The sequence below is a fragment of the Nothoprocta perdicaria genome, unplaced genomic scaffold (genome assembly GCF_003342845.1).
Source record: "Nothoprocta perdicaria isolate Ctin4 unplaced genomic scaffold, notPer1 scaffold_134, whole genome shotgun sequence".
NCBI classification, from domain to species: Eukaryota; Metazoa; Chordata; class Aves; order Tinamiformes; family Tinamidae; genus Nothoprocta; species Nothoprocta perdicaria.
Window position 1 is genome coordinate 1,830,166 of NW_020454472.1, and position 72,089 is coordinate 1,902,254.

The window sequence follows — 72,089 nt, forward strand, 5'->3', positions numbered from 1 at the left end:
TAGAGGAGGATTCTTTGCAAAGAGGTCAGGGTCAAGCCGCAGTTCTTCATGCAAAAGTTGAATGCTTCACTGTGCCACATGCTCTAGATGTCCCTGCTGGAGCAGAGGGTTGGACTAGATGATCTGTAAGAGGTCCCTCCCAACCTCAACCATTCTGTGATTCTGTGAAAGAAATCTCTATCTGCAGAATGAGCTATACAGTTCTTCAGTCTTTGCAGAAATGTGCTGCCTTTCGTTTCATGGATCAATCAAGCTTTGAAAATAAAAGTTTTTATTTTTCCTTGCCTTTTTTTTTTAAGGAATAACGTGTAGTCAAAAAGAGGACATATAGACTGGATAAGTGATTACATAGATGGAAAATTGTCTGGACTGTTGGGCTCAAGGAATGGTGATCAGTAAAATAAAGTCCAGTTGACATCCAGTTACTAGTGGCATCCCTTAGGGAATCAATAGTGGGACCAGTGCTCTTCAATGTCTTTAATAATGACCTGAAGGGCAGGGCAGAGAACACTCTCAGCAAGTTTGTGATCAGTACCAAATCCAGGGAAGTGGAGGAGGAAGGAGGGGAGGGTTTATTCACTGGAGGACAGAACTGCCTTTCCTCAAGGGACATAACAATGTTTCAGAAAAGAGCTGACAGGAGCTTCATGACATTCGACTAAGCTCCTCCATAGGAGGCAGAATAGCCCCCCGGCCCCCCACAGAGTCATTCAGGTTGTGCACTTGGGCAATAACTGGCAACGGAGAATCTTTGCAACAACAACAAAAAAAAGAAAGATATGGAAGATATGGTAGGGTGGGCTACTTACAGCACCAAGTCTATAGCGTTCCCCTGCAGTATATCAGGCTGCATTTAGAAGACTACAGCTGTAGGTAAAGGGGGCTGATTAGCCCCTTCTATTCTGCACTTGTAAGACCACATCTGGACAATAGTGCAAGAAAGACACTTGACATACTGGAGTGAGTGTAATGGAGGGTTGGAACATACAGTGTGCAGGGGATGACAGAGTTGGGCTTGTTGCATATCAAAAAGGAAATTCTAAGCAGAGCTTATGGATGTCTGTCCCCTTTTCATGAATGCAGTGAGTTTGTGAAAGGGTTTGCAAATATGAAAAAGAAAGATTATGAAAGTAACTCTGCAGAGAAGAACCAGGGGATCCTGGTATATGCCCAGTTCATAGAATCATAGAACTGTAGACTTGTTGAGGTTGGGAGGGACCTTTGGAGTTCATCTAGTCCAATCCCCTTGCACACGCAGGGTCACCTAGAACATGTGGTACAGGATTGCATGCAAGCAGGTTTTGAAGATCTCCAGAGAAGGAGACTCCACAACCTCTCTTGGCCACCTGTTCCAGGGTTCTGTCACTCTCACTGTCAAGAAGGTTTTCCTTAAGCTCCTGTGGAAGTTTTGATGCTTCAGTTTGTGACCGTTTCCTCTAGTTCTGTTGCTGGCCACCGCAGAAAAGAGGCCAGCCCCATCCTCCTCTCTCTCTCCCATAAGATATTTATAGACACTGATCAGGTCCCCTCTCTTCTTCAGGCTGAACTGGCCCAGCTCGCTCAGCTTTTCCTCACAGGTTACATGTTCCAGGCCCCTGATCATCCTCATAACCCTGCACTGGACTCTTTCCAGTATTCCAGTAGTTCCACATCCCTTTTGTACTGGGGAGCCCAGAACTGGACACAGTCCCCAGATGTGGCCTCACCAGGGCTGAGTAGAGGGGGACGATCACCTCTCTCAACCTGCTGGAGACGCTCTTCTTAATGCACCCCAGGATCCCATTGACCTTCTTGGCTATGAGGGCACCCTGCTGCCTCGTGGTCGTCCACCATGAGCCCAGGTCCCTCTCTACAGAGTTGCTCTCCAGAAGGTCAGTCCCCAGTCTTCACTGGTGTCCGGGGTTATTCCTCTCCAGGTGCACTTGCCTTTTTTGAACTTCATGAGGTTTCTCACTGCCCAGTTGTCCAGTTTGTCCAAGTCCCTCTGGATGGCAGTGCAGCCCTCTGGGGTATCAGCTGCTCCTCCCAGTTTGATATCATCAGCAAATTTGCTGAGGGGACACTCTGTCCCTTCATCCAGGTCATTGATGAATAAATTGAACAGGACTGGACCAAGGACTGACCCCGGGGAACACCATTAACTACAGGCCTCCAACTGGACGCTGCGCCACTGACTACCACTCTCTGAGCTCTGCCATGCAGACAGTTCTCAATCCACCTCACTGTCCACTCATCTAACACACACGATGCCATGAAGGTGCCTTTGGGGTAAAGCATATCAACAGTATCCTAAGTTGCATTAGGAAGAGTGTAGCCAGCAGGTAAAGAGAGATGATCCTTCTCACCTCAGGACTGGTGAGACAGCCCTGGAGTGCTGGATTATTGCTAGGATTCCCAGAACAAAAGAGACATGGAACATTGGAATGATCTCAACAAAGGGTCAAAAAGACAATTAAGGGAATAGAATATTTCTCATTAGAGGATAGAGCTGGGACTCTTCTAGCTGTGGAAGAGAAGCATCAAGTGTATCTTACGTATGTGTACAAATATTGTACAAAATTGTAGAGAGAGAAGAAGGTGCAAAGTCAGTTGCGTGAAGCTATTTAAAATTCAACTGCACATGGTCCTTTGCAACCTACTGCAGTTGACCCAGTTTGAACAGGAGGACCAGACTAGACAATTGCCAGAAATACGTTCCAATACCGACGTTCTGTTATTCTTTTATTTTATCTGACTCACAAAATGCTCTCTGCAAAATGCTTAAATGCCCAGGGGATCCAGTGCCTGGAATGTACTCAATGCCTCCTTTCAGTAAGCATCGCTGTGGTGCTGCATCAGTTCAACTGCAGCAACCCAACTATGCTACTCCTAAGCAAAACAGCCTTCTCTCTTATGCAAAATTGGATGCCAGAAAGTGATTTTATCTCTTGGATATGCTCCTTGTGAATAAATGCATGTTCCCTATGCCTTTGCCACACATTGTGAGCTAGACAGTTCTCTCTCTATGCCCCAATTTTGATTGTCCTGCACAGGAGCCAGCATCAGAAGAAAGACAGTACTGCTAAACTAGTTCATCCACGGGCAAAGCTATGAGAGTAAAACTGCTGCTGTTCCTCCTGAGGCTGTGCAATATTTAAACATTTCCATCCTGGGTGCATCTTGGGGATTTTTGTTCATTTATTGTTGACTCTTCTTTGAGGGGGAGCAAAGTGAAGAAAACACCTGATGTTTTATTGAGAGGTTGGGAAAAGCACAGGCAAAGCACTCTGTGAGGTTTCAACGGGAAAGGCAGTTTTAGAGTTTATTGGTCAAAGGAATAGAAGTTATGAATATAGTACAGCCCTTCACCATGGCAGGGAAAGGTTTCTCCTGCAGGTTTTTTTCTAGTCAGATTATAGCTTGGAGATTTGCCTGAGGGACATACTGCCCAAGTGCAAAGGCACACAGGCAGTCATCAAACTCCTCTCCTGACCTGGTTTGACAGGCACCTCCAAAGTCCAATCCCACTGAATGGTATTTATATAGCTGTTTCTAAAATAAAAATCTAAAAGAAAAGTTCTTCTGTTATGAAGGTTTTAATTCAAAGATAGCTCATAGGCAGGGCACCTGCAAATACTCCCTTCATCGGGAGTAACTAGGTGGTCATCACCTCTGTTTCTCCTGTCCCAGTTTTCTACTATCACACATACGCTTTGCAAACAGCAAAACACCTGCCAAGCTGAGCACTTGCATTTCCAGATGCCAGGTACCTGCTATTTTAGCAGATGTCATTCCTCAGACTTGGTTACCTGCATATTCAGCCTCCATTAGTGCATCTTCCCTGGCTTGGTCTGCCTGCAGCCCCACTTCATGTCTAGCCAAGGTCTGAGGGAGCTCTTCCAACCCCTTTACAACTTTTATCTCCAGAGAATAGCAGCTGCTAATCCTTTGTTACAACGTTTCTTCTTTTCAGAGTGCAGTAGTATGGACATTAAACACACACATCTACTAACATGGATTTTGTGCACCTGCATGTGCATGTGTCCGTATGTAAAGGCCTTCTCTTTTGATCACAGAGGCCTCTTGCATTAGCTCACATTAATTTTTAAAGCCACTGCATCCTGCAGCCTATGTCTGGACGGAAGAAGAAGCTGCCAGCAGACACCAACAGCTTATGTTGATGTGACCATCAGATTCCTGAAGTAATCCATTTGGGGAAGGCACATTTGCAAGGTTGTGAAAGCAAGAATGAGGTAATGCAGTAAAATATTAATGAACCCTTTCAGTTGACATCATTAAATGCACTGTAGAAGCTAAACTTTGGAGGTCAAGAAAGTATGTTAATTATACATTCCTCCATCAATAAAATTCACTTTCGCTTTTAAACAAACCTGGTGGCAGGAAGGGGAAGTAAAAGGACTAACTGTAAAACTCATTGCAATTCAGAAGAAAGCACTGGATGGTGCTTTCACAAAGAAAAAGGAATCTACTACTGTAAAGTGACTAAAAATATCATTGTGGTTGGCTCCCATCACTCTCAGGCTAAGTTCTATTTTGTGGATAGGGCTTGAAACAGATGGATTTGGAAGATGTATTGTTTGCACTTCTTTGTGCAATGTGCAGTGTGTCCTTTGAGATGTTTGGGCCCTGATGAGGATGCCAGCTCTAATATGCAAATTGCAACAAAAAAAGATAGAGGGAGGAGGAAGTCTGGGGCTTTTTCAAGTATAGACATTGATTCTGAAGGTCTTCTCCAAACAAGCTTCAAAAATAGAACCTCAGTGTTCTCCCCATCCCAAGTACATTCTAATCCATATCCTGCAATATCTGATTCCCTGGAATGATATATATTTGCTCTGTCTCCAAGAACTCAGGAAGTCTAGCATTACTATAGAGAAGAGAAAGAAGAGAAGAGAAGAGAAGAGAAGAGAAGAGAAGAGAAGAGAAGAGAAGAGAAGAGAAGAGAAGAGAAGAGAAGAGAAGAGAAGAGAAGAGAAGNAGAAGAGAAGAGAAGAGAAGAGAAGAGAAGAGAAGAGAAGAGAAGAGAAGAGAAGAGAAGAGAAGAGAAGAGAAGAGAAGAGAAGAGAAGAGAAGAGAGCCCCCCAAGAGCACCACTAATAAGGAAGTGCTTCAGATATCCCAAGCAGAGGTGTGCATCTGCCAGGGACGCTTTTCACATGCATTACCAGAGCTACATGAGTTAGACCACATGCCAGAGTTTATCCTGCATATGAGGAATAGCTAATCCCCACCCTAGTCATACTGGATCAGTCTTCAAGCTATCTACTGTCACATCACTTCCACCTCTTTACCATTTCTCAGCCCTCGTAGCTTTAGATATCTGCTGCATTTTTCCATGGTATTTTCATTGTCCAAGTTAAAGGCAAACACAAAACAACATGCAATTTCACTCATCTGAAATTGTGTTGGCATCATTACGTGGCTGCTATGACAAAGATAATATGGAAAAGTGATGCAAGAGTGCCTGAGAAGAGACATGAGGGATTGTTAAAGGAAAAATAATCAATAATTCTGTGAAAAAGTTAGATATAACTACTGTTGTTGACAGACATATGATTTGTTTGTTGTATGTGCCAACACTCACTGCCAAAAAACAGTTCCTTTTTCGTTATTACAAATTTCTCTGAAAGTTTCACAGATCAGAGAAGTTTGATAGCTCTCAACACAGCACCTTGTGGCTGACGATGAACTGAAGCTCCTTTTTTTAATCGTTTTTCACATACTATGCTTATGAAACCTATCAAGATAGATCAATGGGTTGCTGTACTTAATTGACTGTGTGATCTGTTGCATTTCACCAAGACTTAGATGCTGTGAGTCAGCATGAGCCAATCCTAAATTTTATGAATTTCAAAAACTAAACTATATTCAACTATACAGATGAAAAACACCTTATTTTTATATGTGTAAATCTGCCTTATATAATCTCCAGAATAAACAAGGCAGCAGTAAAGAGAAAATGAAGGGAGGGAAAATGTGCCATGACTCTCAGAGATGACAAAAAGACAGCTGCACGTGCTCCTAACACATAGAGATTCTGCTTCACACCCATTCTTTTTGAACTCTGTCAGTACTATACATGAAAACATGACATGAATTTTTGCTGCTGCATTTGGCCTTACTTTCTCAAGGGCACTGTGACAGCTCCTGCAGAGCTCCTTCCAGGTGCACCAAGGACATTCAACCAGCCAGGCATGACAGAGATCGGTTGCAGAGCAGGGACACAGGCCCCTTTCTCCTACCACCCATGGAGATACATTTTTATGACATTACCAGGACCTAAAGATGGAAAAATAAACCTTGACAATTCCCCATCCCTCCCCCCCTTTTTTTTTAATAAATATATATGCTACATTTAAGTAAGATTGGCACAAGTTTCTTGTATAGTTAGATTCCAAGGCATTTGGTGGAAGACTTGATCCTTCATGTGGCTTTGAAAGCCTTTCAGAGTATATGTTGTTGACATTACAATTAAGACATTTATTTGCAAGTGTTTATAGACTCATTCAGTTTGTATGTTTAATGTAACAGGCAGATTGAAAACTTAAACTCACAGAAGTCAAGAATTCTGAACTATGGAATCCCAAAACAACTGTAACTTATATCCCACTTCTACATAAAACCAGAAAAGATAAAACCAATAAAACATAAAACCAATTCAGATGTCAACAGCAGTACAATTCACAATTTCATTTTTTTAAAGTAGACTCTAGCAGCCAGTGGAATAGGAATTGATCTTCCAATCATCAGGCAAGCATCTTATTATTTCTGTTTCATTAACATACCACTAGACTCTCCTTGCCTCTCAAACATTGAGACAACCAGCTGAAATCTTGCTAAATCAAATCTTGATGAATTCCTAATATCTGCTGCACAAATTCATCTTTTCTTTCCACAGGGCTATTTTAGGCAATGATTGCAATAATGGAGAATTGGGTAAAAAATGTTCAAGTCCCTTTGGAGGCTTCGGAGGCAGGCAGTTTGACTGCTGAGCCAGTCAGCAGGCTGTTTCTGCTGATACACTCTCACAGCTGGCTCTCCATCAGGCCACACACATGTGAAAATTAGCCACACCAAGGAAAAACTACTCTCTAAGAAAACAGTGCCTACAAGGCATAAGTTTATTGCATTTATTAAGAACATTATTAAGAACATTGCTGACCTCTTCAGTGGTAAGCACTGACACAACTTTCCAGACTGGTTGCTAAATCTTTTAGCAAGATCCAGAGCCATCCAAATTCCCAGACACAGGAAAGGTTCAACACTTGCTAATGCAATGGTCTAAAATAGGCATCACCCCTCTTCCCATAACACCACCTCCTACACACTCTGCTTCCACTTCTGGCACTCCCCAAGCTGCTCATTGGGATCCAGCTTGTGGGATAAACCCATATTTTAATGTTGTTTCCTGATCCCAAGTCTAGGCTCAGGAATAAATGCTAAAACATTAAGCCATATCAGGAAGTAAGTACGAGGAGGCTGTGTGTCTCCATGTGGTTAAAAGCACATCTAACCATTGGCTTCAGCTACCTAACAGGAGAGAGACTATATTGATAGACATGGGCCAATAAAGCCAAAACCACAATGCAGGAAATTCCCATCAGATACGAGAATTTCTTTTTTTCTTTACCATGAAAAAGGCGAAACATTGCAGCAGGTTGCCCACAGTGGCTGTGAGATCTACCGCCTTTGAGGGAATTCTCCTTCAAGTCTTAGCTGGGAGGCCTTGAGCAATGGATGAGACTTTGAGCCTTTAAGCAAGGTGCTTTTAGCAAGGTGCTACCCCTGGTGTCCTCCAAAGGTCCCGTCCAGCCCAGAGTCTGGTCTGCAGTTCTCACTGTTGAGTCTCACTTTAGAGAGGTGAAGCAGACCCATCTCCATGACTGCTGTTGGATGCCCCAGCTCCTCCTACACTAAATAAACCTCTTTTTTTTCCTATAGCRKRAMWYWGCAYTTTTTTTTTTTTTTTTTTTTTTTYTTTCTGTCATCATGAACAATACRCATRTATCTGTATAAAAGGCACTGCTTAATTCAATCCCAAAGCTTGGACACTTTGCTCTACTTCTTTTTAACTTAGGTTAATACTTCTTCAGATTTCCAGGATTTTCTTTTTCAGTTTTCCTTAGTGTTTCCCTTTTAGTTTTTTTTCATTTTTAATTGCAGTTTCCTTCGTCCGTCGTCTGTTTGTTTCCAGAGCCAAGCTTCTTATTATGAAAATATTCTACTTAATTTCTCCTCTAAAAAGTGTCAACCTCTGGGCTAAAAGATGTGTTCAACACTCTATCTTCTTGCTCCATCTCCTGAGGAAGTTTTATTTCTTCAAAATTTATTCCTGTGGATAGTAAGGTTTGCATTTAGGATGAAACTATTACTTCTTAAATCTGCCTAGGTGCTGATTATAGCTGATAAATGGCTGAGAGTGGTTTTCAACAGGAGTTACAGTGCTGTCAAAAACAACATTATTGCAAAATTTTATTACTGATGAAATTCTTCAGAACTCAGCAACCTGTAGTTGCTGTAGTCCACCCCCTCTGCCAAAATTTTACAGCTCTTGCTGTTCTCTGACAATCTTAAAATGCCTCTCCCTTCCTTTCCATGCCCTGAGTGAATACTGGCTTGGAGGGTAGGAGGTGAAGAAAGGGAAGGAAAAAGTTATTTTTGGCCTTCAACTTTTTATGGCATTCCTGTCCCATTAAGTGCTTTGGAGCTGCTCATTTCACCCCAGGTCAGAACGAAACCAGTTTTGCCTCTCACAGCTTTCCTTGTGAGAGGCAACTTGTCCAGCTGCCAGCCAGTGGTGATAATGTCTCAAACCACTGGCCTGGTCAGCACCCTTATGGCACTAAAATGCAGGCACGTAGAGCTTGGGGATGCAGACAGGTTATAAGTCCACTGGATTCTGAAACTAATTTATTTCTCAAGCAAAATTCCCCAAATGGGATCTTTCCTTGACTTAAAAGCTCAGAGACTTCAAGATTTGCAGGGCAGCAGTCTAGACACGAAAGTGTGGGTGGGTGAGCAGGGTGGGGTGAGGAGACTGGCAGAAGAGGAATGGGCTTGCTCTTTCTTCCAGGAGATTCCCTCATTCTCGGATAATCCCTCAGAGACCGGTTAATGCTGCTAGGTGATGCAACAGCGCTGTGAAGCAATCAGCACATCTGGACCTAAGGACTTGGGATAATCCTTGCCCAAACATTTAGCCATCATATTAGATACCACAGTACTACATGAAAGACATGAGCTTCTTTGGAATGGACATTTAATTTTCTAGGGGCTGAATGAACTATAACTATCTCACCAGTATAATTTCATAGTTCCTAAGGAAACGCTTTCTTCCTCAGCAGTGACTGCTGAAAACATGACTGAGACTCAATAAATTCACTGGAGTGTTTAAAAGTATGAAGTCTGCTTACTCTGTATCTAACAGAGCACCAGAGATCACCAGAATGGGATCTGTTTTTAGGAAATAGGTCCATGACATAATCCTTCCATATTTTTTTTTAATTTATTTATTTTTATTTTTTAAATAGAGCCACTCAGTTTAACTGAATTATCATATAGGCTTCTCCAGACAACATTCAACACCTAATCAAGGCTAAGATTATAAATACCATGTGTCTCAACAGCATTTGACCCTGAGTCATGGAAGGTTAGATTATCTTTACAGCTTTGCACCAGAGGCATAAAGGAATTGCACCAGGAAAGCAGTGATTTCATTGCAAGAAGTAAACACTTTACAGAAAATAATTAAACAACAGAAAATGTAGGTTATGTGAGTCATGCAAAGCACGTGCTTTTGCTCTTGTTCTCCAGTAACATAAAGCAGAAGTCTGATCTCCGTACTGCTGAATTACAAGGAAAGCCATGACTGTAAGCAGACCTCTGCTCAGGTAAAGCTGTCTGGCTCTTGCTGAGAGACCGACACAGTCTCTCCATTCTCGCAGAGAACATTCTTTGTAATCAAATAAATAGGAAATCTATCAGAGGGAAAGTAGAGTGTGTGTGGATTTGACTTATGTCTGCTAAGTCTTCTGAAACACTCTTGAAAGGAGAATTAAGTTTAATTTTGAAAGGAAAACATATTATTTATGGATATATTTCCATAATGTGTGAAAAAATGGCAAAAAAAAAAAAATCCTTTAGCATCAGCAAGCTCTGATGGGCAGCTCTGCAAAGGAGGAATGGTCTAGGAAAAGGAGATACCGCTGGGCAAGTTCTTACAAACAAGCCTCTCTTTGCTCACCACTAGCAAATACTTAGCTGCCATGCTCAAAGCAAGTAAGATAAACCATACCAAGTGATGAATCTTATGTGAATGTGAAATATTAGAGATGATAGCTGCAGTCAAAGCCAACTTCGCAGATGACCCAGTGCCTTCATAAGGTGGTTGGCAGCAATTTGTAATGAAAACAGAAAGAAAGCCATTGAAGTATCAGCCATCTCTTTCTCTGAAGTCTGCAAATTAAATGGTAGCACTAGACTGATGCACACAGGTGAGGAAAAGCAAAGCATGAAGGCCTGACACCAACTAGGAATAAGATATATCAGAAGGCAACAGCACAAACTGTTACTGCAAGGGCAACAATTACAGGTAGATTTGACTGCTTGACTGCAAGTTAGAAAAGATTCTTAGCTTTTGGTATCCTACATACAAGTGCCTCTTAAGCAGACACAGCATACAGTCGTGCAATTAAGATAATTTCAGTGAGTCTCAGATCATGCACTTCTTTTTCTTGGATGTCTCTCTGCAGTCGTGTACTTCTTTGACCTCATACTTGCACACACCAGCAGCTGTTGTATTTTCCTTAGCATTCAGCTCTCTTCAGCTTTCATCACAATGATCTCTAATCTGTTTCAGAGTTGATCTGGCACAGAAATCTACATTGAAAAACTACATGCAACAGCTCCCTTAAGTCTGCAAGTCTTATAAGTTTGGAGAATTTCCAGTTGTTTCCAAAGGACTCCCCAGTCAACATTCAAAGAAGTTCAAAGATATATCAGGCAATTCAGCTGACATTAAATACAATTTAGCTCCCTGATTCCCCAGGGCCTGAAATGAAGTGAGAGAAATACATATAATTTTATGTATATGAACAATTATACAACATAGAGACAACAGCTTTGGGATATTAGTGCAATTTGTTCCTGTCACTGTGGGATGACTAATCACAGCTCAACAGTGCTCCCTAAGCAACTTGTTGGTCTCCACATGTCCACTCCATCCCTCATAAGGAGAAGCCTGTTAAACTCCTGATGAGAAATAAGAAAAAGTACTTAGGAGTAGAAGGGGGAGTTTTTAGCAGAGCAGACATCGCTTCGCATTCTCCCTCCCCTCAGCAGTAGTTCAACTTGACACCTCTTTTGCACTTGGAGACCCCACATGTCATGTACAGCAGGTTAATGGATTACAAACACCAAAAAATAAGTCACTGCATTATTGTAATCTTGGTTAAGAATAGAAGTAATAATATTGTAGCCTTCTGTACTGAAGGTCCCCACCATATAGTCTCTTTTGCAGTGATGTTCAAAATGACTCATCTCTTCTATTAGATGCTGCATATAGCCCTCAGGTAAAAACATAATGATTCACCGCCAAGTAGCATGACTTGGGAAAATGCAGTTATAATTTACTTAGACCCATGATATGGCACTCACCATATGTCTGAGCGGCACTGCATGACAAAATTGAAGTATCTGCTAATACCAGTGCATGTATGTTAGATTATATGTACTTGTATTTCATATTTACAGCTGTATATTCCTTATGCTGCAAGGTTTACAGTATGATTTTTCTCAAAGACAGAACTTTAAACCATTTGCTGTTTCCAAAAAGCAATCTCTGATGTTCTCTCAAGGGATATTGTTTAAAGAATGCTTAAGAGATTGGCTGAGTTCATATAGTAGCTTATAGTTCTCTAGTAGTATATAGGTCTCTAATGTTTGGGGAGTCGAGGATACAAATATTTTGGAGCAGTTCCTGCAGTTCGTGTCAGCAGTTCAAGGCAGTCACCAAGCAGTCAATTCTACCTGGAGCAGCAAAGTAATCCATGTAATGTGTTGAAACCAGCAGAGTCCCACATTTTCCAGCAGATACCATATGGACATGCAAATTGCTCATTCTTCATATGAGAAATTTATTCTCCAGAGTCAGCTCTCCAAGTCTACATAGAGCCACTTATGCATGGAACTCCCAGACCCAGGGAAGGGGAAGGAGTCTGCAGGACACACAGCAGTAGCAAGGGCTCTTCAGAGAGGCAATGTTAAAAAGTGTCCCCTTGTACAGGTGACAGACTTGCTGCCATTCCCTCCCAACCAGTGTATCAGAGCATCTGCAGAGCTGCCCTAGGCAACACTACTTGTCTTCTTGACAAGAGATTCCAGACGCACTGTGGTCCTGCTGGGGCCTGCGAAGGCTTCAGGCTTGGACCTGTGAAGGCTTCAGGCTTGGACCAAGTAAACATGATGGATAGCTTTTCAGCTGGCCTCTAGTTGAACAGGATGCACTGCAGCTGCAAAAATAAATAAATGAATAAAAAAGAATTGCTTGCTGAATAGAAGAAATTGCTACTTAGATTAAAAAAGTCAAATGGAGTAGGGTCATAGAGACAGCCTGTGCTGTCTCTGCTAGAACCTGGGGAACAGTTTAGAATTGAGGAACCATAAATCTATTTTCATGAGCCTTGTGCTCATGCACGAAATAGGATAAGAAATCAGTTGGTTTCAAAAACTGCTACAAATGGGGCTGCTTGTAAGAAAGCCTCATCAGAGACCAGGGCTGTGTTCCTGCTGAGGCTTCGTGACTAAGACTACTGTTAACACTTCTTCCCTCAGAGGTAAAAATCCAGTGGTATTACTTTAAACGAAAGCAGAGCTACAAACCACATCTGGACAACAGCAACATACAAATCAAAACAGTACGGAAATGCGGGAATTGGTCACCCAGCATCAATTTGTGCAGGAACCTTAATATTTAATTTTTACAGTAAAAGACATTAATGAGTAACAACATCTAGTTTAAAAGTCTCAATCAAGTAATAAAAACATAGTTTCAGGTAACATAAGTCAGCTACTCTAAAGGATAAAAAATAATTGGTTTCCTGCATAAAATTAATATCTATGTGCACAGTTGCTCTCTAATAGAAATGACTGCACAATTCTGATAAAGACGCCACAACAATGAATGGAAAGGGTTTCTTCACATGTGTGCTAACATAACACATGTTAGCATATTCTGATACCATTGAGTGGCTGAGTGCAAAGATCGTGTGGTAAAAAGTTGTCAGTGACAATATAAATTTTCAGTACATGTAAACGTAATTTCTATCTTCAACATAAACTTGTATACTCCAAAGTTTCATTTTAAGCTTCATAAGGACTCCATTAGCTTGGGAATTAGAGCTCTAGCCTTTCAAAATAATAATAAAAGAGTCATCTCTGCACACACAAAAGATGCTGAACATACTGGACAAGAAATACATAGATGAAAGAGTGTCTGCCTGATGACTGCAGTCCACACAGAGGCACATTCCTCATGTAGTCCCGAAAACTTCACTAATGATGTAAGGCTAAATGTGGACACCCAAAGGAATGCTTTACTGCACACTGCACTACGAGTCACGTTGAATAAACTCTTTCATGGAGCTAAATTTTCAAACTGTTTGACAGAATTCCCTTCCATCTTGAACTAATTTTCCAGATATTTTTAAGATACAGAATAAATCTAGGACAAAATCTAGTTGGGTTTTGCTAAAAGCCAAGGTATCACAGGGCTTTCTTGGGATTTCTCTTTATGGTGAGATTTACCTAGATATTTTTCTATTACTGATGGATACACAATGGCGAACATTGAAGTCTGGATCTGCAGTGCAGTGCTGAAGGCAATTCCCAGGCATCCCCTCTTCTCAAACTTTGATTTGTACTGTGAAGTGGTTTTCTAGGACATAAAATGAATTCCTTCTATATGAAGCTAATTTAGAAGGAGTGCTCTAGGTGCTTAATGTGCTGCAACCATTTATATGCATTTAGTCTATGAGATCAGACTACCTTTTTCTCTTGGGGAGGAGGTTGATTAAAGCCAGGTATAGAGAAGTACAAAAACTCCTTGGGACCAGATTAGAGCTAGCCCACTGAAAAATACCCAAACTACACATTTTGTTGATGTTAGGTTCCCAGTACTGACTGTTTCACCCCTCTGATCCATCCTGACTCCTCTGTATGACTTACAAGTATAGACAGTTACAATAGCAGTCCTAGGTGGTTATTTGAAAACATCACTCTCCACCAAACAACAGATTAAAACTATGCCCCAGCTCCAGCCTTTCACCTTGTCATGCTTACAGTTTTCTGGTTCTCCTTCCTTTCATCCCATAGCCCTTATTTTCCCTCCTGAGTTCCGTCATGGGGTGTTTTGTGCTCACCAAAGTGCATTTGTTGTCACGCAAGGATGTGGAGATCCTCTGTGGAGATCCCCTGCCTCTTCCTGAGGTCCAGTGTTCCCTTCATGCTGCTGCAATGCGCTACAAGGAATGTCACAATCTGACTTCTACTAAGTCAGTGGACATAAGGGCTGACTGACTTTATGTCAGTGTTCAAGCTCAGGACCTAAATGCTTCATGCTGGCATGGTAAGCTTTGGAGAGCAATGATATGCAAACATTAGAAGATGTGTGCTCACCAGGGATCAAGAGAGAGCATAAAATGCTTTGCTAACACCACAGCCCACGAAGTTGTTGACCTGGGAACTCAATCCATTTACTCTCCTATCAACCATCAAAACTACCTTCCAAGTAAATAATAAATCATATTCAGAGTTCTTACACCAAGCTAGATTCCATGGGAAACATCTTCTAAAAAGGAAGAATATTTTCAAGCTTTCATGGCTAAAATACTTAATGGCAACATTATGGCTACAACAAATTCCTCTCTCAGAGGAAAGACTTCAGGCAAAAATTAGAGAAGGGATTTGATTTATAACGGAAAGTAAGTTATAACTAACGGGCCAAGTCTTGCTTACACTGAATAGTACTTAGCACCTACATAGGAAAATTCCCACTGACTGCAGTAAGAGTAGATCTGAGGCTTTAAACATGCAGACTCCGCTTCAGCTCCAGAATAAAAGTGCTAAAAATTAGGTGTCAGATTGGGACATGCCCTTCCAATGAGAAAGGGGAAGAAACAGTGCATGGAACCCTTGTTTCCTCTCATGGGATAAATGGACACTGACTTCAGCCATACAAGGCAAAACTGAACTTTGCATGTTCATTAAATGTCTATGGGAAAAGGGCAAAGTAGTGTTAGACCAAAGCTCTGTCTCAGAGGTTGCAGGTAGGAGAACCAGTGTAGGAGGGAGAACTAGCACCTAACCTAGCTGTTAAGGACTGGTTAAACCAAAGTGCTTTAAGCAGTCAGGCTTAAGCCACACCTGTTTTCAGTTGGGATATAGGCAAAACTTGCAATTTGCTGCAAGCACAGACAGCACCTGACAGCCTTCTGCAAATGGCAAAGTTACCTGGGGTGACTTGTATCCTCCTTCCTCCCAGGCAAGAGGAATGTGAGGGTGTCATGCTGCAGGAGCAGCCGGCCCCACCAGGCACCCCTCGCTGATCGGAGATCACAATCCAGCTCTAGGTGAACAAGGCGTAAAGGGAGCAAAGCCGTTTGAACAGCATCCAGCCCAGCTTTATTGCTTGTTGCCATATCTGTTCTCCAGTCCACAAAGCAATGTCAATGTAACGTGTGCTCTGAGAGCAAAGCTGCCATTTATGGACGTGGCTGCCAAAAAAGCAGACAAACCTGAGCATCTGTATTTGCAATCTCCACTGCACCATAAAAGACAAGGTCAGACAGAAAACATGTGTTTCATATTTGCAAATCTGGATGATTTATATTAGGGGAGCATGGCTGGAGTTCGTGCAGCCTCTAGGTTGTTAAAATTTAATTTACTAATCAATTACTATCAGATGCTAGACTTCTCCTGCTGCCCCATGTGAGGAGCACAGTTTCTCACAATACCCTGTCTTGATCTGCAGGGGCTGAAGAGAGGTGAAGTGGGTGAGCAAAGCCAGTGCCATGAAATCATATTTTAAAGTAAGAGAAGACACCAGAGCATTTTCTCCCCAGGCCCCAGGTCCACTTGGCTCTTTAGTTCCTTTGGACAAGGGTATCCCCTCTACCTGTTGCTTGCACAAGGCATTTCTACTATAGGAAGCAGGTGCATTAAAATGAATTGGAACTCTCAGGTCTCAAGGGAGCAAGTCTAAGGAGACTCAGTGTCCCTAACCACACTGTCCTCATTTTGTTCACATCGTTTCTGAACCGTCATCTTGTCTCAATACATATTTTCACAGATGTACCTGTTTCACAGCTTACAATTTTTAATGAATTACGAGGACACACCTGAGTATCTGAAACTAAATGAAAAAGGCAGGAAAAGTAAAGATGGAGATGCAAGAAAGTTTCTTCTTGATAAATACTCTTCCTACTACGTGGATTACAAGCTCTAGGTTGGGTCTTCTAAACTGCACAACTTTGGGATGAAGGTCTATAGATAATTTTGATTTTTGGGCAGGAGAGTGTATATACGTGCAAATAGTTCTAACACTGTTACTAACTGTAAAATGGACATGTTTAAAAAAAAAAAGGAGGGGAATTTCAAGTTCCTGCCTTTCCTGATTCCCTATGGCTTCATGACAGGATAGTTCATATATCTTTGAGGAATACATCCAGTTGAACTGTCAAAATTCATAGTTCTCTTACTGAAAGTTTCAAAATAACTTGTAAATTCAGACAACTTATATCAGCCGGAGACTCTCAAACACAAACTCAAAGCAGCTGCAGGACTTTTCATGCTTTCACACTTTTCATAGCTTACATCCTGATATAACGACAGCTCCCACACTATCCTAAGAGAGCCTGAGCACCTCTTCAAACCTCAGGAATGCAGGGCATGATCCTCATTCTTTCTTTACGCTAGGCTGAAGAAATCCTGAAATCCTGACACACGCAGATGACAGCTGAACTGCCCTCTCCCTTCTCCTCTCATGTCCTATCAAAAGGATGGACAATTTCAATTGCAATTGCAGTGCTGTGGAGATTTCCTACCTTAAAATTACAAGAGTACAGACCTTATGTTATGCTTCCATCCTCTGGTCCCCAAGCATCATCTTTCTTATGTAGACCTGGGTTTCTCAAAGGCACAAGACAGTGTCGAACATTTTTTTGTGAGCTTTTGTCTGTGCAACTTGGTACTGATGAATATCAAAAGTACTGTTTGAATATCAAAACGCACCATAAAGGATTAAAGAAAAAAAAACTCTTCTCAACACACCTTTTCACAGCATGTTATCTATTGCAAAATGGAGGAATGAGACAGTCTTCAGAGTCTCAACTCCAGTTCATTGAAACACTACAGTTACATCCAGTTCAAGATATAAACATCACTCTAGTATTGGTTGAACAATTTTTTAAGTGTCTTCTGTTAAATTTAGCTTCTTTCTTGGGTAGTAAGTCACGCATGAAATGATCCTGGCTTCCCTCTAACATGGTAATCAGAGACCAATAGCATTTTGAAATTATGGGCAAATTGCCAGCTCTTCTGTCCAACTCTTTGCTATCTGCATTTTGGGTGACAGGTTCCCTAAGAATAGGTTAATGTTACTACTCTTGGAATGGAAGAGGGAAATATTTTAAACTGGGGAATAATCAATCCAGTCCAAACTTTCAGATGGAGAATCATTCACATTAAGATTCATGAAACGCTTAGAATTCATTATTTTTTTCCAACCAATATCCAGCAGGTCACAAGCAGTTGGACAACTAACCTCACCATGGTCTCATAAATTACAGGACTACAGCTTTTGCAGGGGGAGGGAAGAGGAGGAGGGATTGCAGGGGAGTGGAGAGGAGGAGGAGAGACCGAAAATGTGAGTGAAGGTCTTCAAGAGTATTTTAATGCAGTTATCTAAGGACTGATTGCAATAGAAAGTATATCAGATTATGCTAAGGCTTCCAACACAGAACATCCAGGGGTTTTTGTTTGTTTATTTGGTTGGTTGGTTGTTTTTTCCTTTGCATTTCTGGATACTAATAGTTGAGATTTGCTTATACCTTTCCAGGACACTTCATTCAGCCACAGTTTTAAGGAGGATAGGAGATAAATGATGTAAACCTGATGTTACCTGCTCACCGTAACTAGAGAACTCCAAGAACACTACTGTCTAATAGATTTATTTCTACCTGGCACTATTACTTAGAAACCTCCTAATAAGCAATCTCTAAACCAACAAAGTAAAACACAACAATTTGCATTTAAAAAGCACAAGGTGTGCAAGCCAGCTGAAGATCATTGGATGTAGCAGGGCCATCCCTGCAATATGCAGATATGAATGCTCATAATCAAAGACAATAAGTGATAGAAAACTTTTGAATCCAGGCAAAGAACAAAACCAGAAGTGATGGTTGCAGGTTGACCATTCTAGCAATTATTCTAAATATCAAAATCATACTTCAAATCCCACCTGTAGTATCACTAGGAGAACACTATTTTTTACATTCTTGCTCTGCAGGGTTTCTATATACTATGATGGTTGAGGCCCTCGGTTCTGGAAATGGATGAAGTAATAATTCAACCAGACCCAAACAGAGTTCAAGAAGCTGAAAGAGAATTTGCTCACAGTGAAATGGCCTTGACAAAGATTAGGTGTTGTTTTGACTTCTAACTAACCATTTGTCTCTTTTCCATAACTTTCAATGCCTCAGGAAACAGGACACAATGTTTAGGTACTCTGACAAAATAGAAAAGTGTGCATCTGCAAAAGGAGAGTCTTTTACTGGTGAAGACTTACAGGTGTCTTAATCAAGCTCTTGCCTGTCTGGGAGAAAGGGGTCAAGGCCAGATGCTTGCAATCCTTCACTGCTGGAATTTTGGCTGGTGGGTACTCTTGGCTGCCTCAGTGCAGTGCACCTTGCACACAGCTGAGAATCTGCTGCATTATGTCTGTAGGCAAGTACGTTTAGAGGAAAGAGAGTTTATTGCTTCAACATGATGCATACTTGGAGAATGCTGGATTCCAACTTATCTCCCACATTGAACTCCAGGGACATTCGATCCCTGGCCAGTTGCTGGAACTAGATTTCAGTATTTGCTCCCAGCTCTGTGAATATGGGTTTTTGGCTACAAACACCTTCAAAATTACAAAAGAGAACTATATATATGTATACACACATATCTTTGAAGAAACATAAAACTGCATTTTTTCTTTCTGCAAATATTTTAGGTCCTTTCTTCACAGCATTTTTTTTTGAAATATGAACATTCGTGGGTGTGAACAGATCTGAGTGTAAAACATAGCATTGCTTCATCTACCTTACAGAGATTTCAGCCTTTGATTCTCCAACCTCAGTGCAGTTGGGATGCACAGCTTCCCGACTCCTCAGCCAACCTCTCTTGCCTACCACCAAACCTTTATTTTAAAAATTCTCAATCATCAGAAGCAAGACGAAAATCAAGAATAGACCAAGATCTCTGCTCTGAACAATCAGAATGCAGCCTGGTTATAAAAGGTGGCAAAAAGCCCACCAGCTGCTGATCACTCATCCAAGCAAGTCTGGAACATTTTGAGAGTCATAAAGTGAGTATCACCTTATGGCTCAAACAGCTGATCCGTAACGTGGCATCACTTGAAGAAAACGAATAGGGACAAACGTAATTCAGAGATTGATGGTCTCAATAAAAATACACTACAGTTCAGTCTTTGTCTGAAGAACAAATCCCTGTCAGAGACTTTGCACAATTTATTTGGACATCAAGGAGAACATCATCATCTTTAAATACTACTTAGAAATGGTGTTTAGAAAAATCGAGAAGAGAACCAAAGGCACAAATAATTGTACTGAAATAACTTAGAAGACTTACAAGAAACATAGTATTCATATTTGAAGTGGTTAACTTATATTTTACCTAACCATCTCAAAAGGCTATATTTAAATATCATATGTCACATACTATACTAGTGAACCACATAAGAGTTAAATCAAAGGCACATGAATTCCTCACTCAAAGAAAAGAGTTCAGTGATATATGATGGCCCTTAAAACTTTACTTCAGAGTGGAAAGTTATTGCAGAGTTTGTGTAATTTAAATTGAAGCTCTCATTTATTCTACCACATCTCCCAGTGTGGACATGATCTAAATCAAATGATTATATATGACATTCACCAATTATTTGCATTTGGTCAAGGACAAAAAAAAACCAAAAAACAATAACAACAAAACTCTTGCCTTTTTGTCACCAGAATACACCACAAGCTGGAATTCAGACAGAGATCAGTAGCTTTCTGACAGCTCTAGTCATGTGGCTTATTAATATTATTACCCATTTCTCTCCAACGAATACAAACTAAGTTTGGAAGTGTGTTACTTAGAAAGCAAGGATTTTAACGGGATGCCAAGAATCAAGCAAAAAAAAAGTCAAAAAAGTGAAGACTTACTGGAATATCCCACTAGAGCAAAGGCTTGGTTTTAGCTCGGGGTAAATAGCAAAAATGGATCCCACTATATGGCAAAGTTTGCAGGAAGCATTCTTACTGACACAAAAGAAAAAAAAAAAAAGAGAGAGAAAATGCAAACATCAGTGAGAAAGTGTGATGGACAACAGAAGAGATTCCTTTTATTTTGCTCTGCATGTATTTGCTGTGCATCACCAAAAACATCTGTATTTGCTGTGCATCACCAAAAACAACTGTTTTGATTAAAGCAGTATAAATTTGGTATTAATCTGGCTGGAACCCTCCTTGGATTCTAATTTCTAAGTTCACTGCTCTGCTCTGCTCCTTCTCAGATCACAGACTGTCTTCTTGTATCTCTTTCAGTGTTCCAGCCATATTGAATCTATCAATTAAAATCTTCTATTTTCTAGGCCAGGAAGACTAGAGCCCTAGTAACCTGTGCTTAAAGGTGGCCAGCAATTTTTGTTACAGCATTGTAAGACTACATATCCACAGTTAAGAGTACAAGCAGCAGTCAGGAGAATTACTCATGATGGAAACTTTGCTACAAGGAAAACTCAATAGGCAGAGCTTTCTTCTCCCTTTGACTGATGTACTACCTTAGAGATTATATTCTGCATTACTGAATATCTGAAAATTACTACAGAGAGCTATTTGCAAATTAGCCTAATCAAGCAAGTGAATTAATGATGTAAAATCAAGGAAATAACCTTCATTCTTCACATTTATGGGTTGTATTTTTTAAGCTAGTACTGAAATGTCCTGGAAAATAAAGTGCATTTCTGGATTCCCACCACCACCACACACACAAGTATATTTTTAACATCAAAACTGTTTTAAGGTCTTGTGGGGTGCTCATCATAGAGGTAGAGAACTTCTCCATGTCTCTATGCAAAAGCAGTAGGTAGAGATCAACTCTTGCAGCAGAAATATCTCCTTTCAATGGTGTTGAAGCAATTAACACATACTCCAAATTAGGAAAACTCAGGTTACACTGTTTTATACCATATACACAACTATTGCACTTTAGTCTTGTGAGCAACTACTAATTTTGAGGTATCAGAGTTTCCTCTTTTAGACATCCATGATTTTCCAACAGAAAAATTATAAAAATAATAAATGCCAGTGGAGAGATATATAGCATGGGTGTACACTCAGGCTGGTATTTGCATTTACTATGTTGGCCACATCACATTAATACTAGATTTTGTTTGGCCTCACTAAACTAACCATGAGGCATTCACACCTGTTCCAACATCATCCCAGTATCTCCAGACAAAAATTTTTAGCAAAATTGTATACATATGCAATCATTTGACAGACTATCCATCAAGAGATCACAAATAGTTTAGTGCTAACATATCCAAAGGTGAACAACTGACTCGCATGTGCTGGCTGTGTGCTCGCTCTTTTTCTATTCCCTTCTTTCTTTCCATTCCAACCACAGGGAAAATCTCATTCCCTAATGGCTACAGAACAACAAATACAGAAAAAACAGCTATCTGGGTTCTGAACTGCATGCTAACATGCATGATAAATGAAGGGGAAAGAAGAACACTAATAGCTATATGTTGAAGAACATTTGTATCTAAGTGAAAGAAACCTAAGTTTTCTACATCTGTCTTTTTCTCTCAAATCAGTAAGAGAATTCCCCATCCTTGTCAGTTTTCTTTAACAGTAGAACTTGCCACCAGACTCATGTCTTCCATGAGGATCAGCTGAAGTATTTCAAAGCAGGGAGAGGGAGAGAATTCTCAACTGGTGTTTCCCAGAAAAACAGTTCTCAGGAATTCCCACTAGATGCAGCATTATCTGGTGTGTTTGGATGGAAAAACATTAAATTATTGAAGCACCAGAAGAGTATCCCACTAAAGCTGAAGTATAGCAGTACTTCTATATGTCTTATCAGAGCTTTAAAATGCCTGGCACAGGCTCAGCATTACCATACAGATGCTTTACTCTCTCAGTCCACACAGGTTTAACTGGCCACTCCTTACACACCAGCTTGTGCTCGGGGCTCCAGAGTAGCTGAGAGTATCTTCATTCTTTCTCCAGCTATTCAGCTTGGAAACTAATACATTTACACAAGACTGGTGCCAGAAAATTACTGGATGGTGGTCAGTTAAATAAAGCATTTGGCACAGTGAGACACATGGGGTACCATAGGTCTTTACACTTCATGATTTCTCTGCTATATTATTACTAACACAATTACTCTGGGACAGTTGTTGAGAAGTGCAGCAGAGAAAGTGCTGGCTAGAAAGCTGTCAGCTGCACATACGAAGAAAAGGTCCCCGTCTGCCGCAAGAAGGTTTTCATGTTAATTCCTGAATTGCACTCGGTTAGTGACAGGCAAGGGACAGAGATCCCAGGTGGTGTTTTCATACAGCCTCACACTGCACATGACAGCAGAAGCTTTCACCGCTGTGAGCAGAGCAATCACCTCAATCCTCTTCACTCGCTCCCCTCTTCCCCAGATGAATCAGGAAGTGAGTAACTATGTTTGTTTTTGTTTTTAAATTTAGTGTTTTGGGGCAATTCCAGCAGGAGCCCTCTCTTCCATCACTAAACATACCATTGCATTATAACTGCACTTCCTCACTCTTTCCATTTTTAGTTAACTTTATTTTCTCCCAAATTGTTGCGTTTCTTCCAGTCTTTGTGTTTTCCCCACAAGGCTCTTCATCTCCTTTCAGAAGCTACAGACTATGGATACTCTGAGCTCCACGTCAGCTGCAGCCATTCTGCGTGGACAAGAGTCCCCTGCACGCTCTCTGCAGACTGTCAAGGAACGAGTGGTGGCAGGGGTGAGTGACAAATGCACTTCACTCGTATGAAAGAAATAATAACAGGATTTATTAATATGGACAATGATTTCACGAGATTCTATGGCAAGGTCACTTATTATTCACTACATGGAGGCACAAGATAATACACGATTATCTTGGGATACCCTCCTGTTGGGTCATGAGGTTCAGATTGGACCCCCTTGCTTTCCAGGCTCCTTCTGAGAGGAGTCTGGGTGCGGCTGGATCCAATCCTAGTCCCAGACCTGGTCAACGGTTTATGACTGAGGGTGCTTATGTTACAAAGTWAAGTTAAAGAAAGAGAGAGAGAGAGAGAAAGCAAGGAAGAAAGAAAGAAAGAAAGCGCGCTATATTCACTTACCACAAATCTGCTGTGGAAAGGAAGATCTCTCGAGGAACCTCGAGGAGTAACCTTGAGAGGCGTCCCTGCCCAAGGGGAGATCCTGGTGTGCAGGCTGCAGCCGTGTCAGGAGAGCTCAAAGGGGCTCTCAGGCTGTCCGAGTATTTATGGAATAAGATGATTGGCTTGTAGTCATATTTTTAACTTTAAAGACTTAGGTTAGTGTGTCGGCCTTATCTCCCTGTTTACGATGCAGCCTTGAGGACTGTTTTTGTTAAGTCTCAGTGAGAACAGAAATCAGGATGATGGCGCCTGCCAGAATTAGATCGGTCGCTGGTGGTCAGCAACAAAACAGGGCTGCATGTAAGGTACAGGCCAGGATGAGCTGGGAAAGGAACATATCCGTCACACAGACTCTCTGAGGCCTCCTCACCCAGGGTCCTGGCAGGTCTGAATTCTTCTGACAGTTCCTGCCTCTCCTACCAAGGGAATTTCAAAACCAAAGTCAAGGAGCACTATGTTACCGGTAACCCCACCTTGTCTTCTAGAAACTTTCATCTCTACTCAGGCAAGTAGTCAAAATGCTCCCATCTGCCTCCATGCAATGACCCTAATCACATCAGAGAAGTCATACAATCTTCTGCAGGATCTAAGCTAAATGCAGGAGAATACAAAAGGTAACAAGTGATGACTCTCCTCCATCAAAGAAAAACACCTGGGCTGGCATTTACTAGGCCAAGGTCAGGGGATCTGGGTTTGTGTTGGGTTCACATTGCTAAGTTAGGGTTATGATTTGTTTAGGCTATCAGCAGGCAGAGGCTGTCAACTGTCTGTGGTCATACTTTCCTAAAATGTTTGTGGCTGCAGGTAAAGCTGCACTTGTAGCAAAATCAGCCCTAGGGTATCCTATCTGTATTGAGAAGTTATAATGCGCACTGGCTATGGCTCCTCTTCATTCTCCTTCCCTCTTTAACCCAGCTTCTAACCACCTGATTTCCCATACTCTTGCCCAGAGTAGAGGAGCTAATCGGTCCGATCCATAAATGGTGGGATGTGGGGCTGATAATGGGCAGGTTATCATGTGAAAAAACACACTGATGAACCAAATGCATTTGCCAAATCCCAAATTAGCAGGGAGGAAGGAAGGCTGGAGACGCAGTGGAACAGGCTGCCCAGGGAGGTTGTGGAGTCTCCTTCCCTGGAGATCTTCAAAACCCGCCTGGATGCCACCCTGTGCCCCGTGCTCTGGGTGTCCCTGCTTGAGCAGGACGGCTGGACTAGATGATCTCTAGAGGTCCCTTCCAACCTTAAATATTCTGTCATTCTGTGATTCTGTGAAGGAGAAGGAGAGACATACCAGCATGGTGGGAGGGAAAAGATCATGACTGGTATTCATTCCAGACTGGTTGTCTTCCTCCTCCTGCCCAAAGCCCCGTGATTACAGAGAACTCCCATTGCTTCCTGCTCTTTCTGCCCACAGTGTAATGGACTTGGGAGTCTGTTAGAGGCACAGGCAAAGCAAGAGCCTGCAGCAGCCAAGACAGCCCCCTCTCCACCAGCTTGCAGGCCGGGAGCGCATGGGAGCGGGAGCGCTACCTGGCAGCAAGCTCTGCCAGGCCGCTGGCACCAGCCCCGCTCCAGGAAATACTCCAGGGCTCGTGAGTCAGAGCGGCCTCCAGGCCGGGAAACGTTTCAGGCCCTGCTGAGCTCGGGGATGAGGCCAACAGCAGCAGGTAACGCTGCAGCAGGACTGTGTTTAGTACCTGCTCCTTGTACCGCTGCCCTTGATAGGGCTGCCTCGTGTTGAAGGGCTTTGCCCCTGCTCAGACGAGGCCCAGCAGGAGGGAAGTGTGTGAGGGAAAGGCCATGGGCAGCCCCTACAAGTCTGCTTGCTTTCCTCCCTACGCATACGACTAACGCTTGCAACTAGTAGAGGAAAACTCGTTGCTTGCTCTGCGGCACCATCTAGTGCTAACAAAGTAATAACGCTTTTAGGAGAACAAAAACGAAAATTGGGGCATTCCTGGTTTAGAATTAAAGGAAACTGAACACAACCTTATAAATACATATCCAAAGCATGTGAGGACGTTGGTAGCAGCACACTTTCCATTTCAACATGCTAAGACTCCTTATACCTTTCCAAAATCAAAATGTTTCTGCTAAGTTATCTAATCAGATTTTCTTGGGTGGAGAGAAAATATCCAAAGTGACTTTTCCACCATGCTCTGACACAGTAAGCACCACAGCAGCATGCACTTCAATTACCACTATTTCTAGAAGTATAGACTGCTTCTTGAGATTTCATCAGTAGTCATTTTTATTTAAATATATGTGCAATTTAAAACTGCCTCTTACGCATATTCCAGGATACCATACTACTACACGTATACGCTGGGATGCAAAGTGGAAGAGTAACAAAAATGAATCTTCCAACAGCTCTGAAACTAAGACAAGAGAGCTTTTTAGAAGATCACCAAGAAGATCTCCAGAGATCTTAGAAGATCTCCAAGAGGTGCTAAGCATCAAAACCAGGAAAAAAAAATGAGCCTATTTTATAGGATTATTGGTCCCTTCAGATCTTTACTTTAGAGCTTGATGTTTCTGCTCAAGCTCCTATAAAGCTCAGATAATCACAGGTCATAAGCAGTTCCCTCCTGCTCTGGGAATTGGCATCTGCTTGCTCCAATCTACTTGCCATTAATTATTTGGAGAGAAAGAGGGTTGCACTTTTTTTTTTTTTTTTTTTTTTTTTTTTTTTTTTTTTCCATTTCCTATTTCCAAAGGAGTTCTAGACTCATGATCAATCTAGATGATCAGATTTTTTTTTAATTTCAAGCTTACTTCCTATTGTCACAGCATCCAAGGGATAAGAACCATAGCCTAGTGCTAAAGATTTTTCATCTTTCAGACATTCCAGTAAGTCTAACTCCTTAATACATCAGAAAAGATGATTTTCCTTTAGACTTTTTCACACCTCAGAAAGTTGATTTTCCTTTAGTGAAGAAATCTTCTAACAGTTGTGTAGTTCACATCCTTAAACTGTCTAAACATATGTGTGCTATGATCTTTGTTCTCATTTGATGTTAAAGAGGGCTTAGGAAGACCTGCCATAAATTTCCAGTCCCTCCATTCTAGTGTGTCACTTCTCATAGCAACATGTCAGTCACTTCATGATTTGTACGGAAAAGTTATTTCTACATTATCAAAGGAGGTAGCTGTAGTGCTATCCCTAATTCATAAGAACAAATAGATTTGTGGAAAGCTACATGCTGTATACGGTAACTGTAGTCCTAATAGCTAGCTACATTTCCAGCTATCCTGGACCTTTGCTCAGTTTGCAAGAACTGCTACTGTAAAGGAATCCAGTAAAGAAGCATTTCCAATTACCAACGATGGAAAAAGTTTATCTATAAAGAACATTTTTGTTTTTTCACACAGATACTCAAGCATCCAGTTTATATGGATTATTTATGAGCATTCTGATGTAGACAGCATAGCTAGCACAATATTGATTTTTGAAATACTGAAATATGCTTTCCCTCCACTTATTTCCAGTATTAGAAGAATTCATAGCTTAAACACTAATGCAGACTAGAATGTGCTGACAGTGATATAAATACATTGCTACTACAGCAAAAAGAACTGTATTCCCCAAATGAAGTGGTCTAATGGAGCCATTAACCTCTAATTGCTCAGTCTCTTGACCAAACTTGAAACCACCCAAGACGCTCAAGCTCAATTTTCTTCCTGAGGACCCCAGCACTGGGCACAGCAGTCCAGGTATGTCTCACCAGTGCTGAACAGAGAGGATCATCTCCCTCAGTTTGCCAGCTACACTCTTCCTAATGCAACTCAGGATGCTGATGGCCATCCTTGTCCCAAAGGCAAATTGTGGGCTCATGTTCAGCTTGGAATCCACCAGGACACCAAGGTCCTCTCTGTAAAGCTGCTCTTCAGCTAGCGAGCCCCCAGCCTCTGCAAATGTAAGGTATTGCTCCTCAGGAGTAGAGTACAAAATGTTAAACAGTATTGGCTAAATGTTAAACAGTAATGACTCCCAGGGATACTACTGATAACCAGCTGCCAGCAGGAGTTTGTGCCGCTGATCACAACCCTCTGAGCCCAAGTTTTCAATCCACCTCACTGGCCATTTAATCTAGTCCGCGCTCCATTGGCTTATCTATGAGGATGCTATAGGAGATGGTGTCAGAAATTTTACAGGAGTAGAGGTAAAATAAGATACGCTGCTCGCCCCTCACACACAAAGCCAGTCATCTCATCACAGAAGTCAACAAGTTAGGTATTCTTTCAAATACCAAGGAAATTTTAATTTTATGAAAGACAGTAATGGTGGTACAGGATTTCCCTTAATTCAAATATGAAAATACTTGATGCAGGAACCTTTTCTTTATGTTTGCCAACAACTATAAGGGGTGCAGTGTATTTGAAGTGACTCATTCAAAACTAAAAGGATTTAAAAAGTCACAGAAGAGAAATCAAATGGGACAGATCCAATAGGTATTCATTCCAGTTTCTCTAGTGTAGAAGGAAACAGTCCAAGCTCCTTATGTATTCAAACAGACACATAAACACACATACATAAACAAAAGGGAAAAAAAAAATCACTGAAAAGTTTAGTTCTTATGAATTTAATTTGAAGTGAGGCTCCAAATTGTGCCTGTGTGTGTGTGTTTTAATCTCTGTCAGATCTAAGTGAAGAATTACTAACTTGCAGTCTTATGGACCAGTATTGCTTTGAAAACAAACCAAGTGATAAGGGTAAGTAAATCTAATGAACATGGTAATTCTAAAATTCACAATTACAGAACCTCAAATATCCCCATCCTTTATTGTTCACGAATTCAGCACAAAGAAATCAGTCTTTAAAAAGTCCTATTTTATGTAATTTTAGCTGAATTTGTTTCCAAATAAAACACTCTAATCTTTTAAAAAAAATCTAGAAAACTGCAGCAACAGAACTACAAATTAATTCTTGAGAGAAAATCAGGTTATTCTGCAGGGCTGCTTAAATGCACATCAGCAACACTAGTGTGTAAGCAAATAATGACATATAGGTATGTCATTATAGACATATTGATAAGGAATGTATCATTCCAGAAACAAGGTAGTCTTCTCCACCCAAGTATTAAAAAAAAAAAAAAAAAAAATTAAGACAGGGATTAAGACATTTTCTACTTGTGCTTTTCCCCCAGTCAGCAACATTTCAAAATACTTATTTACCTATACTAGAAATTCTATCTATCTATATAGATATGATTCTAATTTAGGTACTTATACTAGAAGTTTAAGTTCTAAGAAGTAGGAGATCCTCTACACTAAATTGATCCTAATTTTATTTTGTTGGGGGAAGTCCTTTTATCCTTTGGCAGAGATCATTACATACCTGCTAAGATAAGTATTGAAGTCCAGGGACTCCCTGTGGGACTAGGACGTTTTTTGAGGTGTTTATATCTCTCCCAACATTGCCAGTCCTTCCTAGATTTCAAGCACATTCACTTAAACTTTGTAGCGCACTGAGACACTCTTAGAGAAGACTTTGAGAGTCTGCTATACATCTGATCAGCCCAACTACAGAAACAAGCCTCTACACCCAAGAATACATAAATCCTTATTTATCACCAGAAACGTAGTTGTTTCTCAAACATTTTCTTTGCATGTGACTGATTAGGCAAGTTAAGTTAGAACTGATATTCCAATCCTTACTCCTTCTTTAAGAGGTGGTTGTAGAGGACAAATTTAGATCTGACAGTCATCTCATATACAAATTTATTTTCCCACTAAAAGCCTTCAGGAAGCAAAGAGTGTAACATCACTAAGATGTTACAGATGATGGCGGTGAAATATATATGTATTTTCCTAACCTCAGTAGACAGAATTGCCTAAGGTAATTGTGTTACACTATCTTCAAAATGAAAGCCATTAGAAAAGTACAAAATGGGGAAAAAAACCCACAGAACCAATGTGACAGATTATAGCAAGTGTCCAACAAATGTACAGCCAGCACTAAAATGCAACATCCCAAATGAAATGAATAGACTCCCAAGATGTAGGCTCCCAAGATGTATTAATTGCATAATACACTTGCAGTATTTGGCAGAAACAATCTTAATCACTACAAAATTGGCTCAAGATTATGGAACAGCCCTCATCCTTGAGCTGAAGAGGGCAGAGCTGAAGAGGAGTTGGTCAAAAGCAGGGAGGAACAAGCACAACCATGAGTTTCAAGTTTTATTTTGGATAGCGGTAGAACACAGAACCTCTTCACATACAGGAAGCATCTGTAGAGCTGTTACAAAAACATTTCATATTCTAACACACCACAGATTTGGAAAGGGAACAAAAAGCACAGGTTTCATACTGCTTGTACACTTCACACTGTGTTTGGGCTTACAGAGTCTTAAATTAGAGATAATTTAGAAATGATCTGATTTTACATATACATTACATTGATATCTCAGTTTTCATGCACAAATTCACTTTATTTTTCTAAGTCACCAAACTTTAGGAAACTTTTTCCTGCTCTAAATAGTATATTTCCACTTTAAATCACTTTATTATTTACAAAAGTGTGCAAATTGGTTTGAAAGATAGAAATAACAATAACACATAATATACAGACAGCTTTGTTTATAGTTTAACATTTACTAAAAGGCAGTTAATGTTTCTATTACATTTTCATTACCTAAAATAAATTATATAAAATAGACCATCTGATTTTCAGCCACTTCCATTTCTGCAGTTTTGGTCTTTGAAACAACACTGCAATCAAATATTAAGATTCTTAAGATTGAGACAAGGTCCTTTCAGTAAAATGGTAGCTTAATATGTTTAGTACAAATTATTTCTGTCCCAGAATTTCTATGCTTGGCATGGGGATACTCAAGAGGCAGGAAAAAAAAGAAAAAAGCTGGAGGAGTGAAGATGACAACCTTGCTGATAGAAATTCTTTGTTGGCAACATGATAAGTCTTTGCTTAAAAGCTGAATGCGTTCACTTGAATTTTTCTTTTAAGAGCTTGTTAGTGTTGAGTGCAATTTGGATCAAATCTCTAAGTCCTTTCACAGATGGACACAAGATTACCAAGTTTTATTCCCTTATGCATGTAATCTTCTCAGATATATGCAACCGTTTCTACACAAAAAGAAGCAAACTCTTTTGGACTATTGAAAAAATTAAATTCAGAATTTGAAATGCTTAGTGGTACAAATGATGCCATCTGCAACAGGACAAGCTTAGTGTTCCCAGTGCTTCTAAGTGTGCAATTTTTTAAAAACAATTATTTTTAGTTCCCCATAAGTGCATTGTGATCTACATGAACAAATCCAGAAGGCAGGAGTAAACTGGAGTGAGCTGCTGCAGTGGTGAGAAATGATACAGGCAGGTCTCCAAAGTCATCTTTCGTGTAAATTCCTAATCCATCTGACAAAGAAGCAACTCACTCCCTACATTTCAATTTGGCTATTTTGTGAAAGTACAACTTCCTTAATAACAAACAGAGACTATCTGGCAGACAAAAAAAAAAAAAAAAAAAAGGTGCAATTTCAAATAGCTTTCAAATCCAAGCCTATAAGTCAAAGTACAGAAAGAGAAAAAAAATTTCCAAACATCCATGCAAATGGGTAACGTAACTTCTAAGGAGCTGTCAGTGTTATTGGTGTAGCTTGCACAGCCATCACAATGCTGCAAAGAAGAGTATTGCCCACTGCAAGGAAAGTTAATATTATCCTTCCAAAAATTTATCTTCTTCAGAATTATGTCATACATTCTTATGTTTCTGAAGACATTTAATTCGTAAACACAGCAAAAAAATTTTAGACACTTTTTTTGACAAAAAAACGTTTTGACACTTACACTTTTATTGAAATCTGGGCATCACACACCACCCATACATATATCCCAGCTGGATAAAAAGTGATGTCACTGTAGTGCAGCTCTTGGTTACATTCTCCTGAAAAGCAGACTCCAGGTACATCAATTTTTAGAAAGCACAAAATTGTCAAACTGAGACACAATGGTAGTTTACATGAGAACTTGAAATCAAATTAAAATGCCGAAGATACTTCAAAAATATGGTTACTCAGGAAGACTACAAAGTAGATGCTTCACATAACTTTGTTATTGTTTATAAACTCTGAGCAACTTCAAAAAAATACCATTTCTAAAAGATTGTTGTCTTATGCCTTGAAAATATAAGAGAAATAAATGTCTTTGTAGCCTACAGTATTAATTAGAAATGAACAGCTGAAGCACTCAAAGCTTGAACACTTTCATAAACATTTCACCTAGGTTTTTGCTAAGCTTTGTCTGCAGAGCATTATTTTCAATGTATGTTACTGCTGCCCTCACTTTCCCTTTTGTTTATGGCATGCTCTTCGTGGGAAAGACAACACACAAAAGGCTGTCCCCAACAGTTTCATCCTAAGATGCACATTACAAACACTGTGCAAACAGGTATTTCCAGACTTCAGGTCATTAATGTTCTTTGGATAACAGACAAGCATGTGTGTACTTTTAAGCCTGTTAAACAGCTTCAAACTAGTTAACCTAGTATTTTCCAGACTCTGTGGATAGCTCTTGCAAAAAATATGATGTTCAAATAATATTCCTTAATGAGGTAAAATCATGTTGAAAATAAACAGAATGCCCCCACTGGAGATTTTGTCACTGGTATAAGCACTCTGTGGTACAGTCAATCTTCCTTCAGTAATGTTAGACAGGAGCTAAGTGTCAAGATGAATGACCATAAGTTTAACTCGCAGGAAATAATCACAGACAAGTTCTACAGACTAAAAAGTGCCAGCTGTCAAAACCTAGCCGTTTAAATTTTGTTCCCCTCTCCCTATCCCAGTGTTTCTGTCCAAGATTTTGGTTTCTTTCTAACTATGTTTTTAATAACAAGTTCTCTTTATTTTTTCCCCGTCAGTTGAAGGAAGGGCTCTGAGGAAACTCCAACCAGGTAAGAAATGGAATCCAAAAGCGCTTCAAGACGATAGGTACAATCATGCTTTTTCTTTTTTTCCTATTTTGTACCCAAAAGCTGCCAAGTTAATATTAGCATTCCCATATCATGATTGCAATGAAGTACTGATAAATTTAGTACCTTTGGATAAGCTCAACATCACAAACAAGTCAGGTATTTCAAAGAACGTATGCCTGCATCTAGCAGAGTCCACCAGAATATTCATCCTCCTCCTCCTCAGCATGAGAGCCCACTGTGGCTGGTCCTCTTGCCTTGTCTTGTGTAGCATTCGGTGACTTCTTCTTGATTCCACCTCCTGGCACCACCAAGGTAAGACCTAGCTTGGCATACTGATAATAACAAGACAAGCTTAATTTCTATACTCTTAAAATACTGAAATGTACTTGAATTACCCTATACAGGATTCACTGGAGTTAACAAAACACCCATGAAGCAAGTGAATCACATTCAGTACAAAAAAAAAGATTGAGGATGCTCTCAGAGTATTCTCAGATTTAGAATAAGCATAACATAGATTCCCTTTTCAAACTTGAATGCTTTGATAAGAGGGAAATAACATCTCTCTACTATGAAATATGAGACTGCTTATTATCAAGTAACTTGGCCACATCACAGTTTCAGTTTTTCAAGTTCTGCATAAAAAGAATAATTAGCACATAGCTTGGATCTCTCTAGTAACAGTTCATATGAAGAGTCTTACAGATTTTTTTTTACAGTAAAATTAATACCTTTACAGTAATGTTAAATTGTAAAGATTGGGTGAACCTAGACAATGCAAAATTAGTAGATGCCTGTATGTTTCCTTTACTTCATGGCTATCACTTTCTTCAAAGGGAAAAAAAAAATACTAATTAGCTTGTAGAACTTGTTAGGAAATAAGTGCTGAAGGGGGAAAAAAAAAAAACCCCACACCCAGCAACACTATACTGTAGATACCAAATCCAACTGTAAAATGATTATGCAAGTATATTTCTGAGCTAAAGCATTTGCAGTAGGGTGTTCCATTCTCAAAAGTAACAAGGCAGAAATAGAACTGAGAAAGAATGAATCCATTCTTTAAACAGATTCAGTAGATCTGCTGCAACCTGTTTTTTCATCCAAGCCTTCCAATGCAACAACGCAAGACTTCACAGTGGCAGACAGCAAAGTAAAAAATGGAAAAAAGTTCACAGGCACAGAGTAGCATGAAAGAGTAAGCTGCAGATCTCTCTACTTCCCTCTTTAACATAAAAAAAAATCTCTGAAATTAAGCAGGACAATAATGAAAAAAATACAACAACTGCCCACTTACATCATTGTCCATGTACTTGAAGAGTGGTAAATTGCAGACTTCAGAAACTTGATCCTGATCTTGCTGATCATATCCTTCTAAAAGTTGCTCTAGTGCAGCACAGTCTTCACTTCCATTAAATCCTGGTATACTTGAGAAAATTCAGAGTTTCTTTAAGATATTCAAGCCACCTAATCAACACTCTGCTACCCACCTTTAAATGTTGCTATTCAATGATAACAGAAAAGTAGACAGCTTATAAGAATCTCATGACCTGCTTATTCCATGAAACTGTGCAACCACTTTGATTTCCCCAGGTATATGGAAACTTTTACTTTCCTCAATATTAATTTGTAAGTTGAAAATCAGACTATAATCACATTCCTGAAAGAAAAGAGAATGTCAGCATTTTCAATTTTTGCTGACTAATCAATAAACTTTTCTTCCAATACACATACAGAAAGTTCCTGTAATGAATTTCTATATGAAATAAAAATGGAGTACTTGGAAAATATGACCAAGCTGTTTAAAGATGGATTTTAAAACCTCGTTACTAAAAATAAAGTATCAGTTTAACCTACACATATGTTGAAGTCATTTACCTAAAAATGTAGTTTAAGTAAAAATATGTAGTCTCAGTATTTTGTCACTGAAGTTCTAATGAAAGTTGAAACGAACATAGTTGCTGGAAAAGCATCTGGAGTCAGGGTTTAAACACTAATCCAGATACTTTTTTTTTTTTTTTTTTTTTTTTTTAAGCAGAGGGAGGGGAACATTCTGCTATCAGTATCTTCTTCATTTAAATGTATTCAACTGCACTAGTTCTTGCTTTCTTACTCATCTTTCAGTTCAATCAAGTGTTTAAGGAACATCAGTACAAGGAATATTTGCTCTTCTTCTTCCAATATACAACTTAAATCTAAGGACAGGAAGGGAAAGATCTCCTTCAAGCCAGCTGCAGCAATTCACAAGCAAAGAAATTTTCTTTAAGAAAAATATTTAGAAAAATTTTTCCTCAAACTAAGCATCACACTAAATAGTTTAACAGATTAGCAGAGATACTGCTAGTGATGTATTCTGAGACTGCAGTACGCATTTCTATCCTCAAATCATAATAAAACATAGTTAGGACAAACTAGAACTTCAATTTTCAAAATGTTTCAGTACACTAGACAACAAAAAAAAAAATCTGAATAGGAAACTTAGCAACTTCCAGATAAATCCCCCTTTTATTTCTGAATGTTTGTTTATGAGCATTAACACATCTCTGTTGAGTCTGAAAAAGAAACAACCTGAAAACAGACAATACTGTAGGACAAGGGTAAGGCAACAATTCAGCTACTCAGCTTTTATTGGAGAAAGCATTCAAAGAACTTGTAATTTATGTTGGATTTTACTTTTCATGGGTAAGTACTTGTTTATAATTAACCTTTTCTTTTATGTTCATGGCAATTAAAAACCTGCCAACAGTGAAACAGTAAAAAAACATCTCCACCCACTAGTGAATACTACAGGCTTAAGATTTTTTGAAAACACTTCCAGACTTCTTTAATAAGACTAGATCTACATGAATATTCAGCTTAAAATTAGAAAAAGTAAAGCAGACTTACCTATAGCTTTCCCTCACACATCGTTCTGCAGCAACATAATCATTTCGGTGAAGATGAACCAAGACTTGAGCAATAGTTTTCTAGGGGAGGAAAAAATATACATATTTACTGGAACAAACAGCAATTTATAAGCAAGATGCTGGACTGTCAATATTGAACATCAAAAGATCGTTCAAGTCTGCGATGATCATAAGTTACTGGAACAAGTGGGTCAGAACAATGCAGGAAAGAAGTTGTAAACCAAATCCCCAACTGGTATCAAACAGATCATCTCCCGTAACATTGTAGTCAGCTGTTGCACTAAGTAACACCCATTTTACTTTAGGCCTTTCTACCTTTGTGGTTTGTAATGGTAAAACCTCAAAATTGACCAAAATTCTTATTCAGAATTCAAAAGCAAGCAATTCTAGTAAGCATGCTGGAAGAAACAACTTAATGCAAACCAGACAATACTATTAAAATACAATAGAAAATGCCTATGCCTTCTCTTTTTTCTCTTCCTTCCAGTTTAATGGCAAATTAGTTTGCCTTCCAAAACCATTATGTTCAAATTAATGTGAAAATTCATCCAGAAACCATTATAGTCCAGAAACCATAGGAGCATATTATTCTTAAAGAGCACAGTTTTTACCTTATAGCATGTTGGATAATTTTCAATTTCCTTATAAATACTTTTTTCCTTTTGCAAAGACAATGCAGCCTCGTCTAGCCTAAAAAAACAAAACAGTTATGATAATCAATACCAGAAAATGAGAATAAAGATCCAAACACTATTAATATTACGTCTTCAAAGGTGACAAAAAACCAAGTGGTATTTAACTAATTCACCTGCAAGTTTACCTCAATAAAAATAAAGAAATAAAGAATAACCAACAATTCCTTTTGTATACATGTAGGCCAAAAACATACCGTATTTATTCATAAATGTTTCATAACAATTCACAACAGGAATCCAGTGTAAGCTATCAGTAACATCTGATACTAGTGAACTACTAAGATAGCCATAGAAACTAGTTTCTAATTTTAACACTGCATTTAATCGCAATGTTTCAAACTGTTAGAAAATATATAGCGCATGAACTATATAGCAGCAGAGCAACTGTCTGTAACTCTGATGAAGTTAGGCCGACTTGCTCTTTTACTAAAAGACTTTCAAGTTTCTTGTAAGTTGTTTATAAGTTTTCTTTTTCAACGGCAACTATAGCTCAAAATACAGATCAAAAACATTTAGAAATACAAAGAGGGACAATTTATTACAATATTCCATGCAATTCAGTTAAAATGATGGTCAAGTTTGTGACAGCAACCAAAAAGAAATTATTATCGAGACTAAGTAATATCCTAAGGAGTCTCCATAATCAAGGCGTTAAAAACCACAATTCTTTCCTCAGTTTAATCCCTTAATTCCCATTTTTTTCATTCTGCAGCTGTAAAAGATTTGCAAAAACTTACTACAAAGCAAGGTTGAATTAAAAAAAAAAAGAGAAAAAATAAGAAAAAAAAAAGAACTTTATGAAGTCATTTAAGGATTAGTTAATATCAGGATGGGGTAATGTCCTTTCTAACTATTCTTCAATAAACAAAATAAGTTTTCACAGTCTGCACATTCTGGCATCCCGAGAGGCAATTCATGGATGAACATGGTAGTCCAGTATATGCTCTCACAGAAACCAAAATTTAATCTTACGTGCTTCTCAGAAATCTCCAAGTAACAGTATACAAACGCAACGACAATCAGTGAAATTCATTAGCAAACTGCATTCCAAAAAAATAGGTATAAAGCTATACCTGCGTCCTCTGACTAGAAGTCTTGACGCCTTCCCTAGCATTTCTAAAGCTTGCCGTAAACGTTCTTCATTCTAGAGAAGAACAAAAAGAATTTCATAAATATTTCATTTATATAGGATTAAAACCACTAGATCTTAACCTAACTATATTTCCTATCACTTGAACGACTTTTCTATTATACTTCACAAACTGAAGGGAAACACAAACAACTTGGGGGTACCCAAGTCCCACAGCCAACTCCCCCTCATATAGATCTAGAGAGTAAAGCAAAAAAAAAAAAAAAGGGGCATTTTTTTTTTTAATGTTGAGAGATTTGTAAAATCTGCCTGTAAGACATGTTGAGGTCCCAGACTGACAGTAGGTAGGAGAAAGTTTCTGCTTATATTTCCTCTGGATAGAGCAGATCTGCTGCAAAACTCCTTTCCTCTCCATACCAAACAATAAGAGGGAAGGAAGTTGACATCTGAATTTCAGATTCTACCAAGTGCAAAACTGAGAAAAATTCAGACAAAGAAAATAGACTCCTTGCTTTCATAACTTCCCTCTCTACAGCACAAGATGTCTTCAGCTCCATTACCTGCCCATGGACGCGAAAGGAACACAAAATAATTATGAACCTGAGCTTACTTTACAGCTGATCGTAAACACCTTTAAGTCCTTTAAGTCAGTCTACTTTCTGGCATTGTAAATTTCTTTGCTTGTGAAGGAAAAAGAAAAATAAAACTTACTTCGAACACTGATGCTGCCTGTTGATAGAGCTGTACAGCCTTCTCTGGGCTCACATTTTCTATTAACCTGTAATAAATACAAATATCAACATAAATATTTGTCCTTAGATCAACTGAGAATACCTTCTACATAAAAGCAACAAAAAGACTTGGAGAAAGACAGCGATAGCAATGCCAGGCAAGCATTCTAGCCACCAGCACCACACACTTACTTTCCAGCCCGCTCCAGTGCAATTGCTGCTGTGTCTGGTGTTCCATTCTCCAGGTACATCATGCTGGCTTTCTCAATCAGCTGAACTGCCTCGGGAAGTCTCTGCATCTCCTGCAAATACAGAGATGGAGAGATGACACCATCAGGAACTGTACTTACGTGTAACAAACGAAATGAATGCAAGCTTTAATACTGTATCTGTTTAGAGTTGTGGACTGGTAAAGAAACAAGTAACAGAACGTATATGGAAAAAACCATGCTTTCTGCATTGCCATTCATTTGTAAAGGAACAAGTCAGGTATTCAGTCAAAGCCAAAAGACTTCTACTACTTGAACATTCATTTACATATATTTTGAAACAGTCCAGTGCACCATATTCTTCAGTGTAAAAGAGCTATTTGATTAAAAAAAAAAAGTCAGCAAAAATACCTTTAACATCATTCCAGCTTGTTCATAGGCTCTGCAGAGAGAAATTTGAGATTCAGTTAGATATGGTGTATTTTAGCAACCTGTAGCATGTGTCTTGTCATCCAGCAACATGCATCAGTTATTACTTCCCTGTCAATATTTGAAACTTGCACATCTTCAAAGCAGTAACATTTCATTTAATGAGACAATACACAGGTAACACTATCTTCTGTCGATGAAGTCTCATCTTCAACTGCACTTTCCTCTTTCTCCCATGAAAATCTATTCTCATGATCTGATCCACCAGCAATATTAGAAAATTCTAAATGTACAAACAGCTTACTTAAGAAAAACATAACTGAGATTAGAAGGTGCTGGAAGATGTCCAAATTATTGCCTTCTTCAGTTAGCTACTTCAGTTTTCCAGACTTTCCGAGCCTATGCTTTGATGAAACTGATTTTGAAATAGTGAAACAACCCAAATCACACCACCTGTTATGGTGGGGACCAAACTGTATTTCCTATTTTGTAAAACTTGTTTCAGATCACACAGTGCATCCATACTTACTTGGCAGCATGGAAGAGACTGGAGGTAAGAGAATCAAAGTCAAGGAAAAAAAAACAAAAAAAAATAAATGCAGGTAAATGGGGGAACAAAAAACTTGAACAAGTACTAGGTTCAAAGAGCAGAATCCCCAAAAGCCCAATCTAAGTATGTAAACAAGGTTTCAGAAACAAACAGATCTACGGATGAAATACACACAAGTACCAAAGCGTAACTGTGTGCAGAGTCATAAAATGTCCATTTAAAAGCAGTTCCTTGGGTCTAATTTGGAACTACAAACACCACAATAATGCCAGAAGGGCATTTATTTTATAATATGTACAATATATATTCGTAAGCATTTTGGAAAAACACATTAATTCCTGCAGCAGCATCTCAACATCTCAGGAACTGGAACTTTATCACTCCAGGTATTAGTCAGAGCAATGCAAGTTTTCTATGAAAAACTTCTTTTTTTTTTTTTCTTTTTTTTTTTTTTTTTTCTCACTCACTGCACACAGGAAGAGTTCTTGAAGGAAAAGATTCGTTAGGTTGATGAAATCTGAAAACTTATTAAATATATCTTCTACCAACTCCCATTACCCAGTTATCAGTGAAAAGATACGCCTTATTGTTCTCATGGGCCTCAGCTTCCCGCAAGCAGGCTTCCCTTGCCTGGTCAAACTGCTTGGCATTTTTAAAAGCAACAGCTGCAAGAAAGCAAAAAAAAAAAAAAAAAAAAGTTCTTATTTAGAGCGTTTAATTTTCCTTCTCTTAGCACTTCTGCTCAAGTATTTAGCCACTAAGAGAAACAGACTCTTCAGATGAGCAGTTACAGGTTTAACAAGGTCTTCCAAAAAATCCCATGACAGTCTCCCTTAATTCACTTAGCTACCCTGAAAAACATTTATTGCTGCACTTTGACACCATACACCACACACATTGCATTTAGCTTCATTTTGGAGTATTATTTATTCTACATTTTAGCTGTAGAACTGCAGAAACTTGTATGTATACATGTTTAATGATTAAAGATTATAAAAATCCAATAAAGCATTTTAGTTTCAAAAACAAGAAAGAATGATTTATTCTGATAAAAACAGCTGGTCTTCCCAAATTTTAATTCAAGCTTAAATGCACTTGTAGGAATGCCTACTGTGTTAAAAATGTATTCACTGGCCCCAGAGATAAATTAGTAAGATCAAAAAGAAGGAAACAGTTTAAAATGGTGAAAAAAAAAAACAACAGGGAAGAATTTTATTTTTGTCATGACACTTACACAGGTAAAAATGGAGAATAGTTTTACTATGCATAAAAACCTTGGCAACATCTCTCTATCTTACTGAGTCTCAGCTGGAAATATTTCAAAAAGATGATGAGAAAAGAAAGTTATAAAAACAGCTAGAATATTCGTTGATGGATAAGATCATTTGAGGATGCAGAATTGAAAAAAAAAGGAAAGCTTTAGTATTACAATATGCAGAGCAGAGATAATTTTTTTTCAAACTTATACAACTTAAAATTTTCTCTAAGTACGATATAAAGTTTTACAGTGCTGCTTATATTTGATTTCCCTTTTTTAACTTCAGTCTTCGCAACTGCTTTACTTACATAATAACATATTGAAAATGCATAAAATATTATTTGCAATTAAGCTAATAGTGTACTGTGAGAATTTAAAGCATGCTCCACATTCACAACCATCCATACCTGCCTTCCCGTATTCAGTAGCTGCACTGTCATAATCCGGTTTCCACTTTAAGAATCCAGTTTTCAGACTAAAATGCAAGAAAAAGGGCCATTAAAAACTAGTAATATTTTAATGTTTTACTTTCATAGAACTTATGTTTATTGAAAACTTTAAGTAATCTCTGAAAAAGAGTGACTAGTCATATGCCAGTGTGCATCACAACTGTAAGAATACGTCCAACTCCAAACAATGCCAGCAATGAGCACTGCAGCCATCTCCAATAGTCACTACATGTTCTGTCTCAACACACTCCTACATCTACTCCGAGTAAGTGGTCGCAAGTCCAGCCATCCAACAGCAGATGGTCAACAAAAGAGTATTTCCACTTCTATCAACTGGCATCTCAAGATTTCCAGTACCACAATACCTGGCAATACTTTTTCGTTAAATGGCATGAATTTTCTGGTGTTCCTCTTCAGTCACTCTTTGCTTATGAAAATTATCAGTTTCCATTCCATACAGACACAAATGAAAGAATTTACCTGCCCAAGTCTTATATCTTCCTCATGGATACATATACAATAGATCATGACACTAATTGATGCCACACACACAGAAGGGCAAAAATAGCTGTATGAAAATAAGGTAACTCATCAAGTGAGAATGACTTCAATATTATTTCCTCATTGAAAAAATCCCCACAATTTAAATAAGAGTTTATATTGACATTTGTTCTAGTCAAACACTTCAGACGCAAAACATATTTTTAGAAACAGTTATATATAGTCTATATTAGCTTTACCATCTTCATTGGTCAAAAGGCACAGTAGACAGTAAGCATTTACTGTGATATTTTTAACATAGGCAGGCGTACAAATGCACTGAACTGAAATACACTCATCTTTAATCTGCATCCAAGTGTGAGCTGAGATCATTTTATTTTAAGCGTGTTTCAGGATGAGCTCACAGTGAATGCCACTAAATGACACTTTTGGTCAGGTAGTTTGAAGATGATGCTCTTGATTTGTCAGATTGCAGGTTCTCCTCTCCAACACACTTTGTACTTTTGTCTCTTGTATTTTTAGATTGCCTATCAGTATTATTATTAAACTATAGCACCTTTGGAAATGAAAACTCCATTTCTATCATACTATAGTCAGTGAAATTGATGCTTATAAGCAAAATGGCTGTACTCTATATCAAAATACACATTAAAAGGTTAGTACACACAGCCAATCAAGTTTCTAAGCTAAATGTCACCACTGGCCATTTAGGACCATCTAAAAAGAGCCAGATGTTTCTCAATCCGTTTTATTCGGCTTCCCACCAGACTCGGTAAGGTTACTCTCCTCCATTCCCACCCCCCAAAAACTCCCTTCGCCCATTTGTCGTTTTCCCTCCTCATTTTACCAAGCGTGGAACAGGGACCCGCCTCGGCTCCCAGTCGCGGCCAGGACAAGGGCCCCCGCGGCCTCTAAGGGAGGCTCGGGCGCCCGCTGCCCCCGGGGCCGCTTGGCTCCCTGCACCGCTCCCCGGGGCACCCCATGACGCCGCCATCTCCCGGCCGCCCGCGCCCGGCATTGTGGGAGTCGTAGTTCCCCAGGGGCCCCGCCGCTAGGGAAGGTGCCGAGGGGAACTACAGCTCCCAGGATACCCCCTCCCCCCCTTCCCGCAGCGGGCCGGGGCGCCGAGGGCCACGAGCTGCGGCCCCGGGGCTACGCGGTGGCGAGCGAGACAGGGCCAGCGCCGCCCTCCGCGGGGCCCGACTCGGGACGGAGGCCATGGGAGCCTCGGCAGGGCAGGCGAGCCGGACGGACCCGACCGCCAAGCCGGCAACCGGCTGCCGCACTCACTACTTCTCCGCCTTGGCGATGTGCTCCAGCGCCTCGTTGATCTTCTGCGCCGCCATCGCGCAGACCTGCGCGCTCCGGGAAACGGCCGCTCCGGCTACGGAACCCCGCACGGCCCACGTCGCGTCGAGGGGACGGGACGCAGCGGCCGCGTCCCAACCGCGCGTGCGCGGGGCGGCGCGACGTGGCGTTGGCGCGCCCGTTACGGCCGTTGGGCGGCGCTGCGCGACACAGCGCGTGCTGGAACGGCACGCTGCTGAATGGCCACGTCCCTGCGCCTGGCAGCTGTTCTGTCCGGCTTTCCGCAATGGTCTTGTCGGTGGTGTCGCTCGTTGGTGCCTGTGCAGGTGGCTGGCTGACCATTTTGGGGGCTGAGGCCGTGTGGTGCTGCAGCCCTGTCTCATCAGCTGAGAGGTGAAAGAATCACAGAATCATTATGGTTGGAAAAGGCCTTCAGGATCATTGAGTCTAACCAAAGGTGCCTTTGAATCCGGTGTCCCAAGCCAGGTCATCCCAAAGGCCAACAGAAGCTTTTTAGAAAAGGTAAGGGAACACAGGCACCTAGAGTTTTCAAATAGATTGACCTTTCTTATCAAACTAAAGCAGGGCTCATCATGGAAAGAGTGGATAATTAATGGACTGAAAAAGCAACCTTCCTCTCTAGCTAATATAGGCCCTGTGGGAGAAGAGAAAGAAAAAAGAAAAAAAAACCCACCAAACTGCCTCCAGTTAAGGTGACTGCACAGAAATAAGTTGAAAGCAAGAGTGATGGTTGGGTTGCCTGAGTAGCTAGCACAGGCTACTGAGTCACACACTTCACCTCAGTTATACACTCAGTAGCTGAACTGAAATGCTAAAAACCCTGTTACTACCCCTTTACTATTTTCAGTACTCCCTGGAGTAAGCTAGTTTACACACACCTGTAGTCACACCTCACTGCAAAAGCACTTAAACACAGAAATGCATGGGCATAAAGTCAAATAAACACTTTTTTTTTTTTTAACATAGCATTCTTTATGCATTTTGACAATATATTTGCAATGGAAACAGCAAATCTTGGCAACAAGAGTTTGTCAGTTAGGAACCATGTGTCTCTCATGTACATGACTAAAACAAAGCGATTGTATTGGAATTGTCTCAGCCATTTGTGTGTTCGCACAGAATTTGTTCTGCAGATTAACATGAGATTGATAAAACCAGTTCTTTAAGCTATCTCCTGCACTTCTCATCCTACTTTAGGAAAAAATCTTATCTTACCCTTAGCTCATATATATTGAGTTTACTTCTTATTTTCCCTAATGCAAACTGTCTTTCAATAACAGAAGATAGGCAAATCAATCTAGAAAGGTGTTTATTCTCCAAACTTGTGCATGATTACTATCTCTTAGTAATCTAAGTATGAAAAATATATCTCAACAGAGAGCAGAAAATACAAGGAGAAGTTGATTAAACTGAAAAAAAAAATCTTAACAGACCATAGGAATCATTCAAAGTCCGTATTATTTATAGGAATCAGAGCTTTCTGACTGTTACTACCTTAGCTGGAAAAAAAAGTAAAAGGAAAGGAAAGGGAAAGGATTTATATGCTTGATTTCATGCTCCATGGACATCAAACTGAGGTCTCTGGATTGTCCTCGCCTCTCTTTGGCTTCTCACACATTCCCTTGATGATGTTGGACCATATTATTCTGACTTTGGTCCCTGAGTAGCACTTGAGAGGCCATCTCTAGCAGACTGTAGAAAAATCCCCACTAAGCATTATGTACTATCATTCTGCATCCTAGAACAACATAGAAAAATTGTGTAAAGTGGTTTTCTTCTTTCAAAAGAAGAACAGAGAGATCAAGGAACCAGTGGAAAAATAGCAGAGTGATCAAGGGACCAGTCAGCTAACAAGACGTCTTGCAAAATACATATTCAGGAAAGCTCCTTGCAAATGCTCACTGGTAGCAGCTAAAAATTATAGGTAGCTATGACTGGTGAGATTGCTTTGTGACTATACCTGTCTTTTCCCTTGCTGTGGCTGCCAGGATAGACAGGATGGAGATGGCCATGTAACTGTGACCTTGCAAAAAACTTGTGTTAATTGCCAAAATGAAATCATATAACTGTTGCATTAAAGGGAGAGAATAATATGAGAGAGTACTTTGGAGGGACCCGGTTAATGATTTGTTTGTGTTAGTGTTCTTTGACTGCTGTGTGCTCTAGGTTATAAATAGCTGTTCAGTTTCTGGTGAAACTACACATGTGCAGTGTCTGGTTGCACTTTATACTGGAATAACCAGATGAAAGATCCCAAGACTACTTTTTAATGAAATAGGATATTCCTGGGTAGCTTTTCTTTTGTAGGCATGAAAACTCTGGAGATTAACATCTGGGAAGGATCATATCACAACATCTGGTGCTGAGCTGTGAATTATAATTTGGTTGTTTAAAAAATGTCTGGGTACAATGTGAAAAAAAAAGGGGTAGCATTGAAAACAACAACCTTTCAGTATGCCTTTAACATTTGTTTACTAGGTAGGTAACAACTCTCCAAGAGGTCACTCCCCTTTAGCCGGTCTTCAGGTGGTCATCACTAGTCCCTGCGGAGTTTCTGTGTCCAATCTAAGATAAGAGATTCCTGATAGGAGCCGTTTTAACTAGGCGGTAGGCACTAGGCTAACAAAAATGAAAGATGTAAGCTTAACAGCTCATTTTGTCTGAAATGAGTTAAAGTCACCGATGTGACATTTCATAGGGCTCATTCTCTATCAAGAGGCTGGAGGCCAGCAGCTCGTGGACATCTTCCAGTATTATGGCTGGGTCCATCCAGTCAGCCTGGACTTCTCCCACAATCCTGTTAGCTGTAAGAGATTGACTTAAATGCATGTCAAGGCCTCTCAGTATCCACAGGCTTTTCTTCTCAGACCAGTTTTGCTATCCAGAGGCACTGACAAATATCAACATTGACTGCTGTCCATACCAAAAAGACTCAATGAGTATTGATTCTCAGATATATTGCTAGGGCACAACATCTGTAGATATGAGTCCTTATCGACAGGCGTTGATACCTCTCAGTCTCAAGAAACATGGATTCCTATCCGTTTCCATACCTATCAATAGATATTGATATAAATGAGAATTGCTATTTAGGGTTAGGCTTAGGTTTAGGATTTTATGGTTAGGCTTAATGTTAGGATTTAGAATTTAGTGTTAGGATTGGCCAAGGTGTAGGGTTAGCATTAGGGTTAGATTTAGAATTATAATTAGTTTCAGGGTTATGGCTATTCTTAGGGTTTGGGTTAGGGTTTTAGTGTTAGTGTAAGGGTTAAGGTTCAGGGTTATTATTACTTTGAAGGTTAGGGCTAGGTTTAAGTTTAGGATTAGGATTTTAGGTTTAGGATTAGATCATATTTGTTCAAGAGGTCTGGACTGATCCCAGGGGCATGCATTTGAATTCAGCTGCTGCTTTTTATTTTGTACTCCACTGGATCTGGAAGGTGAATTTCATTTTCCTTTCTCTGGATTTTCTAGCACTGACTTATACCCTCTTTCCACAACAGTGTATGGAAAGTTCTTATACCATAATTTGATGCAAGCTACCATGATGAGCAAAGTGCTTGTGAGGAGAGGGACCTGCTTATTCCTCCTCCTAATCAGTCTGCTACTAATACCAATGAGCAATGGTCTCAGAAACTTTGGGGTTTGTTATATATGCAAAAATTATTCTGCGGTCATTCCAGGTGAATCCCAGTGTAAGCACCTCAATGGTGTGGTTCTTTTCTGTCCCTTCCCTTAGTGTTACTTCCATAGAATTTGCCTGGCTGTGAAACATATCTTTATGGATAACATGGCAGAAAGCAAACAAATAACTCTGTGGGCAGCAAAATTAACAAAGAGCATTTTTCTATAGATTTGTGTCTTCCTGCTGTCTAATTAAATAACATAAGACTACATTGTGAGTTTATTTTTTATTAGATGTCAGAGAGCTAACGAAGGAGAGAGACGTTGCAGATAGCTCAGGGAAAGAGGGAATGTCTAATCGGCATTCCTAATTTAGTCACTAGAGAAGAGGAGGATGCTTTAGTATCTAGTAAGGTGTGAGCTACAGTGTAAGTTTTTTCCAATGTGGGGACTTTCATAATCATTTCTCCCTACCTAACACGGGTAAATATTACAGGCTTTTATCTCAATGGGAATGTAACCAAGTTATTTCCTCCTGCATGCATCTTTATGTTCCAGGAACTCTATAAATAAATTTTATTTTCGAGCCACTTTCATTTCTAACACTGTCAAATTCGGTTGCATTTCACTAATGGCTTCAAATGTTAAAGGAGGATATCAGCTGGCACACAGAATATGATTGTATTCATTTGTTTCCTTAGGAAGCAAGGTTTTTGCTTCCCATATACATGAGTGCAAATATTTATGGAAAGCATGTTATTCGCTTTATCTCCTGTGTTCTTCCCAGCCCATGATTCCCAGGATTAAATCATTAGTGATACACTTTCATTTTTATTTCCTACTGTCTTTCCTCATGTGCTGATGTTTACTGATATAGCCATATTATGTTGTGAATTGGAGAACTGATCTGTCCTTCAAACAAAGCAAAACCAAACAAACAAGACAGGATAAAGAAACCTGCTGCAAAACAATATATTTCTAGGGAAGACCTTGTCTCACAAAGCCTCAGCCTCCTTAGCATCTCTGGCTTCCTCAGTCTGGTCAACATCCTTAAGGGATGCAGAGTCCCTTTTCTTACCTTCCTTGGTGATACAGCGTGGTGTGTATCTCTTTTAAAGTTGGTGCCAGCTTCATTATCTCCTAGTTCTCATTATTCCAGAGTCTTCACTCCCATGTCTGCTACCTTGCCTCTTTCAGCACAAATATTTATGTGCTTCTGCAGTGAACATATTCTTTTTTCTTTCGTGGAGAAAGAGAGAGAGGTTCTTAACTGGCTCTTTTCCCTCATGCAGTTTGCTAAGTAGTCACACTTATGTAAAGAGGAGACCAGGAATATGTGCTCAGAGGCAGGAACTGGTGAAGGCACTGAAGTACCACAGGCTAAATGTGTAATTACAGCTTTACTGCTTTACTACTTTCTTTACTGGTGATGAAGGTGCTTCTTTGAGCCATTGCACGTTCATCGTTTAAAGAAGAATTGACACCTTTTGTGCTCCTGCTTTCCATCTCCACAGTCTCTGGGAAGCTCTTCCCTGTCTTCCTTCACTCTGAAGCATTCTGCACCGAAGGCTCTTACACCAGACTCTCCCAGTAGAAAGCTGGCTATTCCTCTCATTGTACCCAGCCTATTGTAATGAGGTCTTTATGGCTCTTTCCCTGCTTTGCAAGCAGTTTCTCCACTATATGCAGAGTCCCTGTTTAGGGCCTCATTAAAATAAAATGGAAAATGAAGTTTGAATCGTGGTATTGTTCCCCAGTCAAATGGCATTCATAACATGACAAAAGTATGTATCCTTCAATCTGTCACCAACAACAGCTTTTGAAATAGATCTCACACAGATCACAGAACACAGGCAGGAAAATGCAACAGTTTTCACAAAGTTTTGAAAGCTTGATTAGCTGTTTCCACTTTTCTGCAGCATTCCCAAACTACTCAGTGAATGATTCTTCCAGATGCCAGATTTCATGGACTCTGCAACCATGAATAGGGAACTGAGGAAACAGAAATCAGAGGTTTCCTCTCCAGTCCGATCACTGAAGTCCAATGAAATCAGCAAGTCTGTCTAAGCATCTGATTAGATCTATTGGCTGCATGGTTCTGCGCTCCTGAAGCCAGATTTGTAAAGGAGTGACAGCACATTCCTTATGTGGAGCTTTACCTGGACAGCAGCTGCTGTACAACTTTTTCCTGTTTTGAGCTAAGAATGAAACCTGTCAGTGTTTTGATGCTGACAGAGACACTATTAATAAAACTTCAGTTAAGGCCATTTTCACAGTATGCATAGTTGCTTTAAAAAAAAGAAAAAAGAAAGAAGAAGAAATAGAGATAAGAGAGTGATTTTTAGTTCCTTAACTAAATCACTTTGATCTTTTATCTGACCCTTCTACATCATGATTCCATTCATTATGTAATTACATCAGAGGCTGTTTGCTCTGTAAAATAGCCAGTTCTGCCATTCTGGGTTACTTACATACAGTTATTACACTGCTTCAGTCTATGTCTGTAACAGCCTCAGTTGTGAACTTTTTATGACCAGGTTAGCCAATCTTTGGGCCATCCACAGATAGATAATAAAGCTTTTCCTCATATGTGAATAACTGTTAGAGTGAGCATAGGAATGACTTGTCATCCCTTTAATGTCATCTTCTCTGAAAGCACTAATGGAAAAATCTTTAGTTAGTAGAATTAAAGCTATCTCGTTAAAGTTATATTCTTGACATGTACAGGTGATGTTAAAAAGGAATTTAGGAAGGAGATGGGGATAGCTCTCAATGTTTTCTTAGGAATTGTAGAAATGAGTCAGCTACCAATTCTTTCTTTTAAGCTGCAGTATTTTCTTGCCTCTGTGTCTGCTCGACAAAAAACAATCACTGCAGTTACAGATCTGCTTAACCCCTGCATGCATTATTAATAAGGATTACAGATGCATTTTCAGAGGAGAAAAGGTAACTCAGGATGATGTTTCCCTGCAGTTCTGTGTGCTAGATCCTCCCTATGAGGGATATGCCTAACAGGTACCTTTAGTTCTGAAAGTTTTGCACTGTACTACCTACCACTTTTGTGCCTTTCTTTCCACCTCCTACCTTTTTTACATGGCTCCTTTCTGCTTTTTTGCCCCTTTGTTCATTTTGTTTCTGGTTTTGTTTTTGCTCTTTCACATGGTTGCTGCTTTCTCCAAATTTCCTTTTTCTTCCAAGCTCTGCTTAGAGGAAAGCTGTTGATTTTTGAATGTCTCGATATAAGCAGCAAGCATGCAGGGATGAATCATGAATCATGTATATCTTAATCTGTGATTACTGATAGCAGTAAAAAAAAAAAGCTAGTGGTGAATTCCTTCTCACTGTCAACTTCAGATCAAAACCCAGTCTCTTTTACATTGAGTAATGTAAAAAGCTCTTTTACATTGAGCTTGATATGGTATTCATGAAGTAGAATTCAACAGCTCATATTATATAAAGGTCAAAAAAGTGGGGTTTGACTGTCCCTCTGGAGTTAAATCTTATGAATGTGGGATCCATAAAACAGCTTATTGATTTAATTAGAGACGTAATGTAATCTAGTGTACACAAGAGGGCTCCATTTGAACGTGTATTGCAAAGCACTTCGGGCGGTGCCAGCAATGCTCTAATGTTATACAACCTTCAAAGCTAAATTGCAGTCTAATTTAGAGAAGCAGAACAGTCTTAATTATTTACTTGCTATAAAATTTCCATCTTAGTTTGGTCATATGTTGGTCTCTATCAGTCTAAAAAATAGCAAGAAAGCTCCATGCTAAAATAAATATGATAATAAATGAAAAAATCAGAATAAGTCACAAGGGGACAGTTCAACTCACCTATTACAAAAACATACAAAATAAAATTCCTGATTCTATCATTCACACCAAATGTATCCATTCTTCATGAAATGGGTTTATCACAAATATATTACACTGTGATGCAAGTTGGTTTCTGGCAGTGAAAATGTCCTCTTTCCTTGATTTTAGGTTATAAATCCAGATTTTTCCATATTGCTACCATGGAAACCAATGAAGAATACTGGCAGAATGGACCAAAATGGGACTATTGCATAATAAGATTTCAGTCATTTCTTCACAGACATAAGCAGACTTTTGCAAAGAGACTTTACAGCACCATGGCCATACCCTTGCAAGTCCCTCAGGGCAGGGACCATACTTGCCTATGCTTGATGCTGCTGTATCTAGCATATACCTGCTGCAGGAACACACATGCCTCACACCCTGAGGAAAGAGAGGATATATCCTCCTTAGGTAGCTTTTCTTGCCCTTCACTGTATTAGTTGCTCTACTGGGAAATTAATGTCTGTGAAAACAAGTGAAAGGTAAGTGAAATGTTTCTGCCAAAAAAAGTACGGTAGCACAGGCAAAAAAAAAAAAAAAAAGGATTTCTTTAACTTTGTTTCCATCAGTAATGGTAATGATTAACAATGGCAGTGATAATAGAGAAAGGGAAGTCACAGTTGCCTTGTCCATCCAAGAAAGCATGTCCCTCTGTAGAAGAATGCCATTTTGCTGGGGTGTTTCTGGTCACCTCTCTGTGCTTACCCACAAGGTGCTATAGATGTTCACTCCTGTTAACCCTGACTGTCTGCATATGGGATTTTATTTCAATGTATTTTGCAGCGAAAAGAAATGATGTCCTACATAGAAAAAGTAGGGTTTGAGCTGATTTTTTCCTGTCTAACTCTGAGTATCTAGAAGAGCCCATAGTGGGAGTGTTTTTGCATTAAACTTTATCATGGAGAAAAATAGGCATTTCCTAAAGCCACTGAGATCTGAACAGATTGGAGAGATTAATGTAGGTATAAAAAATCAGATTCTATTAATCCAAACTGTTGTGAATAATAAAGGAGTCCTGTTGACAGAAATTCCAAGATCAAACTTTGGAATGCTCCATGGAAAGGTAATGTTCAATACCAAACCAGAAATCTAAGGTAAGGTTACCATAGCAAAATGTAGAGCTGTGCAAGGATCTTGGTATAAACCCTTAGGAAACAGTAATCTTGATGCAGCAGTACAAGTCTGCACATGAGCACCACAATTAAGCAACACTCGTTGTCCAGGCCAAATAACCTTTCCATTATGATGTTATTTGACTTGAATGTTTAAACATTTCATATTAATACCACATTCGGAAAACTGGTAGTTACAGTTTTAGTTTTTTTTTTTCCCTTCAGAGTTTTTCTTTTGACAAGGAGTATAACCTACACTGATATAGCATGTAATGTATTCATTTACAAATCCTTCTGGAAGGAAAGCATATAACATATGGTTTCTGGAATGCAGTTTTTAACACAAATAATTATTTCATAATCTATTTTTCCTTCTAAAGGATACATTTTGATGGAGTAGACATTGCTAGCTAGTACCAGAATTTTTTCTTCTTCCTTTAAATGCTTAATGATGAAAGAGTACCAAATATATTACTGAAGGAATATTTAGCAATTCTCCTTTGAATCAGTGCTATAAAGTGCAGCTAATCAGCATGAAAAGATTAATTTATGTTACAGATACGCTATTCTTGATAAGAAGGTACAAATATCTGAGAATAGACGAGGAAGGGGCCAAACTCTTCTCAGTGGCAGCCAGTGATAGAACAATGGGTAGTGGGTACAAGTTGAAACACAGGCAGTTCCATCTCCATGTGAGGAGGAACTTCTTCACTGTGAGGGTGACAGAGCCCTGGCACAGGCTGCCCAGGGAGCCTGTGGAGTCTCCTCCTCTGGAGATCTTCCCAACCTGCCTGGATGCCGCCCTGTGCCCGGTGCTCTGGGTGTCCCTGCTGGAGCAGAGGGTTGGACTAGCTGGTCTTTAGAGGTCCCTTCCAACCTCAGCCATGCTGTGATACTGTGATTTCTTTATAGTGCTATTTAGTATTATTTCTTTTAAGTGTTCTTTATAGTGGTATAAAAATAATTTAAGCCACACAAGCACACATGCATAAGCAGAGCAGACAAGGAATGGTAGACCTATAGTCACTGGCTGAGACAAACCCAAACTTTGAATTCAAAATTTTATGCAAAGATTGATGCCTTTTGAATGTGGTGATTTGGCTCTTCACAGAAACAGGTGACAATCTGCAAACTTCTGACCTATATTTAGATGAAAATATCACCCTTGTCCACTAAAATTTCGATCAAGACTTTGGGTTAAAATATACTTCAGATCATCATCTGGAGTACCAGGAGTACTAGCAAAACTATTACCTTTAGATATTTAATATAAAATATAAAGTCTGTTGAAGAAGCGCAGCTTGATTGTACAAATATATTTAAAGACATCCTGTATTTTCTGACTGTCCAGAAACATACCAAGAAAACAAATAATTACTGCAGTACAGCTGTGAGATTGCTAAGTAAGTCTGGCCCACAGACACATCTATATAGCAAAGTGTCTAATCACTGCTGCTGTTTTGATGAACCACAAGTATCTTGGCATTCTAATCTCTCTGCAGCATGCAAAAATCTCAGCATGTAAAGAAGAGACAAACAGAGAAAACACTGCAGTAAGGATTGCTTCCTGCCATTTCATCATTTAATGCTTACTGAGTTCCTCCACAGAGGAAGACTAAAGGAAATAACACATCTGTGATGTGGCGCAGACAGGGTACCTATTTAAGTCAAGATTTATTAGGAATGTTTAAGGGATGTTCATTCTAAATCTTGAATTTTTCATCGCTTCTAAATTTTGCTCACTTTAGCCGCTCTTTAGGGATGGGAATCAAAGAAGACAGCTTGAAAATCACAAGTCCATTTGAAAATTTTTAATCTGCCAATTACAACTGTCTATTTATAACAGGGAAGAGCTGCAAAACAGTTGTTCTCTATTTTTCCATTTATTCAGTTTGAGCAATTGATAGTGTGTTTTGTTAAAGCATAGCAACTGAGAAGCAATCAGTCAGCTTTCTTTATTTATAAATGAAAAAACTTGATATCCCTGATAACAAAAGCAATTAAAGAAAATGAAAAAAAAAAAACCAATGCACAGCTTTTGCATTATAGTTTTGTTTCAAAGTCCTTACCTTTTGAAGTGACTCTTGGATAGCTGTTACATTTTAACTCACAAACTTTTTTTTCATTACAGAAAAAGAAAGATTACTTGTTTTAAAGTTATGCAAAAATCTTGGGGTGAAGAGAATTAGCAGAAGGTAAGAAAGGTCACACTTGTTTGGAGAAAAGATCCATCTTCTTCAGTCTTCTTCTCATCATGAGTGGCCAAAAGCAGATGCTTAGGAAACAATATAATAGGGCTAGCATATATGATGCTTCCCCATATACTCCCTTGGCCTCCAAAAAATTTTGGTTTGGAGATTTCCTAGGTGGGATTTAGTTTCTGTGAATTTCATTAGCCTCGGAGGATTTCTCTTCCGCTAAGACTTCCATGTTCCCCTACAACTGTATAACAACATACAACCTGTGTGCCAACATTGCAGCATCCTCTGACGGGGTATGCTGAAAGCTCATCTACCTGTTGTATGAAAAGTTACCTTCTTCAGCTTATCCTGGATTTTAGTGGCTTTATTTGGTTGTCCTGGAAGATACATTGAACAGATTTTCCCTTTCGCCCTACACTGGTAGCAATTTTACGGATTTGCTAGTTTCCTGGTGCAAAGTCCTGAGAGTGGGATTGGTGTGGGATTACATTGGCAATGCTAAACATACAATCCCTTTTTAATAGCTGGTGCCAATAGAGTACATTCTTGAAGCCAAATGGTACTCAAGATACCCAACAGAGCTGTCTCTCAGGAAGGATATCAGTACAGAAATAAAGATATGTATCACTGATGCTGAAAACAGTTTGCTCTTAGCAGCTTTGCAGCCTTCAAAGGCAGCTTTCATATATACTGTATCTATTGTAGCTGTGAACAGTTTGAATCAAAGGATTTTGTTCTCTCCAGATGTGAAGTGGCTTTTATGCCAATATTGGGTTCATGTACTACTTATATAAGGCTTCAAATAAGGCTTCAAGAAACATACACCATAAAAACTTACATAGATTTAAGTGATTTGCTGGCCGTTTGCACAGTTTTGAAGTTCAACCACCCTATGCAAAATTAAGCTGTATTAAGTTTCTTATTAGCACTGCATCTTCATTGAGGTTTCTTACACAAATATCTCTGATAAACATATCAGAAGCAAGCCCTATGCCCTTGTTCTCCTTCAACGTGCCTAGCTGTATGTACTGCATGTACTGATACAGCTGTTAGGCACTGCTGTGAGGCACTAGAGACAAGTACATATGTTGCACACTATATGGTATTTCCCTTACAGGCATCAGTCTAGCATGAGTATGTTAAAGACCTGAGAGTTTTGGGAGGCATAAATGCTCAGCCCTGGATTTGCAAGGACATTAACAGCTTTACCAGCTTTCAGAAGAGTAATAACATAGGAAAAGGGAAAGGAAACAGTCTTTTAAATGTATTTTCTATATGAGGAATGGAACGAAAGGTCAAGCATGCTCCTCTCTTGTCTCTCTGCAGTTCTCTCTTCTTGGCCTCTGTCACTTCCACTCTCTCAGCATAGAAAGACTGAATCTCTGTCTGGGTGCTGGCTCTCTCTTTTGTACCGCTGTGACTTTGCCAGATACTTCACTCAGCACTACTTTGAATGCCAGCTGACCGCACTTACAATGCTGTATTTGACAGGCAAATGCTGATTAGTGAAGAATAAAATGCTGTAGCAAGAAAGACACTTTTCACAAAGTTATACCCCTAATATCTTAAATTCTTACAGAGGCCATGGGCAAAGAAAATTGCCCTTTGTCTATTAAAAAAAAAATTAAAAGCTTTCAGCAGTCTTCATTGAAAAGCAAGCCCGTCTGGTAAGTGTAAAGGGAAATGAGACATAGTATCAGAATATGACCCATGTATGTTCTTCCCTGACCAGTGCCATGCATTTGAAACGATAAGAACAAAATTGTTTGTTCTAAATAATAGCTTGGAATTCAGTTGATGGAAATGAAATCATTATTTTTTCTCTAAGCAACACCTTGATCGGAGGTTAAATCTAAATACAGAAGAGAGAAATCTTGAAGGCTTGCTAATTTGATTTAAAAAAAACCCAATAAAACGGTGGTAGTATCAATATACTAGAAAAGAATTCAGTGTTGTGGTATACAGATACTTCTGTGCCTTGTCAAATAAAAGCAAATTTAAATCCTGTATTTGGAGTTTGTCTGAGAAAGTACATGGCAGAAGAACTTTGTCTAATCCAGTGTCCTAAGCGAACAACCAGTCCCTCACTCTGAAATTTCTTTCAAACTTTTTTTCTATTATTAAAATTGGAGAAAAGGAGAGAAAGGGTTTAAGTTATTAACTTGAAAATTAAATGCCTTCTGAAAAACCCAGATTCTCAGCTCTGCTGAGCTGCTGGTGCTGATACCCTAGAAGAGCAACACCTTCTGTGCTGCTCTTGCTCTGGGCTTCTAAGTAAGTTGCAGTAACTAGATGAGTATTGGTCAAAGTATTGGACAAGAAGAGTATTGCACAGATCTTGTGCAAGGTAGGCCAGGCTGACTACATCACATTCTCAAGATATGGAGGAACAGCTTGGGGAACGTAGAGCTACTGACTATTGAGGGGAATCTCCTGATGTCTTTTTAGAGGGCAACTTCGTGAAGTGTGGTTGAAAGGAGGCGGGTATGGATCCAAAATGCAGACCTGTACCCATAACAGAAAAGAAAAAAAGTAACATTACGACATCATATATTGTAGATGATACACACAAGATGCTTTGCAATTCTTTTTCTCCTTGTAAATGACAGCCATAGAAGCTACAAAAGGAAGGGACTGAGTGATTGCTGTATTTGTTGCAGAATAAGAAGATCATGAATACAGGATGACCTGTTTTTATTTTAAAAATCACAATATTGTAGCATACACATCCTCCTCCCAAAGCACACACACACACACTTTCAAACCAGCACTATGATAACATTTTTGGCACAGGCTGTTTCTCTAAGGCTCTGCTGCCTACTTTTTAAGTGAATGTTATCCTACTTTAACCGTAGATGGGATTTGATATTGTGATGCTGCCTAAGTTCCTGCAGGGACAGCAGAGAAGAGGAGACAGGAGACATTGACCAGAAACAGCACTAGCTACTGCAGATCCTTGGTTGTCAGTAACTACTCCTGTAGGTTTGTTGCCTGTGGCTTCTGTAAAACTCTACGGATAGAAGATTCTGGTTGATAAATGACCCATGGCATCTTGAGTGTGACGGATATGCTCCTTTCCCAGCTCAACCTGGCCTGTACCTTACATGCATCCCTGTTCAGTTGCTCACCACCAGCGATTTATCTAATCCTGGTAGGCACCACCATCCTGATTTTTTCTCCCACTCAGACTCAACATAACATTCCTGAAGGCTGCATCCCAACAGGGAGGTAAGGCTAACACACTAGCCAATGGCCCTCTGAAATGGAAGAATGACTAGAAGTCAATCATCTTATCCTAGAAATATGCGGAGAGCCCGAGAGCCCCTTGAGCTCTCCTGACACGGCTGCGGCCTGCACAGCAGGATCTCCCCTTGAGCAGGGACGCCTCTCAAGGTTGCTACTCGATGTTGAGATGCCTTTCCACAACAGATTTGTGGTAAGTGAACATAGCTCGCTCTCTTTCTTTAACTTTACTTTGTAACTGTGCACAAGAACCCTTAGTCATAAACCATTGACCAGGTCTCGGACTAGGATTGGATCCAGCTGCACCCAGACTCTTCTCAGAAGGAGCCTGGAAAGCAAGCGGGTCCAATCTGAACCTCGTGACCCAACGGGAGGATATCCCAAGATAATCATGTATTATCTTGAGCCTCCATGTAGTGAATAATAAGTGACCTTGCCATAGAATCTCATGAAATCATTGTCCATATTAATAAATCCTGTTATTATTTCTTTCATACGAGTGAAGTGCATTGTCACTCACCCCCGCCACCACTCGTTCCATGACATTGAGTCTGTGCAAAACAGTGACACGCAGCTCCCAATCACTTTTTTTTTTGTCCATATCATTACCAAGATGAATTTCCAGACAAAAATTGCTAGTGTTCTACTTTGGGAAAATATTTGTCTGTGTTTCCAAAAACAGAACTACTGAATTGATAATAGTCATCTATGTGCAATGGACCATTCTGATCTTTAGTTCCAGAAGTCATAAAGTGCATATATGTCACAGCAATCCTGTGGAAATGTGTAATATGCACAGGATGTCATAAGTATATCATAGAGCATACTGGATTTAGAGTAATGAGCTCAACAGGAACCTGCCTGATGAATGAATTCATGTAGCACTGCAATGTGAACATAGCCTTTATGATCATTCCTGTCCTACTCAGGCCCATCCTTTGTGGATTTATGTAATCAGATGTCCACACCAAAGATTCCTTCTTGTGTATAAAATAATCCTCACATTTACAACACCTCCTGTGCTCTAGGTTTCTATATCCCACAGGCAGTGGGATTTGCAGTTCCGCTGCTGCCAGCCTGCTTTCCTTCTTTCAGCTTTCTGACTATCATAGGTAATTACAGCCTGATGAAACCAGGATGAAAATATCAAGGGTATCCATACCTCCATGCCTGATCATCTTTGGTGAGTGATGCTCATATACACATTACCCAAAGACACGGATCTTTCATCTTTCCATGCCACTCTCACCCTTTTCCTCTCCTTTCCTTCCTTTCTTTTTCCCTCTACCTTCATTAAGTATTAGCCCCCATATGGCATATAACATAGTCACACAACAGCCCACCCCACTGCTCACTTGGGGTTATACCCTCCCTTTGAATTACAATGACAGTCCTCTTTTGAAAAGCTTTTATTCTGCGGGTGAGTTTTACCAGGCTTCCTGTATTTTATTAATGTTGTAGATAGTATTTGATGAATGAGGTATATATTTACTGAAATTGTCTATTTCTTGAAAGAATCATTGTTCTCCAATATTTTCTTTCTTTTGGGTCGCTAGAAGTTTATTCCCTTGCACTACTTCGTTGAGAGTATTAGGCTTTTCTACCTTTTTTAAAGTTGTTTGAAGTTTTTTTTAAGGCTGAGGGTTTTTAAAGACACATGGTTCAACTGTCATCCAACAGAGCAACACCATAGTTCTTGACGATTGAGGGATAATCCTTCGAAATATCTCTTGCAACAGGTGATCACAAAGAAAAATTCAGTTAGTGAGATGACTGTTAGTGTCACCCTCTTACCTGATCAGACAAAGATAGACTCAGAAAAATAAATTGAGAAAATAGAAATCATTGCTATAAACAAAATTTTCAGAGGACTATCAACTCTTCCACTCATAATCTTAGCTAGTATTTTTGTATTAGTAGTGCATGGTTTTTATTTTAGGTCACAGAATGTATTTATCACTTCTGTCTATTCCCATGTGAAAAATGTCAGTAATTTTAAAATGTCATTCTGCCATGCAATAGCGTGATACAAAGGAGTTCTAAGAAGTTTGATTCCTTCAAGTTTTTTTTTAGCATGTTCAGTTAGCTTAGATTCCATATATAGTAAAATCAGAGCCTGACACTGCAATGTTTTGCACTGAATGCAAAACAGGGATCCTGTGAATCCAGTGTCTCTTTCAAACTGTGTTGTTCCTAGCGCTGTGAAAAAAGAACATCAGTTGGAAACTCCCAGTAGAGTCATACAGACATCCTGGTCAAACAGAATTTCCCTATCTGAGTCATTGGGAAACCAAAGCACAGGAAGCTCCTATCACCAGACTGCAGGTGTTTCCAGGACCAAGACAGACTGTATTTTTACAAGTCAGCTGAAGAAATGGCCACTACATTGGGACTGGGATTTCTAGGTGTTGCTATAACACAAATCATGATACTTAACCAAGTACATAGAGCAGAGGACAGAGGTAGCAGCTGGACTTGAATCATCTTATTTGCAGTCACAGAAATTCCTGCTTTATCATGCAGTATCTCTTCAGACCAACTGAAAGTATGGCTATTTTTATGGGAGGAGAGAGGTTGACAAGTCCCAGCTAAGAAGAGCCAGGAGGTAACATTTTTGATATCTTATTTGTTGGCCCCAGTGACTTGAGACTGGATCACTTTATTAATGCTCTTTCTTCCTATTATTGTCTCTCTTGGTAGAGCGTTGTAAATTCTGACCGTTTTCCTTTGAACTGATTCCTAATCCACGTTGCTTGTTTAGGAAAATCAAGTGTATTTGGAGGTAAAGTTAGCGTTTTCCTAATATTTCCGTTGCTTTGTTGTTGTTACTGCTCTGATGTGGGAAGACCTATTGGCCACAGACATAACTCCCTTTTTACACACAGCTGGCAAATGAAAACAATATCAGAACATCTCTATGACACACAAGGCTTTTATACAGTGATGTTTCAGACTTTACTGCAGTTTCCTTTGGAATTGCTTAAAACAACTACATCTGTTTCCTTTCATTGGGATTTTGTGTTCTTTAAGCCAAAAGGAGGGGATAAAACTCATTAATTCTGAACAATAATTGCTACGTCCTATATAAATATTTTTTAGACTGCAGAGTGTTTTCTTCTTTCCACTAAAAATATAAAATAGCTTGTCTGTTGAATGTAATAAGAGATCCTGGATACTTCTACGTTGCTCTGTTATGCACAAATACTTGAACTAGTTTTAAATGTTCTGGCTCAGATATAGGTATCAAGTTAGCAATGGCTACACAGAATGCAGTACAGAGCCAGACTCATAGCGGCAGGAGAGAGCCCAACATGGGTTTAATTTACCGTCTTCTCAAGTGCATTTTGCACCCTACAGTGAATATCAGCCTATCAACAGAGGTAGACAGCTACCAGTTTGAGTGTATCCTTCCTGAAACTGCAGTACAGATCACCTTCTCTTATAGACACTGTAGCTGTTTCTCAGTCTAGGATCACAGAGCGACTCACAGCCTCCCCTGACACTGTACATGAAAGGTGGTGAATGCAGTCATAAGCCCACTGTAATTGCCCAAGAATAGCCTGCATTTTGCTGATCTCACAGAGAGGCAAAATTGGGTCATGCAACTAGAATGACCTAGAAATTCAAATATATCTCCTATGCAGCTCTACAAGAAGACCTCTTTTGCAGTTTAGATCATATAAAAACTAGGAATTTTTCAGATTCCTAGATTCAGATTTTCTCCCTGAACTTATACATATTAATCATATCCCCTCTGAGCTTTCTCTTCTCCAGAGAAAACAGGCCCAGCTCACTCAGCCTCTCTTCGTACGAGAGATGTTCYATTCCCTTAATCATCYKGGTTGCTCTTCTCTGGACCCTCTCGAGAAGCTCCACGTCCCTCCTATACTGGGGTGCCCAGAACTGAACACARTACTCCAGGYGCGGCCTCACCAGAGCTGAGCAGAGGGGCAGAATCACCTCCCTTGACCTGCTGGCAACACTCCTCCTGATGCAGGCCAGGATCCCATTGGCCTTCTTGGCCACGAGGGTACTGCTGTTTCATGGTTAACTTGGTGTCAACCAGGACTCCCAGGTCCCTCTCCGTGGAGGTGCTTTCCACCAGGTCAACCCCTAACCTGTACTGGTGCCTGGGGTTATTCCTGCCCAGGTGCAGGACCCTGCACTTGTCCTTATTGAACCTCATGAGGTTCCTCTCTGCCCAACTCACCAGCCTGTCCAGGTCCCTGTCCAACCTGCCCTATCAGCCTGTCCAGGAAGAAGCATTTGCCTTTAAATTCTGCAGCTCAGTTACAAAATTGCTCAAGTCACTTGGATCCCTGAATTTCAACCTAAACAGAGCTACTGAAGGCAGACCCTACAGAATTAGGTCTCTTTGTGATCTCTTTAACTATGATTTGACTTCATCCACAGCACAGAACTGTTGACTGAATAATGCAGTTCTAAACCAGCTACATGTTTCCAGAATGGTGTTCGTAAGCCTTTGATACAGACATGAAAAACAAAATGCACGTGGTGATTGATACAAACGTAAGGAGGACATTTTCTGCAATGAGTAAAAGAAGTATCTTTTTTTGAGATTAGAATTGGATTAGAATTTACTAGATTTGAACACAAGCAAAATGTAGATAGATAGATACATACATGCATTAACTGATGTTTAACATTCTTGCTGTTACATTTCCCCATCATCCCCATTCCCTTGACTTATACCATTTTTTTCACTCTCATTTCCAGTACCCAGTGTTATGTATGTCCCTCTTTTCATAAATCCCAGGGTCCATGTAATATAACTGCAGAAAAGTAAGGTGTACAAATCATGGCTGTGTAGGCAAAATGAAAACATATGGTGGATGAATAGCATCAACAGAAACATTCCATTTTGGAGTCTACTTCTTTCTGGCATTATAGAGTAAAGATCTAGATATAGTTTATATGCAGTGGGTGAGAGGAGAGAATACAACACTACAGCAGATACCAGATGGTTAAAAAAATCTTTAAGATGATTCCTTTTAACAGTTAATAACATATTTTTGTTTGATGTTCCCCATTAAAGTCTGTAGTAATTAAGATACACATAGATGAGGATACTTCCTTTCTAGTACCTTTCAAAAAGAGTTTATCCTTGAATATTTTTTCTCTTCACTTCCCTAACTCTGTATCTTCCTATTTTTAATATAATCCCTTCCTCTTCAACCATGACACTGAGCCAGCTGTGACATGATAAGAAGTAACTGAATCAATTCCATTCACTGTTCACACAAATAAGTTAATCAAAAAAGGTATTGTCTTCTATTGATAATCCTTTCAAAAGATGAGCCCTCCATTCATCAATATAACATGAAGTCCTACCACAGCTTCAAGGTTTAGATGCATCAATGAAAAGACAATTAAAACCTGTAGGTTTATTTGTTGTTATTATCTTAAGTTTAAAGGCGTATTGCTAGGAATCTTATATCTTTAAGCTTGCTTTAATCTGCTTTGGAATGTTTCTCGGATATATTCACATAAAGTATTCTGGCACAAAGACACCAGAAAGAAAGAATTCAGTTCCAGTATTCGTGTAGAGCTCGATAACAATTTGGCTCTAATCATTTGGCAGTATATGTAGAGTTTTAGAATAATTCTTTTCTCCAAAGTATTGAATTAAATGATTAAATGCATGTGGCTTCTCATTCTTCTGGAATCTGCGTTGCCCATTGTTACAGGCATAGACAAGACCTGGTGAAATAAGATTGCCCTTAAAGTTGTTACTGTATTTGGATACTTAGTTGTGGAGGCAACACAAAGACCATGCTATTCCTAAAGCTATACTGAATGTAATAATAATAATAATAAAGCATGGAAATATAATAATCAGAGATAAGTAGCTCATGCTCTGGAAGAGGGGAGCATAAGTTGTAGGAAAATATAAGATTAAAATCCTAATAATTGCAATGAAATAATTGTGCTGTGGGAGGTATAAGAAGCTGCTAGAACAAAAACATTATGGTAATGGGAAATTTCAGTCACCCAGCTTCAGACATAGGCATCATACAAAACTAGGTACCATACTAGGGAAGGCTGAAAAGATTACATTTTAAATAATGAAAATGGTAGTTTTTTGAAAAAAAAAATCCAAAGAAGGGAATCAAAAAGCAGAATTCAAAAGCAGAATTATCAACTTGGACCTGTTCCAAGATGATGTAATTGAAAATCACTCAGGAAAAAGGACTCTAATGTGTTGAAATTCAATGCTCTTCTCAAACAGAAGAAGAATTGGAAAAAATAGCAAATAAACCAGTCCCATCCTGTCACTTTTCCCTCCTCCCTACCCCTCTCAAAAATATTGATGGACCTCAGAGGAATCAGGAATTGAAATGAATATGCTAATTAAAGGGAGCAACTGAAAGGGTAGAACACTTGTGAAAATGAGAGCATAGAGACAGGTTAAGGGTACTGTATTAGAAGACTAAAAATCTTCAGACATAAACAAAGAAACAAATGTGGAAAAAAAAAAGCAGCCATGAGGAGTAAAATTACATCCTTAAAAAACGAGAGTTATGTTAAAGAGGAAAACGGAAGAATCCATGGACATTGGCAAGATAAATGAAAAGCCGTAACAATGAAGGCCAATAAGATGCATGCAATTTAGCAGAGGTATTAAAAATAATAACAGAAACATTACAAACATGAAAAGCAGAAGCATGCCAGAGAATTGATTAGCCTGAAAAGTGATCTCAGTGTAAAATGCATACTCAATAAAGATCAGACAAGAGCAGAAAAGCTAAGGTTGACACCAAGGCTTTTCCATTCACAGCAGAGATGTTTATAGAGTTTCTCATCCCAGGGCCATTCTTTACAGAGAAAGAATCTGAGGATTTATCTCAAGCTGAAGTGTTGATACAAAGACTTTTGTGCCTAGAAGAAAATGTAAACCACACAATAACTGTTAATCATGAGCATGTGGTATTTACCTAAGTGCTCCAAAGGAACTCCCTATGAAGGCTATGTGCTGTATAATCTCTTACTTAAATCAGCCTCAGCACTAAAGAAATATAAGGTGATGAATACAATGGAAAATTTAAAAAGAACAGAGTTAGTACACGTATGGATAAATACAATCTAGTTGGGAAGGGCATGAAGTGGAGAATAAAGCCTTTTAGAGAAAAAGTATAACCTTATAAATCTACTGCAGTTCTTTGATGCAGCCATTGAACCTGTGAGTAACATTGATTCAGTTGACATTGTGATTTTATCAACAAGCTTTTGACAAGATCTCTCAGCAGAGGTACTTAAAGGAACTAAGCTCTCATAGGAGTGTTCTTATAGATTATTAATTTGCTAGAAAATAAAGTGTAAGAAGAAATGTCTGGCTTTTGCAATTGAGAAAGGTTACCAGTAAGACCCAAGGGAGCTATACTGAATTCATGATCTTCATTAAATGAACTAGGAAGGGATTGAAAAGTGAGGTGATGAAGTTTGTAAGTGATGCAAAATTATTCAGACTAGCCAAAATAAAGCAAAATTGCAAAGAGTTGTACAAGAATCTTATGATACGAAGTGAGATGTTTAAGAAAAAATAAACAAGGAGCAATTAAGTGTTTGAATTTATTGCCAGCTGATGAAGTTATGGTCAAGTGGTTTAAATCAAACAAAGGGAAATACTTCTTCTGCAATAATCAAAATATTCAACTCATTGCCACAAGATGATATGGAGTCCAAAATTATATTTTAAAAATAATTAGTCAAATTCATGGTAAAACACTTCTTGCAGCATGGCTAAATGCAGCAATGTAGATATAACTTTTGGTTTAAGAAGTCCCTAACCAAATTACTAATAGAAGCTGGGAAGTTATTGCAATCAATATCTCATTCTATGATTTCACTATTATTATATTTCTACCCTAAGCATCCACTATCAGCTGAATTACAACCAAACGAATGAAAACTTTTGAGCACTGACTTTTAAGAATTGAGAGTATCCTATTCAATTTGGTTTTGGTTTTGTCTCCTCCATCTCTTCAAATTTGTTTCATCTTGACATTTAGGAAAGGACATTTACTGTATGTATATACGTCAATTAGAACAATTAGGTAGTACAGTTTTCATATTTTAGCTCTGAGCTTTTAGAAGTTATTATAATATAGATGTAAATCTATCTTTCACAAAAAAAAGCTTGCTATATTACAAACAAAAAGACACATATAAAAACTTGTATTAAAAAAATTCAAGCTTCAGTGTCAAGTACTTTGAAGTCCAGAAGAATGACATTCAGAATTCTCCAAGCAGGCTTTGACCTTAGTAGCCAAAGCCTGGCAAAGCTGTGTGCAAATGTGACTGTATAATGGGGAAGGAAAATATTCCAAGGAAGATACCATTTTAAATTTGGAGTATTTGTCAAAATTGTATTTATTTACCATTTCATACAAACATTCTACTAATATAGAAACATAATGTCCTAAACTCTAATACTGAATTAGGTCCTTCAATTTAGTTTCAGCATGAATAATTGAAGAATGATAAATTCAAGATACAACAGGAATGTTGAATGTGTAAAACAAAACTGTAACACAAAAGAGAAGGAAGAAGGCAAAAATTGGAAAGTAGCAAAAAGCACGAGGGAACAGCTTTGCAGAGATAATATATTGTTTTTTCATTTGCAAAGAGCTTGTCTCATCAGCAAGACAGAATTATGCGATTGCTTTAACTAATTGTATTATATTTGGAACAGGTGACTTGGATACATATGTTTTAGCACTGAACAGGGCCTCAGATTCCAAAAGAATCTGTTGGATTTCCTGCATGATTAAAATAGTAAAAATATATATATATATTTATCATCAATTTATACAACAGTTTCTCCTTTCCCCTCCTCTCTAAAGACTACATGGTCTATTATAGGTATTTAAATTAAGACCATCTGAGCTAAAGGCAAATGCCTGAAGGTCTTTATCCTTCAAGTTTGTTGGAAGTTTGTCCATTAAGGTCAAATTACTCAACAAATTCTGGTGTATATAAATATACAGTCCTTGATGGATCTGGGCTGCAATCTGCTTGTGCATCTACAGTGTCTGCAAAAGCTCTTTGGGATATGGTGAACTTCATTTGATACACTAACTGACTCTGTTTGCCTCCTATTAAGCAGCTAGATAAAAGGTGTTGATGTTTGGGAGGGTGGGATCTTTCCCACAAGCCTGTTGGGAAGTGTTGTCTCATCATTGTCTAATATCAGGGAAATTACTGAGGACTGTGAGCAATCTCAACATTAACCACACAAGTTAAATAAGTTTTCTGCCAGGAGAGGAAAAATGGAGAAGAGAGATCTATGTTTTCCGGTCTATTTCCTTTAATATCTACAGTCACCTCTTTTGAGCAGTGTCTAACTGCTACTCATGTCTTCCCATTTTCATCCATTGCAAAGTTCAAAAAAACTTCCTGCCTGATCCCTGCATTGAACAGCCAATTATTTAGGAAGCAGCAAAAGGATGATACAGTTTATTAACAAGAGCTCCCCATGTTGAGCAGACCAGCTTTGCGCAGTGGAATAGGTTTGTGCAGTGGAACAGTTCATTGTGCTGGAGTGGCCTAGGACACCATGCACGGTGTCCTAGTGAACTAATAGGTTTGCCTGAGAGATTCTGTAACAGTGAGTGCCCCTTTTTCAAACTTTCCAAGTCTGCATACAATTTTCTGTTGTTGATGGTGTGAATATTTGTCCTAATAGAATTGCTTATATACAATTGCTAAAAGATGGCTTCACTTGGAGCATCTGCAAAGAGGTTTTTAATTTTTTTTTTAAGATCCTGTTTCTTTTAACTGGTTTGTGACTTCTGAGGATATAGTAGAGTAGAAAGCTGGGGAGCAGAGAGTTTGCTTTAAGTTCATATTGCATTATTTAATCTTACCTGACAAGATTCTGATTGCTAGTAAATGTACAATAGTGTACAATAAAGTCAATCTAATATCCTGCTGATGGATATTATGGAAACAAGTGACTTTGTAAGATTAAAATGAGGATTACACATTTTGGAAAGTATATGCTAGTGAGGGTAAAGGAAAATGAGGCCCATCAATCCTTGTACTTGAGCAGATAATCTATTCACCATTCGGGGTAAGGAAAACTTGCCTTTTTGCCTGTTTAAATCTTGGTCTTAGGGCACTATGAATTTGAGTTTGTGAATTTCTGGTTCCAGTCTTCATGCTGTTTGATTCAGAAGAGAAAAAAAAAAGCTAACATTTAAGTTGCATCATCAGGGTCACATTATTTTGCTTCTTCACCTAGCTTCTAGATATCTGTTAAATTACCTACAGCATTAAATGGAAGACACGCAACCAATCTATTCACATGGCCTGTGAAGTGATATGAAAGGGTAGTTTTGCACCATTGCCAGTTACTTACTACATTAATTGGTCTACTACTAATCTGTGAGTGCATAAATGATCTCAAGTAATGTTCTTGATCCTTTGCTGTCCATGAGCAATCCCTGGTTGACTCAGTAAAGCAAAAATGCACATTTTTTGTTGCCCCCTCTCAAACATGTAATCTCTCTCACAACACACAAAATTCCAGCAAGTCCATGTCTCATTTTCAAGTAGTACTTCCTATACACCATGTGATGAAAACGTGTCCTAGAGTTGTATATTACATACTAACTTTCAAAACAAAGTCAATATAATTCCTTTTTAGGCATATGACTAGCAATCATAAGAAAACGTGATCTCATAAGGGTCAGAAAATATGTGCAATTTTGCAGGCTAACCACAGACATCTACAAACCACAAGCAGCTTATGCTAGGCTGTTGTCTTGGCATTCCTTTGTGCCATTCCTCTTTATTTTTAGAAGTACCTTCCTTAGCTAACACAGAGATTATTCTGCACTCTAATTTGTAATTGTTATTACATGTTCTTTAATTAGTACAAGGTCAAAAGGAAGGCTTTTGAAAAGAAATACGAGGCTTTGTTGTCACCAGATGACAGCATGTTGAAAAGCTACCAAAATGCCATGCCAGAATAAAGGAGGGTTCTTGCTTGTTGTTCTGCTCCTTAATGTGAATTGCTGACTATTCAGGATTTCTTTGGACCATGATTCAATTATCACTTTCAGAGTGAAGAAATGACTCCATGACAGGAAAGGGCAAACCATGCTCTTGTTTTCCTTTAATTGTATCAACATTTACAGTGCTCTGGATTATACGATTATAACAAACGAAGCTTAAACCTCTAGAGAAGGAAAACTTTGTGAAGAAATGCACCCACTCAATTTTGGGGGACCTGGGGACGGACTTTCCACAAGGGGCAGTGGCTTTGTCTCCAGAGGCTGTGCCACAGAGTTTGACTCCAGATCCTGAACTGGGAAAAAATCCTTTAAGCTGCCTATCAGTTTTGCATACAAAATAGAAGCAGTATAATTCCCTTGAAAGCTAGTTGTGAGAAACTGGGGTTTCTCCTTACCTTTACTTGCCCGAAGAGAAAGCAGAGGGGTCAAAGAAGAAAAGCAAGTTGAAGGGTTCACTTTCCCATTCTCTTATATTGGGACCAAAAAGAGAAAAAAAAAAAAAAAAAAAAAAAAAAAAAGAGAGAATCCAACAGAGAGCATAGAATCTGAAAATCAGTAGGATAGAATTTTAAGGCGAAGTGAGCAAGTAACTATCTTTTTGGTACCCCTCTGGAGCCATTTGTGCACTTACATAGGAAATTTTAGGTGAACCCTTGCAGGCCTGAATGAAGCAAATCTCCCATGATTTTCAGTGGGGTTGCCCAAGTAAATATTCCAGGACTTGGCAAAAAAAATATACTAAAGTGAAAAGTTTCTCAATATTTTCTGTATCCCAAATATTTTGTAATATATCAGACTAAGACAGTGTATGATGAAGGGCTTTTTTTTTTTTTTTTTTGATTTTTTGTTATGCAAAAAGATTTTAAATCATGATGTAGCTATTAAATACCCTGGTTTTATTTAAGATAATGGCAATATAACTAGTTTTGAAATACTGAGGACCATTCAGATCTTGAGGGAGTTTTTCACTTCTTACACTTCTTATTGAGACAAATCGTCTCTTAAAACTAAAATACATAACAGATTTTCAAAGATTTGAATTAAAAGATTAAAAAACAAAATATTATCAAAAGTTGTATGACAGAGGCAGATATTGGACCTCAGGATTCCTGGATGAAATTCAGCAAGTGTCAGTAAAGACATAACAGTTTCTTGTGAGTTCAGTTTGGTGGTCACCATCTGATTGCATGTTTCTCCATCTGCCTTTATCTCAAATACGACTAATACTTCTCAGCACTGAGGTCAAGGCACCAATGGGAGCTGAGCTTGACTTGTAGCTCATGGGAGCCAATGGGAAATACCTTATATAACTCGGAAGTGACTTTACTACGAGTCTCTTTTAGCTGCTGAGCTGCTCCAGAAAGAGACAAAAACCAAAAAGCTGTATTGAGAGCAGTCCCCATCCCTAAGCCATCACTGAATGTTGTCTGGAAGAGTCAGCGAGGTGTCTTCTGAATTCTCAGGGATTTAGGCCAAAACAGTGTCAGACTTGTGAAGATAGATAAGGGATCACAGCCTTGTTTCTCCCATGCTCCTGTATTTGGAGCAAATCCATTTCTCCTTTCAGCACCATTAACCAATATACAGGATGAGATCACCCACCCTCTGTTTCTTCCCTACACTCTTCCAACTCATATATGTAAGACAAAGCATTAGATCCCCACAAGAAACAGAAGCTCACCCAGCTACCTTGTATGCATAGCACATACTGGAAAATGGGAAGGAGTATTTCAGCAGTGCACAATTGACTCTCTGCTCCCCTTTGGAAGTAGCATGACTGAACTGAATGAGACTGACTTCTCATGCTTCTCTTCTGCAGAGGTTTGAGACCCCTTTTTTAACGGGACATACTGGAGCAGCCTGTGTGCTGGCAGCCCCGTCTGTGCTTTGTGGCTGAAGAGGATTCCAAGCTTGGAGGCCTTTGTTCACCCAGTCCTCCTGGACATTAAATCCAGCAAGAAAAGTAAGAGATCTTTTTCTGTAACACAAAGAACTGTAACAGAACTCGTCTACAACCTCTGCTCTCAAGAGGCTGCTGAGAGGCCCATGTGTATCTATTGGCACAAGACTGTCTTAGTGTGCATCTGCTACTCAAAAGAATCACAGTTACAAAGAGAACTAGCTACTAACATCAGCATCTTCACTTGTATCTTCAAACAACAGATGGTGTTAATCTGGAGCTTTGCATTCCAAAAAGCATCAGAACTATGAAGCATCTTGCTTCCAACAGGACCCCAACACACAATGTAAAGCTAGGGAAAAGAGTCAAAAGGAATGATCAGAGTAAAATATGTCTGCCATTAAACAGACTTTGAGTGAAATTCTTAGCTGGTCACACAACAAGCTGACAGTCTGTGGGTCTTAGTCTGCTTTCAGTTACACTGCCTACATCTGGAGTAGCTTGAGGAAGTCACTGAAGACTGCAGTAGCTTCAATGAGTGATATGCACTAAGACAGGATAAGACTAATAAGATCAGGATCACAATCATACACCAATTTTACACAGGTATAAGTATGAAATGCACTGCAATTAGGTCAGATTTCACTGGAGTCACTTCAAATTCACTTCACTGTTACTGAGATCAGAATCTAAGGCTGTTTGGGATGAAATGTTAAGGTGATACTGAGGCAATCTTTTTTTGCATTTCACGTGAGGAAAGCTAAAATAAATAGCATGAAAGGACCAGGCATTATTAGGTAGTGTGTTTGAAATAATCCTGCAGTTGTGTTTTATCTTTTCTTAGCTGCAAGCCAAAAAATTTCAGATTTAATTATTTGGAAAAGGGGGATGGGAAGTGCGCCTTTGAAGAAAGTCCCATGAGTTTCCAAACACTTCAACATTTCATCGTGGCAATCAGCCAGATGCCAAACAAAATGCTGCTTTCCACCAGGGATCTGACAGGTGGCCTTTCCAAAGTTTACACACTGAAGTGAGAGCTGATGTTCTACTGCTTATTTTTCTGCCTTTTAAGTTATTCCTTTATTGAAACCAGACTGAAAACATCTTTCCATGTAACAAAAGATAAAATCTTTCCTTTAATATTCTGGGATTTTAGTGTGCTTTTATTTTATCTATATCTACTCAAGGATTAGTAGTCACACATTTGGATGAAAAAATGTTGGGCTGTCAAAAAAGAGAAATACGTATATACAGCCTGAAGATAAGTTATCTGAAGGTACAGTAATAATACAAAACCAAATGCTACCAAAGTCAAATCCAAGGAAAAATCCTTCATTTCCCTCAAGGCATTTCCCCTACATTATACCACTGGCAGGGAATCTTTGTGTGGCCAGCAAACCTAGCACAGCATCTCTGTGGATCCCTGCAGCAGTTTCACTGAGGTTCATGTAACCTGGGGCTCCTCACCTGTCATTGCCACAGCCAAAGAAACAGCTTCAATATAGCCTGTGGTTGCGTTTAACTTTATCTCTTCTTTCTATATGTTTTCCTACGGCTATCAGATGCCTCCTAGATTTTTTTGAACACTCACAGAAATTCTGTAAATCTGCCTAGAGAAAATATAAAGGGGCAAAATTCAACAGAAAATTGGATATGTGAGAGCCTCAGGTTGCACCTCTTGCTTTCCTTGCTCCTATCATGTATGGATGGTGTCCCTATGAATACAAAGCAAAGTCCAGGTGAAGAGTTGAAAGAAACTATATCTTCCTCTGCAGCTACAGCCGATCTCCACTTTTTCTGCATGCAGGAAGGATGTATCTTCTTTGGATGAATACTCAGGAAACTATCTCCCAAAAGGACTTTGCTTTTGTAGGTGCAGCTCTCTCAAAGGAAACAATGCTCACGAGACTCCACAAAAGTTATCAGAGCTACTGCTGTATTTCATCAACATAAAATTCAAGAAAATGAACACTACAAATGGCATGTACCTGAGGAAAGCAACAAAGGACTGCAGACTTTTACAGACTTTGTTTGCATCTAATGTCTGAGAGGCAACTATGAAGGAGTTTGCTAGAGGTCAATGAAATTGTTCATTTTTGACATCTAGGTTAATGAGACTGACATATATTTGAATCATTTCACCATGCCAGAATGCTATAAAGGGATCTTTCCAATTAGAAAATTAAAAATGAAAGCATTTGAGTAAATACACCACTGGACATATTTACTTTATTTTGTGAGTATTCCTAACAGAACCAGATCACAGGACAAAGTCCTATTCTCTGAATATTCGAAATAAGTTAAGGAAAAATGAAAA

General features: G+C 39.2%; 1 protein-coding gene across 2 annotated transcripts; it reads right to left on the bottom strand.

The window, feature by feature from the left end:
* Positions 1–31,207: 31,207 nt before the first annotated feature.
* Positions 31,208–42,854, bottom strand: NAPG (NSF attachment protein gamma). Of its 2 annotated transcripts, XM_026033840.1 has the most exons (12): positions 42,755–42,854; positions 40,922–40,989; positions 39,837–39,921; positions 39,236–39,253; positions 38,689–38,719; positions 38,261–38,370; positions 38,049–38,115; positions 37,321–37,391; positions 36,164–36,242; positions 35,533–35,612; positions 33,944–34,073; positions 31,209–32,981 (listed from the first exon to the last, which is right to left on the bottom strand). In XM_026033840.1, the coding sequence occupies exons 1-12, from the start codon at positions 42,808–42,810 to the stop codon at positions 32,832–32,834; spliced, it is 945 nt and encodes a 314-aa protein (XP_025889625.1). In that variant the 5' UTR covers positions 42,811–42,854; the 3' UTR covers positions 31,209–32,831. The 2 variants fall into 2 exon arrangements, with proteins under 2 accessions (XP_025889623.1, XP_025889625.1); XM_026033838.1 differs by lacking the exons at positions 39,236–39,253; positions 39,837–39,921; positions 40,922–40,989; positions 42,755–42,854 and having other exon boundaries at positions 31,208–32,947; positions 38,689–38,941.
* Positions 42,855–72,089: the final 29,235 nt, after the last annotated feature.

Excerpts from the sequence above, each read along its gene's own strand:
- NAPG (XM_026033840.1), bottom strand. The coding sequence starts at position 42,810 with ATGGCGGCGCAGAAGATCAACGAGGCGCTGGAGCACATCGCCAAGGCG. Across the intron at positions 40,990-42,754 it reads ATCGCCAAGGCGGAGAAGTA|TCTGAAAACTGGATTCTTAA; the intron begins GTGAGTGCGGCA and ends CTTGCATTTTAG. Across the intron at positions 37,392-38,048 it reads AGGCAGCATCAGTGTTCGAA|AATGAAGAACGTTTACGGCA; the intron begins GTAAGTTTTATT and ends GTTCTTCTCTAG.